The 72089-nt window shown below is 32.4% G+C and overlaps 4 protein-coding genes across 5 annotated transcripts in view; 2 read left to right on the top strand and 2 right to left on the bottom strand.

Annotated features, from left to right (window-relative positions):
- The first annotated feature begins 29948 nt into the window (after positions 1-29948).
- Positions 29949-33335, top strand: LOC107934799 (transcription factor bHLH30). The gene is made up of 3 exons (XM_016867310.2): positions 29949-30653; positions 30872-31466; positions 32213-33335. Exons 2-3 carry the CDS (start codon positions 30897-30899, stop codon positions 32678-32680), a joined length of 1038 nt encoding a protein of 345 aa, XP_016722799.1. The 5' UTR covers positions 29949-30653; positions 30872-30896; the 3' UTR covers positions 32681-33335.
- A 17645-nt stretch (positions 33336-50980) lies between these two features.
- LOC107934793 (pentatricopeptide repeat-containing protein At4g14170) lies at positions 50981-52594 on the bottom strand. Its single transcript, XM_016867298.2, has one exon. The coding sequence runs from the start codon at positions 52592-52594 to the stop codon at positions 51158-51160; it is 1437 nt and encodes a 478-aa protein (XP_016722787.1). The 3' UTR covers positions 50981-51157.
- A 140-nt stretch (positions 52595-52734) lies between these two features.
- On the bottom strand, positions 52735-55763 carry LOC107934794 (leucoanthocyanidin reductase). The gene is made up of 5 exons (XM_016867299.2): positions 55244-55763; positions 55027-55167; positions 54708-54945; positions 53386-53589; positions 52735-53277 (listed from the first exon to the last, which is right to left on the bottom strand). Exons 1-5 carry the CDS (start codon positions 55433-55435, stop codon positions 52997-52999), a joined length of 1056 nt encoding a protein of 351 aa, XP_016722788.1. The 5' UTR covers positions 55436-55763; the 3' UTR covers positions 52735-52996.
- A 14540-nt stretch (positions 55764-70303) lies between these two features.
- Positions 70304-72089, top strand: part of LOC107934800 (SUPPRESSOR OF GAMMA RESPONSE 1) — a 3773-nt gene continuing 1987 nt past the window's right edge. The window contains exons 1-3 of one of the 2 annotated variants that reach the window (XM_041083175.1): positions 70304-70555; positions 70636-70709; positions 71124-71253. In XM_041083175.1, the coding sequence (XP_040939109.1) occupies positions 70702-70709; positions 71124-71253 (138 nt within the window). In that variant the 5' untranslated portion in view covers positions 70304-70555; positions 70636-70701. Of the gene's footprint in view, positions 70710-71123; positions 71254-72089 lie in introns of both variants that reach the window. The other variant, XM_016867311.2, reaches the window with a different exon arrangement.

Raw genomic sequence — 72089 nt, 5'->3', positions numbered from 1 at the left:
TTGATAAGCACATTCGGTATTATGTAGCCCTTGCAACGCGTCGTAACATGTAGTGCTTTCACGGAGCCTCTACCATTGGGTGGTATTTCGTCATCACTAAAAGAAATGAAATTATCCGCATTCAAGTTGTTCACCCATCTGTCCAGCTTCTCCACAGATATATTGTTTGCCACGTAAGCTTGATTCAACACCTTCAGCAAAGCGTTCCGGTGTGGCTCCGAATTTAACAGCAGAGATAAAATCGAGATTCGTGCTGGTTGCTTTTTCAATTGTTCCACCACATTGTATTCACCGTGTTTGATAAATTTCAAGAACTCCTGTGCTTCCTCCTCATCCAAAGGCTTTTTAGTTTCTTGCTCGACTTCGGCCTCATGCATCACTGCTTTCCCTTTTTGCTTCCAGTCACTGTTCTTCTTTACTGGTTCGACCTCTTTCAAATAACATCTTCCACTTTGGGTAAAATGACCTACCTCTCCAACATCTCCAGTTATGGCTTTGAGCTTTTCATCTTCCAGTGTGACGATATTGATGTCATATTTCCATGGTACGACTTTGTCGTCCTTGTACGGGAAATGAGACGGTACTTCGATTATCATTTTTGGTTTCATCGGCTCTTTCATCGCGTCATAATAAATTATTAAATGTCGATCCGTGCTATAAGGGAGACCTGATGACTGGTTGCCAAAGGTGCATACTTCTCTTTCGTTGATCTCTTCCCTCTTTTTAAGGACCTTAATCTCCTTATTATCCATCCGGTCTTGAAGGAACCTTTTAAATTCCTCACACGACTGAATGTCGTGTCCTACAATTCCATGGAAATTGTAAAAACTTTGACCTTCTTTTCCGAGAATTCTATCGGGGTGACAAAGCAATCCTTTCTTAACCAGTACCTCCCAGATTTTTTGCAGAGGTGTCCTTATTTTCGAAACACAACTTCTGACTTTCCATTCGTCCTCTTTCCCCACTATGCTCACATTCCCTTCAGCATGGTTAGGGAACGGGTTCCCAGTTGCGTTACTGGCACTATCGAATCGTAGGATACCCGCGTCAATGAGTCCTTGAACTCTCCTCTTAAAGGCTAGGCAATTCTCCATGGAATGCCCTTGGTTCCCCGCATGGTATGCACAACTAGCGTTTGGTTCGTACCACTTTGGGTATGGAGGTTTAAGGGGTGCCATGTAATGGGGAGAAATCAGCTGTTTCTCCAAAAGTTTTGGGTATAATTTCCCATACGACACAGAGATAGGAGTAAATTGCGGTCTCTCGGGATTAGGCCTTGCTAGTCTTGGTTCGTTTCTGGGCTGGCCTTGAGCGGGTACCGTGTTTTGTGGGAATGTAGTGACGGGTCTTTGATTGTTCGTGGCGTATACGGGGTAGGAAGGAGGTGGTGCTTGGTAGTAAGGGGTTTGAGGGGGATAATAGAAATTTGGAGGTGGATAACTTCGAGGTCAGGGTTGGTTTGCATATCGATTAGGGGTATAACGGCTTTCTATTCCCACCATATGGGCTTCTGGTTCTTTCTTCTTCATAGGCACTGTCATTTTTTAACTTTCTGAACCTTCCATTCTACCGCTCTTGACGACGTTCTCTATAAGCTCACCGGATATTACAATATCCGCAAAGTCCTTCGTGGCGCTTCCCACTAGTTTGTCATAAAACGGCGTCTTTAAGGTGTTGATAAAAAGGACGGTTATCTCCATTTTCGTTAGTGGGGGTTCCACTTAGGCTGAGACGTCCCTCCATCTCTGCGCGTACTGTCTAAAATTTTCTGGCGGCTTTTTCTCCATCATTAGTAAAGTCATCCGATCAGGCACCATATCTGATACATGCTTGTACTACTCATAGAATGCCGACGCCAAGTTTTTCCAAGATCGGATCCTTTCCTTACTGAGCTGGTTGTACCACCGAAGAGTCGATCCTACTAGACTATCTTGAAAACAATGTACAAGTAGCTTATCTTCGTTCACGTAACTGGTCATTTTTCGGCAAAACATGACAAGATGTGCTTTTGGACATCTTGTCCCATTGTACTTTTCAAAATCAGGCACCTTCAACTTCGGAGGCAGGATTAGGTCAGGTACCAAACTGAGTTATTTAGCACCTAGTACCGAGAAGGCTTTAGTGCCTTCTATTCCTTGAGTCTTTCTTCCAAACTCCTATACTTCTATTAAGCCTCGTGATCATCTATTTTCAACTTGGCTATTTCGACTGGATCATCTAAATCTGGAACTACAAGATTGGCAGGGGTTGCTCCGGGATTTGACATAAATGTTCCTTGCCCTAGATGAGCAAATGGCATAGGTCGTTGTTCCAAGCCTGTGGATTCCCCTTGAGTATACCCTCTTTGTGCTACGTGGGGGATAGAGTGGATCCTGGTCATGATTAATTCTTGATTGAGGTTCCATACTGTTGGGGTTCTACATGGGTCCTTTTCATTTGACCAAAACTGATATCATCTCCATCATTCTAGTCATTTGATCCTTTTGTTCAAGTGATTCCTCTCGAGATCTTACTATCAAATCCCTCGTTTCTTGCTGTGACTTAGCCAGTTGTTCTTGTAATTCCTTCTAGACTCTTTCCATCCTTTCGATTCTTTCATTGAACTCAGCCTCCATTACTCTAGCTTGTCGACGCGTTTTATACGAATGGCGTGGTTCCAGATTTGAAGTGTTGCAACTGCGAATTATATGATTCTAACCTTAGCGAATGATTATGGGATATGTATATGCAATGAATGGATGAATGGATGCAAAAAGAGGCGCTGATTCCAATTCAATTTCATTAGAAGAACTTCACTAGAAGAAAAATTTCTTTACATAGAACGGATGATTACATATACGACTTTACCCTAATGCCCAAAGTCCTAACTTTCCTAATAAGCCAAGCTAAGGTTCGGCCTCGGTCTAATTTCGACTCGTACTTTAAGCTCAATATATCAGCCTGAACTGCCAAGGTTTGCAAGTGATCAACATCTCCCGAACCTGAGCTATAGCTTCGCCCATGACATAGTCTCTATTTCTAATCTGGTTTTGAGAGGTGAAGCTGTTCTCTGTAATGGTCGTTGTTTGTCTCAAGAAGTTCCACTCGAATTTTGCTATCTCGCAGTGCGGTCTCGAGTTCTTCTATTTTCCCTTTCAACTATTCGATCCTGCTCAGACTAGCCTTTAGCTTAATTATCGAATTATGGCTACGATGTTGCTGAAGTAATCTTTCCAATTCAGCCATCCGAGCTCGTAACTTCTCCTTTTTGTTTTGGGTTTCTAACAAACACTTCTTCAGAGTGTCCTCTCGTACTCGAGCATCTTGAAATCTTTTCTCCCAATGGTCGGCTCTAGTCTTTTCCTCTTTAATCTCTTGACGCCATTGTTCCGACGTTTTACCTAATCCGGCAGTGTTTATTGTTATACGAAGCTTCTTGTAATCGGTTTTCAGACTATCTAAATCTTCCTCGGCCTTGTTCTTTCCTTTCCTTAACTTCTCGGCCTCTAGCTTGTAGATATCAACGTCTAACCCCAACTTCATTTTATCTTCTTCTAGCTGCTCTATCTTCTTCCTCAACTCTGAGTTTCTTTTCTCAAAATCTTGCTTAATGAACTCTAACTCGGATGGGATGACCTGTAAATGCTCCTCTATCGGTTGTGTGTTCCCTTGATTCTGCCTAGGGATGTTGTCGTTGACTCTCCTACCCCACCACCATTCATACTCGGGGGTCGTCATCGGGCCTACAGTGAATCCTTTCATTCTTCGAGTTTGGTTCCATGCATCTGATATCTCGCGAACCCTCTTTTTATAATTGTTGTCTTTATAGGGGAACTCACATTGTACCAACCCTTGTGTCACCGGTATAAACTGCCTTGATCGATACTGCCTTAACACCATCAGTGGAGTGTATCAAATGGCTCCCCATATTCCAGCCAGAGGGACCCAGTCAAAATCACCGCACCTATATAAGAGCTCGTCAGGAATCAACCACGGAGCCCTCCATTCAACGTCTTCGGTCCGTAAATTTTGGAGAATAGTTATCCACCTCTCTTCGGAGATGTCGTCCCGCCTCGATGTGGCCACTAATTCTCTTAATGGGGAAAAATCCTTAGAGAATACCCGATAGGAAACCTTCTCCACCTTCCAAAAATGACTGTGGAACCAAGCCAAAAGAAGCTGTGCGCAACCAATAAATCTTCCCTCGCCCGCTTTCCGACATGTATTCAAGGATCGAAAAGTTTCTGCTAGGATTGCCGGGACGGGTGTGGTACCTTTATCAAGTCGATTGAATAAATCTAAGACGGCTTCATCTATGTATCCAAGTGCTTTAGGAAAGACGATCAAACCGTAGAGACTTCAGGCAAAAATATCAACCCTTTTCTTCGAATCCGGGTGCGCAAGAATAAAATCCCTCAAATTCCTCCAAGGAATACATTTACTATCCCCTTTTTGCTTGATGCGGGTCGCAACCCATTGCTCGCTCATCCCCGTGATATTCATCAATTTCTTCAAAAAGGGAGGGACATTAACAGGTCTTGAATAGGCCCTATCAGCCTGAATCTTCGGGCAATTAAGTAACACCATGTATTCCTCCACCGTAGGTACTAAATCAACTCCTCTGAAAGTGAAGCAACTGTAAGCGGGGTTCCAAAATTGCGCGAGGGCCCGGAACAAGTACTTCTCCACCTTTACATCGAGCAAATAAGGTAGGTCGCCGTAGTTACAGTAAAAGAGTTGTTTGACTTCGCTATTCCAACTATTCCATATATCCCTTAACTCTTGCAGGTCGTTCTGAGTCACATTGATGCGAGTGAAATCCCACAACTCCGATTCATATCCCTTGGTCAAACTATCTCCTTTCTCCTGTTGCATTCTCTCAGACCACACTCGGACGACCGCATTATCCTCCATTCTATCAAGAAATCTTTTTTCTATGCTAAACTCTTTTAATTAGTAACCGAACGTAAATCAACACCCTTTTATGATGAAATGTCATGCGAAAATGATCAAAATACAACAAGTTAGTATTATATACAAAGAATAGAATTCAAAGCAAATAGTGAGTAAATAAGCACCTAATCAGGTAACCACTAGGGTTTGGTGTGGTTCTACCTAGGGTAGGCTCCTAGGGCTCATTACATGTAGTTTGGTTCTGAAGTAAAGGTACCTGAACCAGCAAATTCCTCGATCCTCACCCATTATAGGTTCATACAGACCGAGTTCGATTCAGGGGAATACATTTCCCTACGGCTATACGGAGGTGAAAACCCCACGAAGACGCAAGTACGGATGTATCCCGAAAGCGATCCACTATCCTATACGGAGGTGAAGACCTCACGAAGGAGTAGTTTTTCACGTCCACTTAAGAGGGTGAAATTGACCAATAATGCGATGTGATATGCAAAGATACCTCAAAGAATTAAACCACTTAAAGCAAGCATATTATGAAGAGAGTCGCGAAAATAACAGACAACATGCAATGTAGTAAATTTAAAATCGATTTTCGATTTTTGAAAAAAGACAAAAAATAATCAATTTAAGGCTCGACTCTCGAGGTCCCCAGTGGAGTCGTCAAGCTGTCGAAACCATTCTTTTGAAAATGGGGATCGACTTTGTTTGAAAGTGAAAATTAAAACGGGAGTCGCCATCAATCTTTTATCAGGTGTGATCGGATCACCTTTGTTTTAATAAATCAATTTTAGTTTACTAAAACAGGGCCTTTGGTCTACGAAACTTGAGAGAATGAGTTCGGGAGTCGGTTACGTGCGAGAAAGGATTAGCACCCTCGACACGCCCAAAAAATTGGTATCGAATTGTTTAGTTAGTGTCTTAATGTCGAAAATTAAAAATTGGGAAGGGACTTAAAAATACGATCTTTTCTATTAATACTGATTTTAAAATTCTTGAATTAGCTTAAATCGATTTGTTTAAAGATTTCCTTATCTCGAGATATTGGAGTTTCACATCCCGTAAGTTAGGACACAATACCATGAATTCCCGAGCACAAGGTCGTCTTTTAATTTAAATTGGAAATCCGTGCATTTCAAAACTCAAAAGGATATTTAGCTATTTAGAACCAACAAGAGAACCGAAACCCCGTAAGTTAGGGCACAATTCTTCGATGTTCCAAAATGCGAAACATTGCCTTATTTATTGAAATTAGTAAAAACATGAATAAAAATCTTTAAAATAATGAACAACAGAATGATATAAAATAGGCGGGAGACAAAAATAAACGAGTTGGAAATACATTGAAACAAATAATAAATATGACAACAATATTAAAACAATAACAATGCATACGATATATTAAACGTAATAATAGTATCCAATGTGAAATAAAAACAACGAATATATACTTAATAAAGATATTAAGAGTATGTACGTAATATATATATATATTTATAAATAGTAATAGTGTTAGAAATATACTATATATAGTGTTTGAAGTATATACATAAAATAGTGAAAATATAACTAGTAATGTTAAGATATATAATATATACATATGTATAAAATAGATATAAAAAAAATATGTACATAATATAGTGTAAAAAATGTGTACATAATATAATTAAAATATATACATAAGATAACATGTAGAAAAATATATATATAAATAATATAGTATTAAAGATATATACATAAAATAGTATAATATATATATACGTAATATAGAAATTAGAATATACCTAATATATTAAAAGAATATATATATAATATAATATTAAGAAATATAATAATATCAAAAAAAAAGAGGGAGAGAGTGGGTGATTTCCGGCCACAAGGCCGGCCACCGTCGGTGCCACCGTACACGGCAGCCGGACCTCAAAAAAAACTTTTTCGGCAAAAATGGAAAAGCTTCCTCCTTTTATTTTGACTTTCGTATAAAAGAAACAAAATAAAACTGAAAGGAAAACAATAAGCAAACAAAGAACTTAAAACGAGAATAGACCAAGAAACCTCTTTTGCTTTGATATTTGATTAATCTACAAAAAAAAACTAGTCTCTCCAAAAACTAGCCTTTACAATAACTCTTCTCATTGATTACTCTAAAAAAAACCTCTCAAAAATCCTTTACCATAACTTCCTCCCCCAAAACTTCTTCCTCCCTTAAATACAAAATATGAGAAGGCTTGTATAGCCATTTACAAAATATTTTTTATTGTTTATGTCTTCATTTGTAGGTACAAGTGGTGGTGGAGCAAGTGTGGCTAATGGAGTAGGTGGTGGAGTAAGTGTGGCTAGTGGAGTAGGTGGTGGAGCAAGTGTGACTAGTGAAGTTGGTGGCGGCAAAGGCTAGGATTTAGTTGAGAAAAGTTTAGGTTGTGGGCTAGGGTTTTTTTATTTTGATTTGGGCTTAGGGTTGGGCCATTAGGGTTTTGATGTAAATTGGGCTTTGGGTAGTTAAGATTTTGGGTTTTGGGTTTAATTTTGGTGGGTTAGGTAAGGTTAAATTGGGTTTTGATGTAAATGGATTAAAATTGGCCTGCAACAATGATAACATCATGCATGACATATACAAGTACTCCAGTAGAGCAAGAGGATGTGATGATAGTTGTACTAAATCAAAAGAAAAGACACTTGAGTTCCATCAGATGTCATCTTTTGGTATTTTGATGTTTTTATTTCTGTTTTCAAAAAAATTAACTCGTATTGCGAGAGGTGAGTTGAGCCTCAAGACATGCTGGGGTAATTTTCAATTTCTGTCTTTCAAAAAAATCAACTCATATTGCGAGAGGTGAGTTGAGCCTCAGGACACGCTGAGGTAATTTCAATTTCTGTTTCTCAAAAATCAACTCGTATTGCGAGAGGCGAGTTGAGCCCCGGGACGCGCTGAGGTATTTTCAATGTCTGTTTTTCAAAAAAATCAATTCATATTGCGAGAGATGAGTTGGGCCTCGGGTCACAAGCCGAGGTATTTTCAAAATTCCGTTTTTCAATTTTCTTCCAAAAATAAACTCATATGGCGAGAGGTGAGTTGAGCCTCGGCTCACACGCTGAGGTATTTTCAATTTCTGTTTTTTTTCAATTTATATTTTTCAAAAATCAACTCATATTGCGAGAGGTGAGTTGAGCCTCAAGTCACATGTCGAGGTATTTTCAAAATTTGCTTTTCAAATTAAGTTTCAAAGAAACCAACTCATGTTGCGAGAGGTGAGTTGAGCCTTGGCTCACGTGCTGAGCTATTTTCAATTTCTGTTTTTAATGTCTGTTTTTAAAGAGTCAATTCATATTGCGAGAAATGAGTGGAACTCAGGATCACATACCGAGTAGAGAATAAAGATTGGAGCTGATTGAAGACACCAGATCTTTTCTCCCTGAAGCTGTGGTGGAACTGCTCGAGGATATCAGATCTTGCCTTTCTAAAATTGCAAAAGAGAAGACCACAAACCTTATCTGACTGAAGCAATAGAAGAGAAGATTGAATCTGTAGATCTTATCGTTCTGAAGTTACAGTGAAGCAGATCGAAGCCACAAATCTCATATCCTTGAAGTTACATTGGAGTAGATTGAAGCTACAAGGCATATGCCAGAAGATGCAATGGATTGAACCAAAGCTACAAGATGCGGTGGACTGGAAAGAGACTACCTGAGCAAGAAGAGCACCAGAGGAAATCAAAACTCGGCAAGACTAGACAAATTTGGTCTTCCTTGAAAGGCTTTGCTTTATTCTCGTTGCACGACAATAAGCAAAGAGGGGCAGCTATAGAAGCCCAAAATTTGTCACTAACCCAAAACCTATTACAATTAAACCCAAAACCCATTACAATTAAACCCACAAAAAACCCAAACCCGTTTACAACATTTTTAGCCCAAACAATAAACCCAACTAAACCTAATTACCTAGCAAGCCCAAATACCCCATTAGTCAAACTAGGGTTTCAGAAAAGCTGAAACCCTAGCCACCCTCTCCCCACTTGCCTCTGCCAAAGTCAGCCAACTGCCCCATTGCCACTGCACCGCCGTTATGCCGGTCACGTCCGCCACCTGCTCCACCTGCAAAATCAGGCAAACATGAAAGTAATAATTTTTAGAGCATTGTAAATGGCTATAAAAGAAAGCCAAATCAAAAAATTGGCTTCTTCGGCAATTTCTTAAAAAATAAAAAGAAAAAGCATTCGATTTTTGAGCGAAAATAGCGATTCCATCAATATCCAAATGAGAAAATATCATCCAAACAACAAAAAACGACCCAAAATCAGAAATAAGAGAAAATCAAGAGGCAAATACCCAAGGTGATTTCGGTTTTCTTTTCTTCTTTTATTTTTTATTTTATCTATTAATTTTCATGCATATTTATATTATAAATATATAAAAAAATAATACAAAAAAATAAAAAATAAAAAATTACCTTTTCCGGCCACCGTGTCGGCGACGGTCCGGCGACCGGACGGTGATCGGCCTTGTGGCCGGAAATCCCCTCCCCCTCCCCTCCCCCTCCCCTCCCCTCCCTTCTCTTTTCCTTCTCTCTCTTTTTTTTCTTTCTCTCCTCACCAAATGATTTTTTTTTGCAAATTTTGGACCTTTTATAGCCCCCCAAAACGACGTCGTTTTGGGGTTGGCCTTTAAACCCCAAAACGACGTCGTTTAGATGCGACCCGGTCCGACCCGCCTCAAGATCCACATGTTTTTGGAAAATGGGGAATTTGCGCGTGCTGTCCTTCCACTTTTTCAAGCTTTTGCAATCAAGTTTATTTTAAAATTTGCCCCATGAAGTTGCCGTGGTCTTCAATTTAGTCCCCACTGATGTGTTGTGTTTTGATGGGAAGGAATATTTCCTATTTTGGTCCTCTTAGGTTATGTGCATGTGGCATTTTGATCCTTTTTCTTTATTTATTTTTAAAATTGCCCCAAAACTTTGTTTTTGTTCAAAAATTTAGTCCTTTTTTTTAGATTTTAGTTTATTTTCGTATTATCTTCTCTATTTTATTTTATTTTAAATATTATTTGATTATCATTATTATTATATATTAGTGTATATTTTTTATTTACATACGTATATGTATTTATATCTATACATAGTATTTTTTTAATTACTTTATTTTAATATTATTATATTATATCTACTTTTTGAATTTCTATATTATTATTATTATTATTATTATTATTATTATTATTATTATTATTATTATTATTATTACATAGTAGTGTATATTTTTTATTATCTATGTATATGTATATGCATTTATATATAGTATTATTTTAATTACTTTATCATTTTTATTTTATTATATTGTTTTTTTTGTATTATTACTATTATTATTATCATTTTTGATATAGTGAATGTTTTTATTATATATGTATACATATATGTATTTATATAGTAATATTTTTAATTACCTTATTTTAACATTATTATTGTACACTTTCCTTTTATGTTTATTATTTACCACTTTATTGATAATTAATTTAACTTATCGATTATTATTATCATTATCACTATTGTTATTACTTTACTATCGCAATATAATGTATTATGAATATTACTTTTATTTTCATTATTATTATTTTTATTTAATACTTATATATATTATATAGTATTATTAATAGTTGTTAATATTATCGTTTTTGTTAATATATTCCTATGTCATATATGGATTCTTTTAATATATATATATTATACTCCATATTACGCATATCATATTTTTTATTATTATGTATATATTTGAATATTGTTAGTTATATATCTTTTATACTATCGTATGTATATTTCTAATACTATATTGTATATTTCTAACACCATTATTTATATATATACGTATTTATGTAGCGTACGAATAGTTTTTTTTATATCATTTCTAATATAGATATATAAGTATATATTTTATATATATTATGTACATATTTTTAATGTTTTCATGTATATATTTCTTATACTATTCTATGTACGTATTTTGATCATCTTATGTACGTATTCTTAAATACTATGTTATATATATATAATATAAATTTTTAGTACCATGTTATGTATATATTATTATTATATCTATTATTTTCACTATTATCACTTATTTTATTTTAATATTATTATGTGTTATTTGGTGTGCATACATTTTTTTATATGTTCCACTATATAATATATATGTGAGTTTATGTAACATTATTAATAATTGTTTTGTAACATTATTATTATCATTTCTAATACGTATATCTATTTTTGATTACTATATTATGTACATACTTTTAATATTATTATGTATCTGTTTTTAACATACATGTACATATTCATGTAGTATTATTAGTATACATTTGTTTTTTGTTATTAGTATTTCTAATACATATCGTATATATTCATTTTAATATTATGTATATATATTATGTATGTATCTAATATTATTATGTATACACTTTTCATTTCTATCATTATATGCTTTAATGTACATACATTCAGCACTATTTGTATTTTTAATGTTACGTTCACGTCACTTCACTCATTATTATATGTTTACATATATGTTCGTCTCTATTTCGTATTTAATACTATTGTTATCATGTTTAATATCGCATACATTGTTATTGTTTTTAATGTTATTGTCATATTTATTATTTACTTCGATATATTTCTAATTCTCTTATTTTTGTATCTCGCCCATTTTATATCGTTTTGCTGTTCACTACTTTAAAGATTTTTATTCATGTTTTTATTAATTTCAATAAATAAGGCAATAAACCGATTTAACATTTAGTCATCAATTTCATCGCTATGTTGGGTAAAATTCGTCGGCTCGTGTTAAAACGGGACACCTTTCTCAAAAACCAAAAAAATTAAAAATTCTCGTGTTTTAGTCGGATCATGACTAAATGCTACATTGAACTCGTATTTTTGAAAATCAAGTCGATGCATGTTTAATAAGATACCACTTTTGGGCGTCGCGGGGGTGCTAACACCTTCCCCGCGCGTAACTGACTCCCGGACCCTATTTTTCTCTGAACTTTCACGCAGGCCTAAAATTCGCCTTTCTTTTATCAAAAATAAAACCTTTTTGTTAAAATGAAGATTTATCAAGTGCCCGATCACACCTAGAAAAAGGATCGGTGGCGACTCCCCTTTTTAAAATCAAACCTCGGTCTTTAAACTTTCAATCAAACACCCCAATTAGTGACCAAGCTAAAATTTTTACGTCACTACACCCTTTAATTATTTTTAATCTAAAATTCAACTTTCACCCTATATGCAATTTAGTCCTTATACCTAATTACTTTTAATTCAAGCAAATTCACTTAACTGAAACCTAATTAACTACACAACTAAATTTGTAAATATTTATTAAAAATATTTAGGAGTCCGATTTACGGTAATAGAGTCCTGGGAATGCACCTTTTTTTAATTTTATCATTTTTAATTAATTAACCATCGAAACATTAAAATTTCTTAACGATAATTTAATACCATCTTAATGACACTCCGTAAACATTTATAAAAATATTTACGGTTCAGTTTATAAAAATAAGGTCCCGATACCTTATTTTCTAAAACCACATGAACTTAATAAATCACTTATATAACATAAATTATCAAATCAAAAACCATTTTTTAAAAATCACATTTGACTCGTAAATATTAAATAATAATATTTATGAACTTACTCGTCAGATTTGGTGGCCCCGAAACCATTGAAAAACGGACTGTTACAATGCAATCCTAGACATATGACGACATAAATCTATCGGATTTGAGACAAATCTAATTGGGGAATCCATAGCATGAGTTAATGCGATAATATGGGTTTTAATTAGAAATAAATTTCAATTAATTAACTTAGAGTTAGTTGCTCTTATGCTCAAAAGAGATATTAGTATAATTTAAGGATTTCTACGAATCAATGTGCTAAGTAAAGAAATTGCGTAATTTAGACTGATAGTGACAGATGAAATCTAGGCGGATTCTTACTTAGGTATTTTTCTTCTCTCGGTTGTTATTCGATTATTTCCGTGTTTTGTTCTTTGTCGCGTTCGTTAGTTAATTAAATTAGTTAATTTTAGTTTTAATCGATCATTTGAATTATCCAGTTAAATAATAGAAAGGCGATAATTACTAGTACTTGTGGTCTTTGTGGGAACAATATATTTGCTCACCGTAACTATACTATTAATTGATAAGTGCACTTGCCTTAGTAAAATTTTTGGTTAGTTTTGTGATCATCATTTATTACACCTTAAAACAAGTGGCATCATCCTAAATCTACTTGTGGAGTTTTTTATTCCACCGACAATATATCAAATATTCATGTTTTTTAAATTAATTTTTGAAATTACAATAAAATAAAACCATAATTAGAAGAATAAATAGGTAAAGATGTTAAATATAATGATAAATAGATGGGAGGATACAATTAAAATGCTTAAAAAACAACGAGCATAGTGGTTACACCGACTTCCCTCGTACTATCGAGAGACGTTCAAAATTTATCATCATTTATTATCATCCTTATCTAGTCTTAAGGATTATCTTTAACCAAATAATAATAATGATACCGACCTTGAAAGCATATAATTTCTTCATTGTGGTACGTGAGAAAGTGATTGAAAAGCTTTCTTATATTTTGGTTTTATTGCTCCTTTTGGCATTCTACATTTCTTTTCTTTTCAATTTAATTTTTCCCTTCTATTGCCAAAGTTATTTTATATTTGCTCTCTAGATATTAGCAAAATCACAAAGTGAGCGAAATGAAGAGATTTGATTGAAGCTTTGTGCAAGCTCTCGTTAAGATATTAGCCATGTCCTTAAAAGTAATTATTCCGTAATTAGTGGCTTGTAATCATACAAGCTATTGGTTTCCACTCAAGTTGTTATGGAGGCTTAATGGCCATTGATGTTTTAGTTAATTAAGTTAAATGTATTAGTGGGTCATCCAATTTCTTTTATTGTTCCTCCAACACCGATTGAAAAGAAAAGAGGAAAGGAGAAAGGAGATAGGAGATGAGTCTCTCGATTGTCATCCACTGATTTGAGGAAGAAAGAAGGTGAGTTTTTCCGTTTCATTTTTATGAAATTCTAGTTTATAGAAGTAGTATAATTCAACCCAAAAATTAGATGTTCCAATTGTTAAGCTTTCTCTAAGTTCACAAAGAAATAATGATTTTTTGTAACCATGAAACAATAAGTGATGAGATTAGATTATATAAAATCTTGTTAGAATCATAACGGTAGTATTGCTTTAAGCTTAAATTGAAAATTAATTATATAGATGAGAAATGATTATATGAAATTGTGATTCTATGTCATCCTTATCCCTTTTTAATAAGAGAATGACAAATTCGATTTTTTCTCCTGATTTTTAGCATTTTTAGTTTGATTTGAAATTTTTCAAGAAGAAAAAATTGAAAATTAAGAGAAAAAATTTGATTTGTCACTATTCTATTGAAAAAGGATAAGGATGATGTAGAATCATAGTTTCGTACAATCTATTCTCTTATATAGATAATTATATGTTAATAGAATTTGTTTGTAAAGGATAAAATATTTGATGATTGCTATTAAATACTAATAAAATAGAGTCCTTATAGTATGTTTAGGAAGTCAGAATTAAATTAAATTGGATAAATTACAAAATATAGAAATTTCATTTAATATTTAAAAAAGTATATAAAATGAATTTAATTTTAATATATATTAAGTTGAGAATTTATTAATTGTTTTATACTTGATAAATTAAACGAGGTTAAAAATTGGAATGTCCGTGGAATAGTGGAAAGAAGGAAACGGACAATGAGCAATAAATTCGATTGTGTTCTCTAATAATTGTTCTCAGTTTATTATAATTGAATGATATAGGTAACGACATATACATTTGACTATTTAATTTAATTGACTTATGTCAAATTATATATACATATATAATTGCGATTGTGAATTGTGAATTGTGTTAGATAATACTACATACGGTACAATAAGTTTTAGTAAGGAATAGTAAAGAATGATGCCCTATTAACAAATAAGTTTTAGTGGCGTTTGCAATTTACTTCGTATTGAGTACTCTTTATTTTGGTAATATACCGATGAGTGTTGGGTACATATATTTTGAACCTAACGATGAGCACTAGGTGCATATATATTTAGCGTCAGATGTATATTACTTCGATAGTTATCAAAAGTATTGGATGTCTATGAGAACATATCGATGAGCACTAGGTACATGTTATGTTGGTGTGATAGTGAATTATTCCGTGTATTGATTTTGAAACCGTATTTAGATAATAGAGACTTCTTAAGTATAAATATAACATGGTTAAAATATAAGTTGTATGCAAATAAAAGCTTGAATTAATCATTTGAACTTTAATACAAGTGAGAACCATAGCATGTAAAAGATTATGTGAATTTGTGTATTATGATCCCTAGGGGCTGATGACATTATAAAATGAATTGAAGCATTCGATTTATAGAGTAAAGATCAAAATAGAAATGATATTATGAATGGAACACAAATGTAGATACTAATCTTAGTAATATAAAAGCTTTGAAGGCAAAATTTATTTGTTAATATACGAGAATTGAATTACTTAAATAATTTATGTTTGAATTGATTAATTGAACCTTAATATAATTGAGAAGAATGATAGCATGCAAAAGGTTATGCGAATTTACAAGTCATGGGGGACGATGTAATTATAAAACGAATTGAAGCATTTGATTTATAGAAATAAAATTAGAGTAGAAATGATATTATGAATTGAACATAAATGTTGATACTAGTCTTACTAATACAAAACCTTGAAGGCACAATTTATTTGTTAATAAACGAGACATACATCAAATTTTGACGATCTTGATAAAGCACTAAAGAATGAAATTATTATTATTTAATTGATTAAGTAGCATGATATATACTTAATAGATACATAAATTATGTTAGTACTACTGAGTTTCTCTACTTCTCTGTCCAACGTGCAAAATTATCTGTTTTTATGCACAAATAATAATTGGGTAGGGTAGAGTTGTGGTTGATGTTAGGAGGACTCTCTTCTTATCTCAACAATTTTGTATTCTTCTTATTGTCTTAAATTTTGTGTTAATATGTACCTAAATTTCTAAATAGCTATTGAAGTGTTCATGATCATTATGAATAAATAATATTAATGAAATGGTAATTCAAGCTAAATAAGGTTTTTAGATATATTATATTTAAAAATAAAAATGATTTTGAATTATATCATAATTATATACTTAAATGTTCCATAATTGAATTAACATAGTTTGAGTTATTTCAGAAACGTAATGTGACATCACACTTTTAATTTGATGATCAGATCAGATGTGGGGTGTCATAATAAATTACATAAAATATATAAAATAAAATTAAAATTAAAATTAAAATTAAAAAATTACATTAAAATAAACCAAACTTGATTATAAAATTTTAATTGTTTTTAAAATTTTAGTTTTCTTTTTATCTGTTGGTGATTGACCCATATAAGCAACGAACAAGTAAAATAGAAAAGATTAAACATACAAATATTTACGTGGAAAACTCCTCTAAATAGGATAAAAAAACACGAGCAAAAGAAGCTTTGGCTTTTCACTAAATGAGTAAACAAACAAGAGTACAATATGGAGAAAGTAAACCTAAATGTACTAAGCATACATTACCAAATCCCGAAACAAAACCCTAACTTGGGAACAAATTTCTCTCTATAGTTAACACCAAAAATTCTTTCAAACTTATATGCGACTACATATTGTGGCCCACAAAGAAAAGTCATTGCTGATTGGCAAATCAAAACATGGATAGAATGACCCCTTTAAATAGGTTGAGATAAAAGAGCTAAAATGACTAAAATATCCTTGAAGTAATCAGAGTTCAACTGGGAGAAGAAGTCCTACTTGGAGTCTAAAACGCGGCTACATTAGGTGAAATATCGTTGCGACATCACGACTCTCCTTATCATGACTTCGCCCTTGCTCATGCCTCAAGAGATCTTCGCCTCGTCTTGACGACCCTCGTCATGACATCGTCCATTGATTGTCGCGTTGTCGCAACGTCACATACATTCTCACAGGGGCGTAGCCAGGGGGGCCTGGCATGGGCCCCAGCCCCCTTAAAATGTAAAATTGCATTTTAGGTCCTTAAATTTTTTTTAAAATTTTAAATTAGTAAAGGTAAAATTTTACTTTGGCCCCCCTAAAATTATAAAAATCTGATTTAATCCTTTACAAATTATAAAGATATAAACTATAAAAAATTAAAATTTTATTCGGCCCCCCTAAAAAAATTTTCTGGCTTCGCCCCTGCCTCCTCGTTGTGATGTTGAGCTTCTGTCTTCGATAAGTGCCTGCAAAACGTCTGATAAATGCGAGGCACACCCCATATATCTCTACTTTGACTCGTATTTATCATGTTTCCTTTTCCATGCCTGTCATGGGCATAACTTGAATTTTGCAGAATGTCAACTAAGTCTAAATCATACTTAAACTTGGAAATTGAAAAATTTTTAGTCTTCAAATCAAAATTGTATAATGCAATAAGAGCTAGTAATACCTGAACAGGAGAGAAAACATCAACTCTTTTCACTTGAATGTAACCCTTTGTGACAAACCTTACATCAACATTCTACAAACCATTCGAACCCTAAAGACCAAAAGAGGATGGGACTATTCTTTAAATCAAGCACATGTTTGACATCTGAGACGACTCCACCTTCAACCGGATTATATGTAAAGAACAACAAATCATCACACTTGTGTTTGGCCACATCAGCTACCTCTGTAATTATCTGAAACTGTCAGAAACTGAAATTTTTTATCTCGTTGAATTTTTAGATATCCAAATTCATTGTTGTTTCACTAAAAGAGTCAATTTGTGGAAGTTGAACCTTACTCTGAAACCAATTTATTGGGGATCAACCCATACAAGCAATGAACAAGTAAAATATAGAAGATCAAACACACAAATATTTACGTGGAAAACTTCTTTGAAGAGAATATAAACCATGGGCAAATGAGGCTTTGACATTTCACTAAATGAGTAAACAAACAAGAGTATAATATGAAAAAAAATAAACCCAAACGTACTAAATGTACATTACCAAACCCTGAAAACAAAGCCCTAACTCGAATTTTTTTTTCTCTATAGTTAACACAAAAGACTCTCTCAAACTCATATGCGACTACATCTTATGGCCTTCAAAGGAAAGTTCTTACTAATTGACATATCAAAACAAGGATACAAGGGCCCTTTTAAATAGGTTGAGATAGAAGGGATAAATGACTAAAATATCCCTAAAGTAATTAGAGTTCAACTCAAAGAAGAAGTCCTGTTAGGAGTTTAAAATACAACTATATTAGGTGAGATATCATCATGACATCGCCCTTGCTCTTGCCTCAAGAAATCGTCGCTTCATTCTGATGACCCTCATCGTGACGTTGTCCCTTGCTCATTGTATCGTCGCAACGTCACATATCTCCTCATCGTGACGTTGCATGTCTGTATCCGGTAAATATGTGCAAAACATCCGATAAATGTGAGACACAGCCCACAAATCAATTCGTATGATGGTATATTCATCATGAATTTCATAGCTTAATATTTATAATATTTTGAATATATTCATCATGAATATAATGGCTAAATTAATGTGAAGGATTACTTAATATTGGGAAAGAATATTTTAAGGAAAGACAAAAAACGAAATTATGTATCATAGAAATTAAGTTACACATTTGACATATAATATTCTCAAATTAATTAAAATATTGGGTTTATCTAATTTTCAAATTTTAATGTTTGTGTTAATTCATATTTATATCAAGTGTGTATTATATGATAAAAATGTCAAGAGTTAAGGAATAATATTGTGGTTTTATACACAATTTTAATTTATGAAGTGTAATTTTACAGTGTGTTATAATTTGTTTTATTTTTCTTAACTATTTTTGAATGTTTGGTTAAAGTTCTATGTGAGTAGGGTAATATATTCCTAGAGCTTTTTAATTGCAACGTTTTGGGAAGTTGGCATTTCTTTACCCAGTTGGAAAGCAATGCTTCTCTCACCTTTTGTCTTATTGCATTTGTCATCCTCAAGGTTTATCTCAAAAGTTTGGAAAGAGTCAATAAGTTCATTGATTAACAAACTTTCAAGACCTTTAGTTTCCTCAATAATAATGAACTTAATAGAGAATCCCTCTGGAAGAGATATCAATACCCTTTTTACCAGTTTGATATTTGAATATTCTTCACCCAAAAAAAAAAAGGCCTGGTTTGAAAGATCAGGCAGTGCTGCGTAAAACTCTCCAATGGCTTCAGTTGCATTCTCAGGTTCTCGAGCTTGAAGGTCAGGCATATTCGATTTCTTGATACTAGAAGTACCTTCATGTGCACTTTCCAAGATACCCTAAGTAGATTTGGCAGTGATACATTTAGCAATCCTCTTGAATTCTTAGCAAGCTTTTCCAACTTATCTACTCTCTCTTATTTTCAATATCCATCATTAGTGGCTCCCATCCAGTAAGAACAATATGTCAAGCCTTCTTACCAATAGATTTAATATATGCTTTCGTGCGAGCTTTTCAATAGGCATAATAACCAATTTCCAGTATTATAGGATGTGAGGTAGATAAACCTTTCATAGCTTAAATCTAACAACACAAGGGATCTCCACTAACTATATTAAGTGACAAGCTCTAATACCAATTATTGGCTTAAACAATTGCCGAGACATAAGTTGTGTGCTTAAAAAAAGTGGCTAAGGGAATGAGTACTCCTTCGAGCACTGCTATAACATGAATAGAAATGAGAGACATAAAGTTTGTTTATGTAATTTGATTTTCCTATGTCTGCGGAGCCTAACCCAGTAAGATTTATCCACTATTTTCAAACACTTCTAAAAAGTGACCCCAAATCTATCACACCCCTGTGACAATTTTCTTACTTTTGTACCATTGAATAGTAGAATTCTCACCACTAAATTCACCCTTATGAACTAAGCATGTATCAATTATATAGAGTTATTTGAGACTTGCTAACATAGAGAAGACCTATCACAATCCCTACTAAACAAAAAACAAATTAGCTAACTACAATATAATAATAACAAAAAAAAGGTAAACATGGACTCTTGACGGCTAATAATGAAACGTTCCAATCCAATATTCACGATCCAAGAGATTATATAAGGATAATCCGATCCAATCCAATTTTCAAAATATGTTTCCCCAAGTAATATGATCTTCATTAATAACCTAAATACAATCTTTATAATCACTATAGCCCATAATTCCAGTTCAATAAATTGCCAATAACACAAATATAGAAATTGCATAACTTATTGTAGTTATTCTGAGAGTGGGAACTTCCTTGGACACTCCTTTATACTTTTTACATTTTTCAACAAAATCCTTAAACTTTAAATCTTAAATATTTAGAATTAAATTCTAAACTTAATTAAAAAAACAAAATTAAATTAAATGGCTCACAATTATTCGGAAATTTACAAAGACTGTGAGCTAATCATTTTCCAATATGAAATGACAAGTGGATTAAATTCTTTTAAAAAAAAAAAGAAATATTTCAACCAAAATTAATGGCTTTCATGAGTAAAATCATTAGAACAATAGCTTATTTAATTAAAAAAATTACAAAAAGTTGTTTAAAAATGATCTTGTAATTAATATTTTTTTGGGTACACTAAGCGTATGATTTATAGATTCATGTATATATATTAGCCAGTGTTGGTCACTGTGATAAGGAAATGCTTTTTAATTGTTTTGCTTTAAGGTAAGCTTATGACTTTTGCCGGCAAAAGTGTTGTTGGATCCTACGGTTTGGCTTAACAAGGGATTGACAGAATTGCTTTTTCCAAGCTTTGCGGCATATAATCTGTTTCGTTATAATTGAATTTGTATGCTTGGTTTATGTTGGGTCAGTTTGACTTTTCTATGTTAGATTTTGTGGGTGATAATTTATGTGGTATTTTTTTTTGATGTTCTGTTAAAGAATTTTTTTATTATTAATAATAAAATTTTGTTTGCTGAGAAAACATGTACATATATTGACGTAGAAAGATGAAAATCCAAGAGAGAACATGTGGACATATATACCTTACCTTATCATATATAGTAGTAGTTTTCATTGCTTAGATTGAATTTAAAAGATTACTTTAGCTTTTTGGGCGGATCATTACCATATTGCCTACTGTCACACAAAATTGTTTCCCAAAAGCTAAACATAAGTGATGCCCCATAAAATGCAAATGATGAATGAATTAACAAGCAAAGAAGAATAGAGAAAACCAACCCAGTTGATGGGTAATTAATTACTCCAATTTAAAATTTCGACTAATTAACTGATAAGTAACATAGCTCTATCTATCTATATGTACATGTGTGTGTGAATTGGATGATGTCTTTCATCATGTCTTTTGTTTTAGTTTTATTGAGCCTGGTTTCTCTCTTCTTACCCCACAATGCCAGGGGAGTGGCCCTGGATTAATATTGTGGGATGTCAAGGTGGTGCAATTGAATAAGACTGAACAGCAGATGAAAATATCTTCTTAAAATATTACTGCCTGGCCTTTTTCCATGATTGCAATAACTCATCAGTTTGGGCTTGTCGTATTTCCCCATCATAGGATGTCTAGTTGCCTTTACATCTTAACACTTGCTTGTAGGTTTGTACGCGCACTTCTACCAATGATAAGCCAACCCAACCATTTTGTTTGGCTTTTTGGATGACCAAAAATTATGCATATATAGATATATACATATATATCAGTCAGATTTTGCCTTTTGTTTGCTTCAAAGTTTGCCAATCAAGGCAAATCCTTGGATAGATGACCAGTCATCAAGTCCTTTACGAGGACCTCATCTTCCAGTGTCTAGCGTGTCGCCTGCCGATGTACTTGTTTTTCTTTTTTTCCTGCCACACGGGAAGCACCTAATTTATTGTATATATCTGAAAATCCAGATGGACAAAATAGATCATCAAAACTACGCATTTAGAATTATGAATTCAAAGTGCTAATTGCCCAATATTCCACTACTCTTTGTTGATAGAGTACATATACAGATTCTCTTTCAAAAAGGAAGGAGGATGTTCGGCTTCAACTTGTAGCTGATTGAGACCAATGTACTCTCAGATTATCTACGTTTAGTAAACAAAAGAAATTGGGACATACTGCTATGCTATTCATGCTAGGTAAGCTTTTTTTGTTAACTTTAATGGGAATATAATTCTTCTCCAATTTCCCAAGACATAAGTAGCAATATTCTAAATGGACTGCTCTGCTCAATATGACATGCATATGTGTGTATGAACGCTTTAACTGTCAGATACCCTGAACTGGGATCGATAAAAAAAGAAAAGAAAAGATGCCTAAGGATGGATAAAATTGCCCTCTGCACTCAACTCAGTTGAGATTCCGGAGAGAGCAAGGTTCAGGAATTTTATTTCACGTTATAGCCTGGTACTGCAACCACTTGGTCAATCAATATTAATGGACAATTTACAACCGTCAGCCTCAGCCATTAGCATATAAGCATTTCCAGGTGCTAGCTACTAGCTACTAGTACTACCTCATAAAAGTCAGTGGGCCTTGCTTGACCATAAAAACCCTGTTGATATGTTGTGATCGGTAAAGTGGAACACTTTCGACAAGCACCACTACTGATTGATTGGGGCTATTGGCTATACCTTTCACATAAATTGGATTCCAGTTTCAAAGTATCACCTAAGTAGATGAGGCTAGCCACAAAGTTTCAAATTTTCAATTAAAGGAAGCTGTTAATTGCACAGTAATCTACATGATTAACTTGTAATCTTGTCAGTTGAACGTTACTTCTCTTATGGCATGCATGTTGATCAAACTTTTGAAGCTTGCATGTTTCCTAGAGAGGGTTTCAGTCCCTTTATGTTTGGGTCTTCAAACTTGGCTTTTCAACCAAGAGGCAATTAAGCAGCAATGGATTTAACACTTGGACATTTGGAAGGCAATCTATTATTATATTTCTGTTTTACTGAATTGGTGGTAAAGAATGAAATTGTCACAACATCCTCACTTTTAATAAATAATAAATATTATTTTGAAGATAATTTTATTTTTTATATAACTTTTAAAAAGAATAATAATTTATTATTATTTATTACTATATTTAAATGTTTTATTGAGATAGCATCCCATTTTATCAATTCAGTAAAAAACTTAAATATAGTAATAGATAATAATAATAATAGTTTTTGTGATTGCCATGGATTTGATATTTGATGAATAAGCCTACAATAAAAAAGGGCAGGCTATGGTATGGAAGTAACATTGTAACTCCACCGTTGGACTAGGAAAAAATTCAAGTCTGGATTTATAGTTAGATTTGATAAAATAGGCTGAAAACTTACATAGAGCATTATAGATCATAGCCCAGCAAAAAACATTAAAGAACCCAAATTCCACATGTTCAGGCCAGGCCTCAATTTCAACTTTCAATTGTATTTCTCTACACATCTACTTCCTATACTGCTGGGCTCTTGTTTTTTTATATTATTCATTTTTTTGGCTTCAAATATTAATTGATATCAAAATAAGCCTGATCAAATTTACTAAATGCTATATATTTTCTGCGATTATATGTTTGTATTCTCATTACTATTATAAACCAAATGAAAAATGGTCTCTCCTGTGTTCATGATTTTAGTGCTCCAATCATGAATCCTTGATAAGCAAGGTTATCACTTCTTTTTTTTATTTTTATTATTTCTGTCTGGCATGTTATATATGTATCATATGAATAACTTTTAAGCGTGCAGCGATTAACCCAAGTTTTTTTTTTTGATCGAAATTATTGCAAATGACAATGATGAATATACATGTGAGGGGGCCTAACAAGCCTCTATAGCTAGCGTTTTGTTCAAGCATGGTCATATCTTTGTGCTCTTTGTTGGACTCTCATGCATGCATCCTTGCATGCATTCACTTTTTCTATATCTATGATTTATTATTTGTATATATAATAATAATACAAGCCATCTTTCCTTTCTTTTTTGTGTAAGTATAAATGCAGGCCATGTAATTAATCTACACTGGATCCGCCCTAATTTAGCCTTTACAATCACGATATTTGACCTCTGTGACAAAAGCTTGCATGTGATTAAAAGCAAGGTATCATTTTATTACTTTTCAGATTAATTTGGAATTTTTCAACTGCAGTATATACATATAGAGAGAGAGAGATTGTGGAGCCGACTTGCTTAATTAGAAGATTTTTTTAATATTAAAAAACTAATTTATGCTCCTCCAACTTTATGAAAAAAATTATTTTAACCATTTATTTAATTTTTGACTTTTGTAGCTTCAAAATGAATGGATATTAACTTTTTTTTAAATATATATATATATTTTAATAATTTTTTAGTTTTTAAATAAATTTTATGTTTTTTAAAATATTTATATGTAAAAAAATTAATTAATTGTTAATGTGACATCCACATGACAAGCCACATGTATGCCACGTTAATAAAGTTAAACATATATTAATTTTTTCCATCTATTTTAAGGTAATTTGATAAACAACTCAAGTTTAAAGGATAAAAAAGATGAAAATTAAATAGAGGGCTAAAATAACATTTTTAGACAAAAAAAATTTGGTTTAATTGATAAAATTAAAATTTCTTTCTCGAGGTTTAGAGTGGATTATACTAAAATGGCCTTTTTTAGATAATGTAAGAATTGCATCATATGTGTAATTAAGTGTTAAAAATATTTGTTGTTTAATGCATCCATCCTCAAACTACTAACTAATAAGAGTGGTATGAAGTCCATTTTAGCTTGCAATTTCTCCAAGTTTAGAATAATAATGATATAAATGGAGTTTGTTGCATAGGATTTATTATTTTATATAAAATGTTGAGTGAGATGAATGTTTATAGAGTGCAATTGTAAAGGTGAAATCAGATTGGAAAGGAAAAGGAAACAAGGGAAAGCATTGTAATGATAAAATAGTTTTAGATCATAATTGCGTATTTAAGAAATGTTGGTAGTTTGGATTGATGTGAATTAGAGACAAAATAATAAGGAAGCTAGTTATAGTGGGACTCACTTTCGGTTTAGGAAATAAATTAATGGAAGGAAAGGATAGATAAGAGCATATTGGTACTTTGTAAAAATGTGAGTGAAAGAGACGTGTTGATGAGGGTGAGGGAATGTAATTGGAAATGCAGAAACCCACTGTCCCACTTTGAGGACACATTCCATGGAAATTTGGGGTTCTGCTTTTGACTCTCCCCTCTCTTCTACGGAACACCCTCCAGCCGCAGCCACGGCCATAAATGCATATCATGAAACCATGCCCCATTTTCTCTATAGGCAACTTATTTTTATTAATCTCATCCCTAGTCAAGCACCAAGGACGGCTTTACTGAGAAGTTGAACGCTGTGGATTTAGGGTTAAAGATGAGATTCGGTTTGGACGGGCCCACCAACTGATCTTCTTGCATTGGATTGGATGCTTCTCGCCGTCCATCCATTTCTTATTTTATGTGCCTTTAACATTTACAATGTTATATTAATTAATTGATTAGTTACTTTGTAATTTTTAGATAGAGCTGTTATTAGTTTAAGTTTAAAGATTCATATGAAAAGTTTAAATAAAAATATAAGATTTGAAAATTGATTGTAGCTCTTAATTTAAGTCCTGTTTTTAATTTGAATTGGGCTTTGGATAAGATATTTTTCTCAAGCCCAGCCAATTTTATATATTTTACGACATGCATACCAAAAAAAAAATCTATCCCATTAATTTAATGTCAAAATGAATCCTAAAATCAACCCAAAATACAAAATATATATAATAAAAATTAATTAAGGCTTTAATTGGTATGACAGAAAGAAAGATTGAAAGCTTGAAAGAAAAAATGGAAATATTCAAAAAAGAAGAAGCAATCTTCACTTGGTAGAAATGAAAATGATATAATTCTCTAATTTTCTCTCCTCCGAAAGAAATGATTTTTAAATGTAATTATAATACTAATTCCTTAAGTTTTATTGGCATGCAAGGAAACATAAAAACAAACAAAATAAAGAAGAAGAAAACATTAGGTAGACACTACTTCTAAAACTAGAGTTAACTAATTATTAGACTAGTATTAATTAATGTAATTATTAAGTTAGCTTTGAAAGTAGGATATTCAAAGCCAAGTCATTTACTTTATTGATTTAATCTCCCCTCTCCTCACAAAAACACCAAAAATTTGGTATGCGAAAATAGTAACAAAATAATATATAAATTTTAAAAGTACAAAATTTGTTACTACTTCCCTCACTCACCAACTATACTGAATAATAATTCCATGAAAATATTTCGAAAATCAAACCCACAAAAATGGCATATGACATCACGATATCCAACTAATTATAGAATATCAGAATTTATTGAACACTTTTCAAGTCTGCATATTTTGACAAGTTTATTGTACATAGCAAGTTTGAAGTTGATCTTAGTGAGTCTTTTAATCATGAACTTTGGCAGCGCTCCATACAGTTAAGTTCCATGGGTGGAACTATTTTTTCCTTAATAGGCATGCTCCATTGCTACTTTATTTCTGTGGACGAAAAATTCCTTTTTTTATATTTCAATTCATTCATGCTTCTTTCTTGACTTACAACGAAAAAGAAGACTTCCTAACCCTAAAAATGATAATAAATAATTCGAAAAAATATATATAAAACCTTAAAAGTTAGAATTGAATCCTGTAATACTAGAAAAAGTAAACTAAAATAACACTGATATGAGAGTTTTTCTGAAACTCATTATTTGAATGTTGATTTCATTATACCATATTGTCAATCTCACATAACAAAGTAGTCCATTTGCATTTGAAAAATACTGGACAGAATATGGGGTTTCGCCTCTGGGAACAATTATGGTGTTGAAAAGGGGTAAATTGGTTGGATGATTTTTGTTTTGCTTTTCTTGGCAAAGTTGCTGTCTTGAATAACCTTGTAATTACGCATAGTTTGCTGGTCATCAAAGATTTAAGAGGTTTAAGTCATGATTTCTTTTTCCTTCATCACCTCTTTTTAACTTTTTACCATAAAAACATTACATTTCGATACTTGTATCAATCCTTTTTAGGCCAACCAACCAGCAAGCTTAGCCGGTAAAGGCTATAACACAAAAATAGCGAATAAAACATAGAAGCTACCCTGCCTGCCTGCCATTTGTCCGAAGCTAATGGAAACATCTATAATTAATTCCCTTTTAGAGTCTTGGTCTATAAGTTTTATATACTCAATACCATAGGCATTGAATTTCACCAAGCAAGAAAGGTAATCATGTTTTCTTTCCGACGGATAAAGGAATATCTAGTCATTGAACTTAATAATTTTTTCTGGTTTAGTCCTTGAATTTTTTTTGTCCATATTAATCTTTGAAGTTGACAATTTTCTCAATTTTGATCTTTGTTGTGACGCAACACTTTAAGATTGTGCTACATTATGTCTTAGAGTGTCACATCATTACAGAGACCAAAATTGAGAAAAGTTGTTAAATTATAAAATTAACATTGATAAAAAATTTAAGGACCACGAGTTGAAAGTATAAAAATTATCCCACTTTCAAATGACATGTCCAAACAAAATCTTCCTTTGGCTCATAATTAATATTATATATGTTTATGTTTGAGTTTAATATAAGAAATAGCACCCCAATTATGTATCAAAATCTTAATTGATGGCATATAAAATAATAGCGCAAGTAAATTTCAGCTAGAAGCTATTTAATTGTTAATCGAAAGAAGATTAAGGGAATCTGAATAGTGTGGGATTCATTTAGATTATATAATATATGCTATTTTTTGAATGCTAACATGTATATATTATTACTCCACTTATTTTCAGCTGAGGACATGCATGATTGTTGATTGTGGAAACACCTTTCCCACATTTTCAAATCAGGCTTCATTACTTCGAGTACTACATTCAGGGCATAGCTTGAGGGGTTGGTCAGGGCTCCAATCTTTTTTCTTTTTCCTTTTTTTTTAAATAAAAAGTAGGAAAAAAATTACTCTGGTTTAAAATTTATAATTTCGTTTTTCTATTGTCTTAGTATAATGTAACAAAAATATAGTAACATATATAACTTTTTCTATTGTCTTGATGTATATAATTGCAAAGATAAATAAATTTCAAAAATTAAATGTTATTTCTCCTTTAAAATGTAATTTATAAATCATATTGTATTGGTTCGAAATTCATAAAAATGTTAAATGATCTACAATATGGCTATTTCAATGTATTTATCGTATCATCAAAGCAATTTTAATATGAGTTTTACAATAACAATATATTTGTATAATATCAGACAGTGGAAATTTGGTTATTATATTACATGAAAAACTATATAATTCTTCTTTATTTCTTGATATCTAATACTATGATTTTTATTTTGTTGGTATACACTAAAGTTAATATATAAGTACATTTCATCATTTCATATCCTAAAGGAGTTAACCGTTTCTTTCTTGCTTCGTCAGGTAGTCCTCTATGATTGTACTTTTGTTAGGAGTTTTGCCGAAAGGGAGCAAATGGGAGAAGCTCCCATGTCTTCATATTTTGATGATGCTTTGGTAATAAGTCTCCCAACTGAAAAAGAAATATATACAAATATTGCAAGGTAGCCAAGCCCATTCCAATGCTACCTTTACATGTGCATGTGAAAATGAAGACTGAAAGTGCCAACCAATTCATAAAGTTATTGGACTTGAGAAACAACACTCCTACACTAATAATTAATGGAGAAGTGCCCAGAATTCCCTTTGCACTATATAATACATATGGTCGTAGAGGGTCATTAGAGAAGGAAGGCAAGCCATGGATAAATTCACATATGTAACCGAAACCCAGAAGGGTCGTGAAATTGAAGAGCAGCTGAAGAGGTAGAGAGAGAGAGAGAGAGAGGAGGGGGGGGCCAGGAAGGTGGAGTGTGTTCCAAGACACAATGATTACATGGTCTTGGGGAAGCAGAAAGGGTGGCGTGGAAATAGCCAAGAGTGTTGAAGAACGTGGGGGCTTGACCGAGGTAGGAAAAGGACGAGGCAATGCAATATGCATCAATATGAAATAAAATGGAAAAAGAAGATAAGGGAAAAAAAGCCTTAATTCACAATTTAGTCCCTAAATATACCAACTTTATCATTTTGGTCCTTAAAAAAAATTTTGTCCCAAATGGGGACCTAACATTATCAGTTTTTCCATATTAGGACCTAAAGTTATTAGTGTTCCAAGTTCAGTCCTAACATTAAAAAACGGCTGAGTCATCCAGCCAATTTTTTTTTGGCACATGTCATATAATGATGTCACGATGACATCATCATCTATTTTTTTTTAAATCTTGAAAAAATATTAAAGAAATACTAAAATTTATAAAATGACAAAAAGTACTGAAAATTATTAGAAATTATAAATAAAAATAAAATTGTAAAAAAAGGGTGAAATAAAAACAAACTGCAAAAACTGAATTAATCATGTTGAAATTCAGGTAAGCTGCCCTAAATAAAGTATAATAAAAAAATAAAAGTTTGGTTAAACATTTCTTCACATTTCGTGCATAATAATAATAATAATAAGTTTCGTTAAACATTTCGTGCATATACTTTCAATCTTTGAAATTATATGGTTTCTTCACATTTCTTTTACTTGGTTAAACATTAAGAAAAATGATTATTTCATGAAATGGTTTAAATTAGATTTTCTAAAAGAAATTTAATGATGATGTCACAATGACATCATCATATGAAATGTGGCGAAAAACAATTGGCTGGATGACACAGCAGGTTTTTTAACGCCAAGAGGACTAAACTGGGAAGACTGATAACATTAGGTCTTGATTTGGGAAAAAAAAGTTTAAGGACTGAAGTAAAAGGAGGAGTATAGTCGAGGGAGTAAAGAGAGGAGAAAGCCAAAAAAGAAAAGAGAAAAGGGTTTAGCTAAGCCTTTTATCATGATGATACTATCAGCCTTTTTGGTCTTTGGTTTGTCGACAGTGTATGTGTTGTGTGTTCACTGTGTTTTGTTTTTGTTTTTGTGTTTCCCATCCCCCACTCGATCTCTCTCTCCAACTGCACTCACAGACACAGAATGTAATTATATACTTTGAACCAATCACAAAAGCAAACTAATATTATTATTTTATAAAGGGAGAGATAGAGAGAGATATACTTTCATGTATAAACTACTACTAATTTTAATTTTACTATAAAACATGTATATAATTAAATAAAGAAAAAGGATCCTGATTGCTACAAGAATGGATAGAGAATGCCTTAGGAAGAAAGCAAAGGAGACTAACAGTGCTTGCAGACTCTATAAATTTAGAGTGGTGGAGAAGAGGGAAGGGCACAGATCGATGATCAGTGACCAAAAAATTAATAAACAAAAAGAAGAAAACAAAGCTACCAAAAAAACACCGAGATAGCATATAGGGAAAAGCAAAGCTTATTTTGAAGCTAAGGATAAAAAAGGGGTCAGTGTATCACCCACAAAGGCACAAAGACCTGCCAGAAACTAACCTACCCCCTCCCCCAAGTGATAGAGATTGAGTTATCCTCTTCCTTCATACTCGAAATCTCCTCTCCCTTTTTGCTTTTCTTTCTTTTTACCACTTACCACCACCTCAACCTCAAACCACATCATTTACAACCATAATTCAGAGACCTCTGCAAACTCCATCTATGTATCAAAGGAAGGTTTGTTTTCTTTCTCTCTTTTCTTTTCTTTTTTCGTAACCCTTTTTCCAATTTATCCTTCCTATACGAAACTGTAAACCAACTTCCTTATTGTATCGCACCACATCGGATAAGGAAGTGATCATCAATACAAAAACTTCATATCTATATGTGTAAATATATGTATTGCAGTTGAATCGATGTTTTTATCTTTTTTTCTCCTTTCCATTTTGAGGCAGATTTAAGAAAGGGAAATATCGAGGGATGTGTGGAAAGAAAGACGAAGATCAGGGAGAGTGTCCTCAAACTATCCATAACATACAAGGTTACCAGGAACAGTTATATATGCAACAACAACATCAACAGATGCAGCAGCAACAGCACAATATTGATTTATTTGGAGGAACTAGGGGAGGGCTGATATTTCCTGAAGTATCTCCCATCCTACCATGGTCTCTCCCCCCGATTCACAATTTCAATCCAGCCCTATTCACTGGAAACCCAGTTCGAGACGATGACCCTTTTTTGGTCCCTCCTCCGCCAACCTCGTATGGGGGTTTATTCAACAGAAGAGCTCCTTCCCTACAGTTTGCATATGATGGCACCTCAGCTGATCATCTAAGGATCTTATCTGACACACTAGGACCGGTGGTTCAACCCGGCTCAGCTCCTTTCGGGCTCCAAGCTGAGCTGGGGAAGATGACCGCTCAAGAAATCATGGATGCTAAGGCTCTCGCGGCTTCTAAAAGTCACAGTGAAGCTGAAAGGAGAAGAAGAGAACGGATCAACAACCATCTGGCCAAGCTACGCAGCTTACTCCCAAGCACCACCAAAGTAAGTTGTTAGTCATTGCACATATACTCGTAATCAATTTTTTTTTAAATCTTCATAAATAAATAAATGGTTAAAAAGAAAAGAAAGCATTATAAATCATCACGCGTACAACATGTCCTGGGTTATTATATTATATTATATGGAACTATGGAAGTGTCACTCATTCACCTTTTTTGCACCCTTTTTGTTTTCTATTATATTGAGCTTTTTCCCTTCGAAGATATATCTGTAGATTTTTCTAAGATTCTACTTGGATGTTCTGATAATATGCTCTTCAAACCTACCCATTTAGACCTGAAAGGTCGTCACATTTCTTTCTTGGCCCGTGTTTTTTAAATCTTTTTCCAAAAAAAAAAATAAAGCTTGTCTTTGGGCTTATTCTTAACAGTCTTGTGGTAGTTCCAAGAAGGAAAAAGAATACGAAAAGGGAATGAGCGTTAATGTCGCTCGGTTGATATGATAAAGAGAAACCAAGGAGCAGTTTAAAAGCTTCCACGGAATTTTGTTGCCGGATCATCAGTCAAATTAAGTTGGGAATGAAAAGAAATAAGGAGAGACAAACTAGCACACTCTGTCAGTTTACACTATTACGCCACTGCCATTCCCTTGAGATTAAAATGAACCCCCCACCATTAACTACCAAAACTAACCTAATCACATGCACGTTAATTAATAACTACGTTGTTTATAGAGTTTGATGCCAAGTTAATTGTTGTTGTCTTGGTTATCATCCCTTTGTGACGTAGACGGACAAGGCTTCACTGCTTGCTGAAGTAATCCAACATGTTAAGGAGCTGAAACGACAGACCTCTTTGATAGCAGAAACCAGTCCTGTGCCCACCGAAATTGATGAGCTAACCGTGGATACGTCGGAAGAAGATGGTAAGTTTGTGATCAAAGCTTCACTTTGCTGTGAAGATAGGTCCGACCTTTTGCCTGACCTAATCAAAACATTGAAAGCTTTACGCTTGAAGACACTAAAAGCTGAGATTACAACGCTTGGTGGGCGTGTAAAGAATGTTCTGTTTATAACCGGAGAGGAAGACTCCAGTAGTAGCGCTGAGCAGCAGCAACAACAGCTGCAGTATTGTATTAGTTCAATACAAGAAGCATTGAAAGCGGTGATGGAGAAGACTTCCGTGGACGAGTCTTCTTCAGGGAATGTGAAGAGACAAAGAACCAACATCGGTATTCTTGAACATAGGTCTCTTTAGCTTACAAAAGACCTTGAATACGTACTTTTTTTTTTACCGGTATTCATGATGAGGGGTGTTCATTTTTCTCTTCGTTTCTTTTGTTTTTCTTTTCTGAGAGTGTGTTTTAATTTGAGTATTTCTGTCATTGGACAAAATATATATAATGATGGTGTGGTTGGTTTGTATACTTAAAAAAATGGGTTCAATTATAGAGAAGAGATGAAATGGAGAAAGAGGAGGTAGGGCTGAGGTTTGGTGATGGTGATGGCAACGGATGAGCTGGTTGTTTTGGGGTTTTGGTATTGGGATGACCGTGTGATGGATGATGGTGATAGCAGCACAAGGGAGGAATATGGTTTGGATTTAGTGAAAGGAAGGAATAGGCAAAAAACAGTGGAGGATCTTTTTCGTGGGAAGAGAAACCTTATATCAAAACCCAACATAGAAAACGTGAAGGTGATGGGTGTGATGAGTGGAACCAGGCAGCTTAGGTTGGAGTTGGGACAAAAAAAAACAAGACTCTTAGGCTCTGGTTGGTCTGGGCTTTTTGTTTTGTTTGTATTGTAGCTGAAAGAAAGAATTTACTATATGTCACTACTCTTCCCCTCTCCTCAGATTTTGGTGGAGAATTTATGATCATAATATCATAAGTCTAGTATATTAAGAATGGTAACCAACGTACTTCTTTTTTATTTCTTCTTGTGCTTCTTCTACCATCATCACCAACCTTGTTATCTCATATGTTTTTCCCTTTCCTCTTTTTTAATTTATTAATAAATAAATAAATAACGAGCGAAGAAATGGAGAAAGGAGAGAGATATTAGAAAGAAAACCCTAACGAGCCTGCCTGGTATGTTCTAATTTATGCACCACACAAAGAGATTGTTTTAATATAATTTAATTGTTGATATTTTATACGACAGTCTTTTTCCTTCCTTCCCTGGTTTTTGAATGAATATTATATTAAAGACTGGTCTGATCCATTATTATCTATGTAGTTTCATGGTTAAAATATATAGAAAGTTTCTATCAGGACTTATTTTTCTTAATTAATGTAAAATAAATAAAAAGTGTTAATGTCTTAAATACGAATGACATTGATTTTTGATAATTAGATGATGCGTATACACTTATTCTCTATACTATTATAGAAAGGGTTAATCCTATTCACTATACAACTTATTATCTATACTATTACAAACTTCCCTACTAGTATCATTTTTAATTATTCTATTACATCTTAATAACAAATCATATCATATCATCTTTGATTTTATTTGCTTATACTTTACTGATTATGTATAAGATAATAATTTATAATCTAAATCTTATTAATATTTAGTCCATTATCAATAAAATTTTTAGATTTCACAAGCATGATCATAAATTCACAAATGTTATATAAAGATTTAATATATTATTTTAAAAGAATACAAGATTGTTTGTAAAATTAAAAAAAAAACACTAAATACTAACTCTTATTATAATGATATTTTTATATTTTCATGTTTTTATATAAAATATTCGAATAAAACATCTAAAATCATTACTTAAAATAAAACCAAAATATCTAGGTTGAAAGTCAAAATTTATGAAGATTTGTACCAACTGTAATGTAATTGATAATTGAATCTTTTATAAGTATATACATTTATATACAAGAAATTCTAAATGTGTTTTTTTTTATAAATATTTTTAATATAATGTAATACCAAATAATATCTTTTTAAAATTTTGGTGGTAGAGTTTTTTTCAACTACAGTTCGTTAACTGATATGTATATCTGGTCTTGTCTAAAGTGTAGTCGTTTGACATCGTAGTCGGAATATTAAAAAATAACACATATTTTTAATTTGTATTTAAAAATAAACAAAAGATAAATAAGTGGAAATGTAAAAGTTTTATTAATAACTATTAAATTATTATTTACTACGCTTGTCAGTGGAATTTTAAACTGTTAAAATAATATTACTCATCTCATTTAATGATTAAAAAGTTTAAGAATTAAAAAATATATATACACGTGAATTGAGTTTTAGTTCAGTTGGTATCGATATTATTACTAGTGCAAGAGGACATGAGTTTGAGTGCACTAAAGTAAATTATCCTCTACTTAAGGGTTGAAGAGAAATTATAAATAATTTTAATTATTGTATAAAAAAATAGATATAATAAAAAATTAGTAAATGGATTTCCATTTTTCTTTACAAAAGAAGTAGGAGTAGTAATAACAATAAAATAACAAAATAATAATGATTTTTATCAAATTAATGGTAGATTTGAATAGACAACGTATTTATTTATAATTAATATAAAAATAACAATAACAATAAAATTACATATTATAACATAAGATAAGAAATAAACTAAATACATGTCTAAATTCACCCTAAATTTAGTTGGCTGTAACTTGAAAGTCATATATTACACGTATGTATGTGTATATGACAGCACGGTGGTCAGTTTTTTTTGCTGTCCAATAGTACATTATCTGCAGGAAATGGTTTTTTTTTCTTTTTTATAATGAAACTTTATTTAATTTACAATTTTAATTTAATATAATTATGTATATGTAATTTTGATTGTGTTTTAAATCTATATATAAAAATTTAATTTTAATTTAGTTGTATATATTTAAAGAAATATAAATATTAATTTTATATTGGATCAATATAATTATTTAGATATGAAATATGTAGATGTAAAATGATGATATATCGATATTAATATTAGTGGGTTATGAAAATTAAATCAAATAAACATTTCATGTATAATATTGCACAAAATTAAAATTCATATATAAACATTACACATTATATTAAAGTTGATGTATAGTTTAAATTTATCCCTTTGATAATTTGAAATATATCTTTAAATTTGTTTAATTGGGTTAATGGCTTTGGCTTTCTACAAATTTTCATAATAGAATTGATTTATATTTATTTTGATAAAGTTGTTTAGATTTTTTATTTGTTAATTCATTCCTTTATGAATGTAAATTATGTAATAATTTATTTTAATTATATATATATGCAATAAAATGAAAAGTATAAATATTAGTACAAGTAGAAATATTTAAAACTCTGAATCATTGATTGTTGAATTCAAGCTTGTGAGCTGGTGTAAAGAAGTGCATAAAAAATTACTCAAGTTGCAATTATGCTAGCTGGCCAAATTCTCTACCCGCCCGGAGCATGCAGTGAGTTAAATCTAAATAAACTCAGATGACTTGATTCATATTTAGCCTAAACCATGATGAGTTGAGACACATACGAACAATTATCCGATCTGGCTAGCTTTTCAAAAAGAAAATCTATTATACCATCCAAGCTCCAACATAAAATTGTTTGATGAAGGTAGAGAGGTATAATAATAAAGATAATATAGAGGGTTATAGAGTCAGTGATAGAAGCATAAGATATAGAGCATATAGGGTTGTGGGTGTACGAGTAGAGTAGAACAGCCCTATTTGAAGGTTGAAGCAAATGCATGCAGGTGCCAGTTTTGTGGGGGGAGGGGGGGGGAATCAAACAGCTTTTTCTCATGCTAGGTTGATAAAAGAAGACTGTTGTGGTCAACTAAAATTAAGACAAAGTTTTTAAGTATAATGAGACGGAGCTGAAATATTGCTGCGTAAATTGAAGACAGCCGCTGGTGAACATGTACTATAAACAACTGTTGCACCATGTTATTATATATATTCGGAGCAGGAACTTTGCATTTGTCCCCTGCCTTTCCCTTCTTTCACCTTATATCTTGATTCCTGGGTCTAACTAAAACAGCAGGGCAGCTAGGATGAATGCAACTTCTAACTTACTAATATTATTTCCCAATATACTCATTCTCAATGACTTAACCCTCACAGGCCCAGCTAATGTACGTATGGAGTTGTTGAAATTTCCATTTGTTTAGATATCAGTGGGAAAGATACATCGCTACCAAGGGCTGGGAATGGATAGAACCAACGAAATAGAAAGTGGGTTTGTGAATTGTTAGTGGGTATACACACACATATCTTTAAATACAAATAAACCTTTATTTTATGTGCAAAATTATAGGAGTACAGTTGGTGTGTACCAAATATAATTAGTATTTTAGAAAAATTGAAATGAACTAAAGTCGAGAAAAGAAAAATAAAAGTATAGTATATACATGTCACTAAGGGCATAACCAGGCAGGACAAATAAATCAATGATCAGTCAACATAAGATACAGAAAACAAAAGCCACGCAGGCCATGATTTCAATTCGGAGTAAGCATTCCGTCCATTCGGTATAAACTAAATTAATCTGAGCTGCTTATAATTTTGTCTTCTTTTTTTCAATTTAGTATGTTACTTTTAATTTTATTTTTATTTCAAGTTCATTATAAAATATTAAAAATTAAATCAAACAATCTTAATCAACTCAAAAAATATTTATTTCCGTACACGACCAAGATACAATTTCTATGTCTTCTATATCAATTTGATTTTTTTATATATTAAATAATAAAAATTAAAATGAATATCATAAAAAAAATTAAATTATCAATATGTGTTTTAAATATTAATGGGTATTGGATTTTAAATTTTAATGGGTTCGGGCTTTTAAGAGTATTAAGTTTTAATAAGTATTTTAGTTTAAGGTTTAAATTTGGATTTGGATATGTAAATAGATTATGAATTTTTGGCCTTATGAATCATGGCATTTGGTTGGTTTAAAATGTCAAAACTAAAAATCAACTAAATAAATCAATTAAATTGAATATAAAAATCAATTAAATAAAAAAACAGAATAAATTGTGAAAACTTGACTTTTTTTATTTGGTTCACTTTAGTTTTTCGATTTAGAATTTTTTATTTTTATTTTTATTTTTTTGTACACATCTCTAATTTCAATCCTTCATAATTGGTAGAATTCAATATATATATATATATTAATGACCATAAAAATTTATAGATCATGCTTAAAAGCCAAAACTTGAATGGGAAGAGAGCGCTCCAAATAAACAAAAGAAAAATCTTCCCTTCTATTAAAAGCATTAGATAAGCGTAACGTGGCCTGAGTTCGGAACCCATGTCCATCACCTTCACGATGAACTCTTAAAATCTCCTCTTTTCTTCAAAGTTGCTTGACCACTTGGGAGCAAAGCAAGACAACCATACAAAAGGACAAGAGCAACAAAAAGGATAATATCAGCATACTCCTTTAGAAAAAGACACTTGAAGAAAACAAACGTCCAAAAGACACTAATATAACTAGTAATTTTTTAAGATAAGAATGAAGTAGTTAGTATACATTATTGGTGGTGGGAATACCTTTTATTTGTATTAGACTTGTAATAATTTTATTTAAATATTAATTATAATTATTATATTTTTCTTCTCTTAGATCACGATAAAAGTCCTAAAACTAGAACTAGGGAAGAAAAATATAATAATTATAATTAATATTTAAATTTTAAAAAAAATTATTAATATTTCTTTATAAATTTAAAAAAAATTCACTTAGTGAAAAGGTGTCATGATTTTGTTTACTGACAGTGTGTGAGACTCATGCACTACCAATACATCAAATATTATTTCATTCTAAAATGTATCTTTTCAATGTATCATTTCTAATTATTTATTTATTTTTGAGAATAATGTTTAATACACCCTTTATGCATGAGACTCCTGCACCATCAGTGAACAATTACAGGATGTTGTGCCATCATCTCTTAATGGTGTTATAAAAAAAATAGACTATTTGACATAATCGAAGTTCAAGGATTAATCTGGACAAAAAAAATATTCAAGGACAATGTTAAAAAAAGTTACCAAACTCAGGGACTAAATGTTATTTTATCCAAACAAAAAGTAGTGAATTTACAAATGAAGGATAATTAATTTTAATTATGTATAAAAATTTTCAACATTTATTTATATTTATAAGCTCACTATTTCTTTTCTCATTGCAAAATATTTTGATATGATTCATTGATTGTATATGGAATTCATATACTAACATAGCGGTGCATCCAATATCGGATAATGTTGCCATAATGTAAGAGACGTTGCACTATTCCATAAGAAGAAAGGGAAATCTAGTGCTATAGGGTGGAAAATTGATCTTGCAAAGGCATATGATAAATTGAGTTGGAGCTTTTTAGAGTAAACCTTGGTGGAAATTGGGCTTAACCGCAATTTTCTTTCTTTGATTATGAGTTGTATGCGTTCCAGTATCTTTAGAGTGGTGTGGAATGGAGAAATGTCTGATTCTTTTAAGCTATCAAGAGGGATCCATTAGGGTAATAATTCTCTCCATAACTTTTTATTTTTGGTATGGGGAGACTCTCGCATTTAATTTAGAGCTATATTACGACTAAGCTATGGCAATCAATTAGTTGAAAAGGTTTGCTAGTATCACATTTATTCTTTGCAGATGATCTTTTTTTTTCATGTCTACAATGAATGATCTGATTGTGTCCGTTAAGAAATTCTTATCGAGGTCCAACCTATGGTATTCTTGTCTCTTCAAATATCAATAATCTACAAGCTAGAAAGATTAGTCACTTCTTCGGCATTTCACTTATAAGAAACTTGGAGAAATATCTAGGTGTTTCCCTCATGGCCTCATCCATGGTCGTGTGAGGAAGAAAATATACTAGTATTTAGTGGAGAAAATGCAAGATCATCTTGCTAATCAGAAAGAGAATCATCTTTCATTGGCAAGCCGAAATATTCTGGTTAAAGTTTCGACTACCCCAATACCTCTTTATACTATGAAAACTTCACTACTTTCGCGTATGTGATAAGTGTTAAAAATCACATGTTTTAACTTTATTCTTAACACATTTTTAGGTGATTATCTAATGTTAATTGTAAATTTTATACTCAGTATCCTTTAAACTCATGTTTTGATGCTTAATAGAGCACTTGGGAGTGAAAGGAGTAAAAAACGAGCGAAAATCGAAACGTCAGTGCAAGCTTCAAGGGCTATATTGGCTGAGTCATTTCACAAGGCCAGATCACATGGGCGTGTGGTAAACCGTGTTGATTTCACGAGATTGTGCACTGAACAGCAGAAACTTGTGATTTTTAAGTTTTGGAGGCATTCTAAGACGTATATATGAAAACTGATAATACTCTAAAATGACGTGTTTTTATATATTAATCATGTGTTTATTTTGAGCTTGAGCCTACTAATTTGAGCTATTTATGTCTTTTTATCTTTTAGGGACTCAATTGGAGGCGAAAAGTAAATTCAAGGGAAAAAGCGTCAATTCGGAGATTAAATGGGCCAATATGCAACGTGGGACAAATATGGTGCCAAAAGTGCGAACATGGAAGGCACAAGGACTTAAAAGCAAATAGAAGAGATTTTATTTTGGAAGACTCTATTTTATTTTATTCTATTAGGATAATTAATATTAAGATAATTATTAGGATTATTCAAATTTAGGATTTTATTTTAATTATCTTTGTTTATCTTTAATTAAATGTATTTATCTTTTTAAAATTTAAGTTCAATTAGACTATCTCCCTAGCACTATAAATAGGGGGTGAAGTGACTCTATTTGAAGGATCTTTTTCTGTAAACACTCTCCCCCAAAAGTCTTTTGTTCTTTCATATTTCTTTTCAATAAAATTTCTTTTTCCATATTTTTATTTATTTTCTTTCCCACAATTATCATGAGCCACTAAAACCCTTCTAGCCAAAAGTTGTCAATATTTCCCCAAAAAAAGGTTCTTGAGGCCTAGAATCCGTACTTAGCCTTCTCGCCAAGTATTCATCGTTTCTCCGCACTACGGGCTGATGCTTCCGTCCATGGCCCTTAAGAAGTAAGATTTTCAGCATATGCAAAGGCGGCCGCTTTGTATGTTTTGGAAGGATTGCATAGTCGGTTCCTTAACTTACTGCGTTAGAGGTTGGCGAGTCAAAGAAACAAAATGGCGTGGGATTCGCCATTGAGAAGCGTTGATCTAGCATAGATTACTGGCTAGAGTTAGGTTCCCTAAAAATCGTAAGTCTAATCTTTGGAGCTGGTGGTCGTAGGCGTCCTCTTCCACTATAACTGGCTTACTCGAGTCGAGAAGGATCATCCAAAAGCCAAGGATTGAGCCCAATGCGGAATAAGACAACCGGAGGCTGGAACTTTCCCATAAGAATTTCTTTTCACTTAAAACTCTCTTTATTATTTTTATTATTTTCATAATCATAATTTCAGTAAACTTTAAACTCTATTTTTATTTTATTTTCGCTTCCAAAATCAATTCTTAAAATCTTTTTTTTTTCCAGTAATGCAGGTTTTCTTGGGCACGATTCTGCCTAGGATTTCGAGAAACAAGCATTCGTATAATCCGGTCCCTGAGGATTCGACCCTACTTCCCCTTTACTATTCTTTTTCTATTTTTATTATTTTAAAGGGAATAGGTTATTTTTGGTGCTCTCAACGACCGCATCAAATTTTGGCGCCGTTGCCGGGGATCAGCAACATACTAATCTTGTTTTTCTTTGTTTTCTATGACCAGGTCTGCTCCAAGTACTCTTGCGTTCGACTCAGAAATAGAAAAGACTGCGAAAGCTAATCGAAAGGAAACAAAACTAAGGAAAAAGCAGTCAGTGGTGGTTGAAACTCAAAGCAATTCACCGCCAGAAATTAGAATCGACGACGAAGTAGAGTCTAGGGTTAACGAAAACCCTACTTAAACGTTAGAAAGTAAAGAAGAAGAAGTCGATTCCCCTGAAGAAGTGTTGAACACTAGGGTTGACGAAAACCCTAATTTAACACCTCAACTTATGGCTAGACAATTCGGCAACTGGCCGAAGCGCCGACAGAACAACCGCCACTATGCATTGCGTATCCTACTATGGATACTGATTTTGAATTAAAGTCAAGCTTGATTCAGCTACTGCCAACTTTCCGTGGGTTACAAAATGAAGACCCCCATAAGCATTTAAAAGAATTCCATATGGTTTGTTTGAGTATGAAACCTCAGGGGGTAACTGAGGATCAAATTAAATTGCGCGCTTTCCCTTTTTCCTTAGCAGATTCAGCGAGGGAATGGTTATTTTATTTACCTCCTGGATCCATTATAACTTGGGCTAATCTATCTCGTTTATTCCTTAACAGGTTTTTCCCTGTATCACGAGCGGATGAGTTAAGAAGAGAAATCGTGGGCATAAGGCAAAAAGACGCAAAGACTCTATACGACTATTGGGAGCGAATTAAGAAGTTGTGTGCAAGTTGCCCACAACACGGTATAACGGAACAGTCTTTGCTCCAGTACTTTTATGAAGGCTTGAAACCCATGGAGATGAATATGGTAGATGCCGCGAGTGGAGGAGCGTTAGTCAACATGACTCCACAACAAGCAAGAGACTTAATCTCCACAATGGCTGCAAATTCCCAGCAATTTCGAGCCAATCCTGAACCCCCTAGAAGGGTTCACCAGCTAAGTAATTCTACCATTGAAGATAGACTTGATAGACTTACTAATATTGTGAATTCCCTTGTTACAGAAAAATCAAAACCAGCCCGAGTATGTGGAATATGTGCTACACCTGAATATACGACTGATGCGTGCCCTAGTCTGTGCGACGATTCTATGGCCCATTTAGATGCTGTGGGAAATTTTTCTGGGCCACCACAAAGACGATACGACCCTTACGCCAATACCTACAACCCAGGATGGAGGGACCACCCTAATTTTAGTTATGGGGCTAATCCACGATATAACCAGCCATACCAAAATCGAGCCCCACAACAGTCGCAAGATTCAGGTAATTCTTTAGAAACTTTGGTCAATAAATTAGCAACTAATGTCCTTGATTTTCAACAGCAAACTCTCAATTTCCAAAGAGAAATGAAGGGTTTTCAGCAGAAAACTGAAGCATCCATAAGGGAGTTGACCATATCAATTGAGAAATTAAACTCTCAAGGGAAACTGCCATCACAAACAGAACCAAACCCGAGGCAGAATGTGAATGCAGTAACGTTACGAAGCGGAAAGATCCTGGAACCAGTTCCTGGCAAGAATCTTGGTCAAGAAATCGCCCAGGAAACTCCAGGAAACGACGAACAGATCCGAACGAAACCCCCACTGCCGAAAATCCAACCTCCATTCCCAGGACGATTAAATCAGTGTCGAAAAAGTAAGGAAGACAAGGAGATCCTCGAAACATTCAGGAATGTTGAGATCAACTTACCACTGTTAGATGCCATTAGACAGATTCCACGGTATACCAAGTTCCTCAAAGAACTTTGCACCAACAAACGAAAACTAACAGGTAATGAAAAGGTAAGTGTTGGTGAGAATGTTTCCGCAGTTCTACAGCGAAAAATGCTGGTTAAATGCAAAGATAGGGGTATGTTCGCTATTCCATGCAAAATTGGCCATTTGGGAATTAAGAAGGCTATGTGTGATCTAGGAGCCTCCATAAATGTAATGTCTTATTCTATTTATGAATCACTTAATGCAGGTTTTTTGACAAAGACAGGTGTTACCATTCAGTTGGCAGACAGGTCTATTGTGCATCCCGAAGGTGTCCTCGAGGACGTATTAGTCAAAGTCAATGGGCTTATCTTCCCTGCAGATTTTTATGTGATAAAAATGGAGGAGGATAACACTCCTGGGTCTTCAGACATCTTGTTGGGGCGACCTTTCCTTAGTACTGCGAATACTAAGATTGATGTACGAAGCGGAACCCTCACGATGGAGTTTGACGGGGAGATTGTGAAGTTTAACGTTTATGGCACTATTAGTCACCCAAGTGAAGTCTTGGACGTAAACCGTGTCGACATAATTGACTCATCAGTAGAAAAAACTTTTGAGTCATCTTATGGAGATAAACCAAAAATGATGTTTGATGATTTTGAATCTGTTAATAAATTATTGGCTCCTATGGATACTAAACTTCTACCTTCTGTTGTGCAGGCACCAGATCCGAAATTAAAACCACTTCTCGAGCGTTTCAAATTCACATTTTTAGAGAATGATGAGACCATTGCTTACTTAAAAGGGATCAACCCCTTAGAGGAAAATACGGAACCAAAGAAAGAGGCGCAAGGACGATTAAACCCAAATATGGTGGACGTGTTAAAAAATGAGAATTTCCAAGCTCATAAGAACAAAAGAATTCAGCTGGAACAGCCCCAATACTAGTTGAGGCGTCAAGCTGGCGACGTTAAACAAGCGCTTGTTGGGAGGCAACCCAATCTTTATTTTATTTTATTTATTATTTTCCTTTATTTTCTTTTATTATTTATGATTATTATTTTATTTTATTTTATTTTAGTTAAATATTAATAAATTTCTCTTCTTCCATCTAGGTGAAATGGAGCGAAAATACGAAGAAAAAAAAGACAGAAAGTGTGCACCAAAACAACCCTATCTATAGTACCAAACAGTTCTATTCCAGCCCAAAATGGCATATCCCTGCTGCCAAACAGTTCTATTCCAGCCCAGAATGTCATATCTCTGCAGCCAAACAGTCCTATTTTAGCCTTAGAATCCCCAAAACCTGCAGCCAAACACTCATTTTCAGCAAATAAAACCCCCAAACCTTACATTTTTTTTCCCCAAATTTCTCCATAACCGCCAACTCCTTTCTCCTCCACCACCCACCGCCGATTTCTTAGCCACCATGGTGAGAACCCGAAGCTGAACCGCCATTGCCACGTCACCCATCCCGTCTCCACCTCTTGCCGTTTCGCCATCTTTTTCTCCACCGTGTGCGCCTACTGACGGTAACTACATGGGGAGTTTTTCTAAACTTTTTTTTTCTCCACCTATTTGTTTTCCTTTTACTTTCACATCGAGGACTATGTGTTTTAAGTGGGGGAGGCATTCTTCGTTGTTATTATCTGCTATTTTGCTGTCATATTGTTGTTGCTGCTGTTTTGTGCTCGTTTCTGCCTATTTATTTGAAGAATATCCTGTTGCTTTTCATGCCCAAGATTTTACCAGGAATTGCCTACTGTTTAACTTTCATGCATGATTCTTACCTTCTAAGGAAGTTATGATTTTTCCCATAATTGATTCCATCTCCACTGTTTTATTTTTATTAGGCTAAAAATAATTGTGATTAATAGGGTTAATTCTATCTTGCTTTTCGTAAAATTGATCAAGTTTAATATAAAATGAACACTTCAAATGATTGCATGCTTAATTAATGTTCATGGCTATTAGGTGATTATTAAAACTTATTTTTGACACTTAAATTTTTTTCTTTCCTGAGTTCTCAAGAATTTTAAATATCGTTTAATTTTTAATAAATGTTTTCCATGGTTATGAGTACAGCTTAGATCGTGACTGACTGAGTAACCAGGGTAGGGTGCTTGGGTTGTCATTCTACTTCGCGTCAAAAGGTTGTGTGACGTGACAAGTAAAACTCCGCTAGCCGAGGTTATGAGTATGGCTCAAATCGTGACTGACTGAGTAACCGGGGTAGGGTGCTTGGGTTGTCATTCTACTTCGCGTCAAAAGGTTGTGTGACGTGTTGGGTAAAACTCCGCTAACCGGAAATAAATAATTTTAGGAGTATGTTGGGCTGAGTAACTGGGGTGGGGTGCTTGGGTTGTCATCTCTCTTCGCGTCAAAAGGTTTAATATATTCCGAAGTAAATAAATAATAATAAATTTAAAAAAAATCAAAAAATCAAAAAATCAAAAAAGGAAAAAAAAGAAGAAAAAAAGAAGTACTAATAAAGTTGCACTTCGGGGACTAAAAGAGGAAATAATTAAGGTGTCTTAGTAGGTTTGGTAATTTACCTAAATGGCATAACTCAAGTCGATCTTAATTTTTGTGTGAAATAATTGGAATACTTTTTCTGTTTTACTTAAAGCAAGCTTAGAGGTCTCTTTATTTTTCATATACGTTTTTAACTAATTTTTATGAAATTTTGGAGTGGTATTTCTTTTATGGCAAAATCTAGCTTTCACAGTCGATAGGAACCATACTTGAGGGCAAGCATGGGCTAAGTAGGGGAGAATTTGATAATACTCTAAAATAACGTGTTTTTATATATTAATCATGTGTTTATTTTGAGCTTGAGCCTACTAATTTGAGCTATTTATGTCTTTTTATCTTTTAGGGACTAAATTGGAGGCGAAAAGTAAATTCAAGGGAAAAAGCGTCAATTCGGAGATTAAATGGGCCAATATGCAACGTGGGACAAATATGGTGCCAAAAGTGTGAACATGGAAGGCACAAGGACTTAAAAGCAAATAGAAGAGATTTTATTTTGGAAGACTCTATTTTATTTTATTCTATTAGGATAATTAATATTAAGATAATTATTAGGATTATTCAAATTTAGGATTTTATTTTAATTATCTTTGTTTATCTTTAATTAAATATATTTATCTTTTTAGAATTTAAGTTCAATTAGACTATCTCCCTAGCACTATAAATAGGGGGTGAAGTGACTCTATTTGGAGGATCTTTTTCTGTAAACACTCTCCCCCAAAAGTCTTTTGTTCTTTCATATTTCTTTTCAATAAAATTTCTTTTTCCATATTTTTATTTATTTTCTTTCCCACAATTATCATGAGCCACTAAAACCCTTCTAGCCAAAAGTTGTCAATATTTCCCCAAAAAAAGGTTCTTGAGGCCTAGAATCCGTACTTAGCCTTCTCGCCAAGTATTCATCGTTTCTCCACACTACGGGTTGACGCTTCCGTCCATGGTCCTTAAGAAGTAAGCTTTTCAGCATATGCAAAGGCGGCCGCTTTGTATGTTTTGGAAGGATTGCATAGTCGGTTCCTTAACTTACTGCGTCAGAGGTTGGCGAGCCAAAGAGACAAAATGGCGTGGGATTCGCCATTGAGAAGCGTTGATCTAGCATAGATTACTGGCTAGAGTCAGGTTCCCTAAAAATCGTAAGTCTAATCTTTGGAGCTGGTGGTCGTAGGCGTCCTCTTCCACTATAACTGGCTTACTCGAGTCGAGAAGGATCATCCAAAAGCCAAGGATTAAGCCCAAGGCGGAATGAGACAACCGGAGGCTGGAACTTTCCCATAAGAATTTCTTTTCACTTAAAACTCTCTTTATTATTTTATTATTTTCGTAATCATAATTTCAGTAAACTTTAAACTCTGTTTTTATTTTATTTTCGCTTCCAAAATCAATTCTTAAAATCTGTTTTTTTTATTTTTTTCCAGTAACGCAGGTTTTCTTGGGCACGATTCTGCCTAGGATTTCGAGAAACAAGCATTCGTATAATCCGGTCCCTGAGGATTCGACCCTACTTCCCCTTTACTGTTCTTTTTCTATTTTTATTATTTTACAGGGAATAGGTTATTTTTTGTGCTCTCAACGACCGCATCAAAACAATAAGATGATAGGAGGGAAAACAACTCAAAAAACACCATTGAAGCCGACTTTGAAGCAGATTTGAGTGAAGATTGAAGATTCCCAGTTGATTTCTTAGGAAATTATCATGAGTTTCTTTATTTCTTTCCGTTATATTGTCTCTTGGATGTTTCTATTTTTGAGCATGAACTAATTTTTTAAATACTTAGAGGAACCCTATGATGGATTCTATCATTTGATTTTTTTATGCAATAAATACTTAGTTTGTTATTCTCAATTATGTATTTTTAATTCTTGGTTTGATATTTCTAGATTATTGATCCATATTCGGTGTGCTTAAATCAAAGGTTGAATAGACCCTATTTAATATTGGATCTTGCGTAATTGAGTGGAGTTGCATGTAATCTTAGAAATAGGACGACATAAATCTATCGGATTAGAGTCAAATCTAATAAGGTAATCCACAACACGATTCAACGCGATAATAAGGGTTTTAATTAGAAATAGATTTCAATTAATCAACCTAGAGTCAGTTGCTCTTATGCTCGAAAGAGGTGTTAGCGTAATTTAAGGATTTTTATGGATCAAGGTGCTAAGTAAAGAAATTGTATAATTTAGATTAATAGTGACAGATGAAATTTTAGCGGATTCTTTTCATGCTATTGTTTAGTTTCATGGTTGTTAATCAATTATTTTCGTATTTTGTTCTTTGCCGTGTTCGTTAGTTAATTAAATTTGTTAATTTTAAGTTTTAATCAATCATTCGAATTATTCGATTAAATAATAGAAAGAAGGTAATTAATAGTACTTGTAGTCCTCGTGGGAACAATATATTTGCTCACCGTAGCTATACTATTAATTAATAAATGCACTTGCTTTAGTCAAATTTTTAATTAGTTTCGTGACCATCAATATGATATGTGATCAAATAGATAAACTTTGTCGAGGCTTCTTATGGGACTTTGCTACTAATAAGAATAGATATACTTAGTGAATTGGGAAACTATATGCAAACCAAAATGTGTTGGCGACTTGGGTTTTTGTTTTATGCGAGATTGGAATCACTTATTCCTTGTAAAGAGTAGTACCTTTTTGCCCAACTTCGTTTTGCTAAATATTTCCTGAATGATGAATTTTTGAAAGTTTCTCTTATAGGTAATGTGTCAAATACTTGGCATGGTATTATGGAAACGCTCAACTCAGGGGTAACTAAGGGACTAGTAAGGATCGGACCCCCCTAAAATAGAAAATTTTCCATCTATGATCTTTAGAATTTTTAAAATTTTAAGTTAATAAAGGTAAAATTACACTTTGGCTCCCCTAAAAATGATAAAAATTTGATTTAATCATTTAAAAATTATAAAGATATAGGCTATTAAAATTGTGAAATTGTATTTTTAATATCGTGAAAATTACAATTTAATTTCGGCCCCCTCTAAGAAAATTTTCTGGCTTCATCCCTAGCTAAATTCCTTAAGAAAGGCATATGTTAGTGATTCAATAATGGGAATTCAATGTAGTTCTGGTTAGACTGTTGGTTGGATTTTGGTCCTTTACAATCTCTTTATGTCCAAGTGTTATCCCCATCAAAAAATTAGAAGTTTGTTCAAGAGTATTGGTCTAATAATGGTTGGGATTTTCATGCATTAAGAAATTGATTACAAGATGATATCTTGGAAAATTGTAGGCTGTAACAGCCCGATTTTGAGTGGTAACGGAATATTGATTTTGGGACTACAAATTTTTGTCATGTCGATCGTAATTTTTATTTTTAGAATATTTATAGAGTTATTAAATTCGTATTAAAATTTTATTTGAAAATATTAACGTTTAGATAGATAATTAAAGAAAAAGGACTAAATTGAAAAAAGGTGCAAAAGTTGTAAAATTAAAGCAAATAAGTGATGAAATGGTTTGATTAATGCTTGAGAAAGGAATAGGGTAATAATTATACCTTAATAGGTATAGTGGGACGGCAAAATTAATGGAAAATGACAAAATAATAAGCTTTAATGGCAAATTTGTAATTTTAATGAAATTAAAACAAAATTAAGTTAAAGAAATATGTTTCTTCTTCATTTTACCATCCATAGCTGAAATTATGAAGGTTTCTTGAGCTACGAGAATCGGTGAAGTCTTTTACCTTGCATGCGAGTGTTTTCTATATCTGTTTCTTGTAATTAGTCCCAGATTGTTTTTATAGTATTTTTAGAGCCTAGATGGCTCGATTAAGGGACATTATGGATGTATTTGAATGAAATTGGACTATGTTTGTATTAATGTACAATTTGAATGGTTTAATATTATGTTTGTCTGGTAATACTCTGTAATCTTATTCCGGCGACAGATACGGGTTAGGGATGTTACACAGACTCTACCTCTTCTCTTTTTTAGCCACCATGTGAATCAGTTGATTTGGAGCAAAACATCCAATGGGTTATTTTCTTTAAAGTTAGGTTATGATGTTCTTCTTAAGTTGGATATACCGCCAATATCCTTTTGTTAAAACCATTTGGAAAACTCGATGTCAACCATGAATACAACATTTTCTCTAGTTAGCTTAGACAGACAAGATAATGACCCATGTCAACCTTAAACTTTGACGCCTTTCTTCTACTGAAAACTATAGTGTATGTGGTGCGACAACTGAGAATACTTTACATGTCTTTTGCGATTGTTCCGCGGCTAAGGAAACAGGGTAGTCTTGCTTGGTGGCAATATGGGCACGAGCTTCTTCACTTGTGATCATGTGGCATGGTTTATGTTTAATTTATGCTAGCTTGAGCCAAAGGAAGTAGGGAACATGGGGCTGGTGTACGTTGTTCTCCTATGTTTGTTGGCGTATATGGAAGTGGAGGAAGAATTTTTGCTTTCCTCGTAAGATAGTGACTGTTGAGAACAAGCTTACTAGCATCTATCGGGCCTTGCATGAATCGGACAATGTAATTGATGGTGGCAGGATAAAATCAAGAGTTGAAGCTCTCTTCGATTGGGAGAAACCAAAATACCAATTTTTGAAGTTAAAACGTCAATGGAAGCTATGGATAATCAGATATGATAGCTGATACAGTAATGGTTGCAAGCGTAGGAGGAGTACTAAGGGATAATGCTGGAAATTGGCTTGGTGGTTTTCAGGCACACTGTAGGTAGGGCCGAGTAAGGAAAATTGAAAAACCAAAAATTAAAAATGTTTAGAGGATTTATTGAATGTAAATTTAAAAATGGTAATTATTTGAAATTGAACTGAAATTAATTTTTTATTTAATATATTTTTATTTTTATTTTTATTTTTATTTTTATGATATAAAAATAATTTTTTATATTTACAATAATGAAAATAATTTAAAAGTTTTTTAGAAATACTCATGAATAAATTGTCAAATAATATTCAAAAATAATAAAACGAAGTTTATTTTGTCAAATAAATCTAAAAATTTAAAATAAAAAATTAATATGAAAAAATAGAAAATCGAATTATGATGAACAGTTAAAAAATCTAATTCTAATTGTGGGAGCTGCTACATTGAGTTTGCAGGAATCTATCCAGGGTTGCTTATGACATGGAATACAGGGTATATAGAAATGTGTTTGTAGAGACAAATCTCTTAATTTTTGTTTCAATGATGAAATCAGGGTGTGACCTGGAGGCTGGTAGGGCGCCAATCCCTCCCTAAAATAATTTTTTTTTTATTTAGGTATGTTAAAATTTTTAAAATTTTAAATAATAAAAATGAAAGTATACTTTAGTCCTTAAAAATGATAAAATTTTACTTTAATTCTTTTTAAAATTATAAACTATAAACTATTAAAATTATGAAATTACATTTTTACTATCATAAAAATTATAATTTAATTTTAACCATTTAAAAGAATTTTCTAACTTCCCCGATGTAAATTGAACTACATCCCTTCACAACACAACTTTGTCGCAGATCAAGGAGAGTCTATTGATGGAAGAAAAACTTTAGCTTGATCCTCTTTTGTAACCAAAAGAGAAATATTTAAGCGATTTTCAAGTTCCTAATATAAATTATATAATATACAAGCAAATACGTGGTCCATTACATTAATCTTGATAATAAAAAACGATGTTGGAGTGGAGAATGGGGCGGGTAGCCCATGGAAATCTATAAGGCCAACCAATTTCAGGCCCTATAAGACCCCCAACATTCTTTATCTACCTACTCGTAGGCACAGCAAAGCAACCAAAAAAACCTTCATTGTTTTGGTGAAGAAGAAAGCCATGTCTTCGACTCAATCAAGCTACAACCTGCTACTTTGGATACATTTTTCCCCTTCATTAGCTCCCTCACTTTCTCAGCTTCATCAAACTTGCTAGCAGCGGCGTATATGTTTGACAACAACACATAATAACCTGCTTTCTCTGGCTCTAGACTAATAAGTTTCTTTGCTATTCGTTCACCTACTTCAACATTATTATGAACTCGAGACCCGGCTACAATTGCTCCTAGAATGGCTGCATCAGGTTCCATAGGCATTTCTTTTATAAAATCCTCTGCCTGCTCCAAAAGCCCTGCTCTCGCCAAACAATCAACCATGCTCGCATAGTGTTTCAACTCTGGCGTCACCCCATAATCTCTCATCATTTCAAAACATGAAGTTGCTATTTCTGCTTCTCCACCATGCGCACATGCTGATAATATACCAAGAAATGTAACTTCATTGGGTTTTATCCCCTTGGCAATCATATCCTCAAAAAGTTCCAATGCAGTAGTAACATTCCCGCTCAACCCGTATCCCAATATGAGAGAGCTCCAAGAAATGACATCTGTTTGGTTCATCATATCGAAAACCCTGTGAGCATAAGTTAACATAGCACACTTTAAGTACATATCAACAATAGCATTCCCTAAATTCAATTCCATCCCCAACCACCTTCTCACACACCATCCATGAACACTCTTCCCATGCTTTAACCACCCCAATTGTCCGCACATTAAAACCAAGCTTAACATAACCACCCAATCAGGCGTAACCCCAGCAACGACCATCTCTCTAAACAATTCCAAACCCAAAGTCGGTTCCTCATGTTTTGCATATCCATCCAACATTGCCGTCCACATCACTGCATCTCTCTTTGGCATTCCATCAAATAGGACTCGCGCATAAAAAATCTTCCCAAAACTAGCATACAAGAAAACCAAAGCAGAAGCAACAAATGGACTCCTTTCGAAACCCAATTTGAGACACAACCCATGAAAAGAGACAGCTAGTTGCAACAGTCCACAACCCACACATGCCCTTAAAACAAGCGGGAGAGTGAAGTCATCAGGTCTGACATTAGAGCTCTGCCACATATGAAGAAACAAATGTATGGCTTGAAGGGGGGAATTGGAGCGGGAGAACTCGCCGATTATGATATTCCAAGAATAGATATTCCTTTGGGGCATATGAAAGAAGACGGAAAGAGAGTAAGGGACGAGGTGTTTGTACCGAGAATAAGCCAAAACAAGCCTAGAACTAAGAACAACATGGTCATAAAGCGAGGTCCTGAGCAAGCGAGCGTGAAGGTGGCGTAAATGCTTGCAGTTTGGCGAGGAGTTAATAAGGGAGAAGTAGGAGATGAGGTTGGAATTGGTTGGGCCTGAACAAGCCAATGTTGAATAAGACAGCTTCTTCAACAGAGTCTTCATTTTTGATCTGGCATTACAATGCTAATACAAGTAACTTGCCTTTATTTTGGGGGTGGGGTGGGGCGGGGGGAATTAATCATCTTGATTACTAAATGCGGGATAGTATACAAACAAGAATAATAAAGCAAATCATTAAGGTATAAAATAAAACAGCCAGGTTGGTGTTCTTTGTTTCTTCTCCTCCTTCTGCTACACCTTCCTTTTATAGCTGGAACAGATTTTGTTTTACTAATTAGAGAGCCTTAAAGACTAAACACTCAGTCCTCTTATTCAAATACAATTTCCCTACCACAGGGTAAATAAAGGGGAATAAAGAAGTGATCACACCCATATGAAATCGACTTGATATCTCTACATGAATGAAGTAAAGAAAAGGATAGTTTGGTGTCGATATTTTTAACGTCAAGCACATGTTGCTGTGATGGCGAAGGCTTCGACTACTGGCTTTGGGGGAGGGATTTCGTTACTTTGCTTCGTGTTTTCGTCGCTTTGCTTCATGTTTTCATCCTTCATCTTTGCTAAGAAGTCGTTGAAGCAGTCATCCAATGTTCGGAATGGCTCATTCGGGTACAGACTGCAGGCTTCGGTTTCATTCGGGCCTTCTATTGGGAAGTTGATTTGACAACCCTTTATGAAGATGTCATGGGTGAATGATGCAACAACACTCTGTGGGATAATATTCTCTGCAAATTCAAGGCAACTAATTTAGCTTAAGTAAAGAAATGCAGGGGAGAACACTACTGCTGGTCCTTTACATCAATTAATAAGGGTGTATGATGATAATGATGGACCTGCCGCAGCCGAGAGAAGGTCTTCCTCAGTGACGGTAACTCGAGGGAGTGTTCGCCGGATTTTCCTTTCCCACAAAGCTGCAAGCTCGTTCATGTTATAGAAATTGCAGGCAGGCCTAAAATGAACTGACTTATTCAAGGTCCTAATGTCATCAACAGTTTTCATGGTGAATTTTCCTATATCGGTGCCTGCAACAAAGTAAGCTGCACCCAGGAGGCATAAACAAAGGATTCAATAGTTGAACTCAGGGAATAGGGAAGTACTAAGCCTCCACTTAAGAACTTACAACAGTGTGGTATCACAATATATATATTAAAAGCAAGGGCTCGAAACCACAAAATATCATAAATCAACTAACAACTAACCTGTGGATGATATCCAAGTTGTTAGGACCACGCATTAACTAATTTCTTACCATCTCTTTTTCGAAAAAAGGATTGTACGGACCTCTTTTTAATTATTTAATGAAATTTAAGTAATTTTGCTCATATCGCATAATTTTAATAATTTTTTAACTTAAACTCTGAACCTTAAATCTCGAACCTTGAATCATGAACTCGAATCTTGAAACTCAAACTTAAAATCCTAAATCCCAAACCTAAACCTAAACCCGAACCTTGAACCTTGAGCCAAAAGACTAAATTTAGGGTTTAGAATTCGAGATTTAGGTTTGGGTTCGAGTTCAAGCTTGGGATTGGGATTTAAGGTTTAAGGTTTAAGATTTTGAATTCGAGTTTGGGTTCAAAGTTCATGATTCGGTTTTAAAAAATTACCAAACTTATATATCAATGAAATAAAAAATTGTTAAAATATTATTAAATAATTAGAAAATGATACAAGATAATCTAGCGCCTAAATTCATACCATCCTTTCTCCACTTGCTTATGTGTTTCGCATGGGTTTTCATTTATTTGTATAATATGTATACAATTTTCAACCTATAAACATTCAAGTTATAGTGCCAATTGAATGTATATATTTATAAATTCTAAAATTATTGTTAATACTATTAATTTATTTTTTATATGAATACTATTAATTTATTTAATACTAATAATCTAATAATATTACTTTTATCATAATGTTCTCTCCTTTTCTTTTCTTTTTGACATTTTATATTGTAACAACAGTTTTCATATTAATGGAATAAAAAATTTTCATAGTAATTTTTTTTGGTATGGTATCTTCATATAGTTGGTTTTGTGAAGTACAAAGTAGAGCCATAAGAGTTGAAGCATGTAAGTACTTATAAAGATGTAGACATGACATTCTCCTGGACTAGTTAATCTTATGTGAGGTGGTAAAAGAGAAGTGTAATTACCTTTGACGCTGCCATCTCCATAGATTTCGAAATGATCCAAGGGTGGAATGACCTCGGAAGGATGCGTATTGTTGTGGTAGGGCCAAGAAGCAATGGAATTACAACAAATGTAGGTGTAGGGAATCTCCAGCTTTTCAATCAGACGCCTGACCTGACGCTTTTCCTTGTACATGGTGAGCCCAGGCTCTACTGGATCAGCTCGGTCCACATCGTGTCCAAACTCCGACGGCAAGAACCTCTGCCACCCACAAAACAACCCAAATATGTAAACCAAAAGTTCTTTTGCTTCTTTAGTGAAAGTACGTAGTAATGTAGGTACCTTAACAGTGCCGACAGAGTGAATTGCCTCAACCAAAGACAGCTGATCTAGTATTGTGGCGCCACCCAGAGCTGATATTACTATCTCAATCTGGTGCTCTTTCAGCAGTTTCACCATTAACTCCTTGTCATTTGCCAATCCCTAGAAACAAACAAGTTATAGAAGAATCTACATATAAAACGAACACAAATTTAAAACTATAACATGATATTTGTACATTCAACAGTATGGCGCCTCTGTCCTGAAGGGCTTTGGCTACTTTGTCCTTGGAATATTGGTTTCCGGAACTTGGCCTGACCAGAACATAAGTGGGTCGACCAGCATCCAAGCTAGCGTCAGCCACGAACCGACCAATAAAGCCGGTTGCTCCGACTATGAGGACACGGCCGTTAGCTACTGAGACAGTCATGGTTAGCGTTATTGCAAGATTAGATAAAGCAACTTTGGTTGAGACGTAGATTGTTGACCACGGGATTGCTACTCTATATATAGGGGGGCGCTGAGGCTGGTCCAACTACCCTTCAGGAATCAAGTTCAACAACCTCAGCCCACATCAAACTCTCATCCCTGGACAATTTGGAAGCACAACATTCCAACCCAACAGCTATAAGTATGCAATATTTTTAGGTCAATTTTAATAAACACCTAACATGGACGCTCATGTACATTCCTTTGCATGTCTCAAATGGAATATTCTTCAAAATTGTGTAGCAAGCAATACTACAAAACTCACTTTTACTACAAACAGACCAAGGTCTTTCTTTTAATTTTATATAAATTTGCATCGTTAAGTAATAAATCAAACATGTTTGACTGATAGTTAAGAAACTCGTGAGTGGGATGGGATGACGATGAGATGAGAGTGAGACGAGACGAGACGAGACGATGAACAAACTAAAATGGAATCGCCAGTTCAATTGTTTTCTGCTTAATTTTCTTTTCCAAATCTTCTACCTTGAAAAGTAAAACCAACCTAATTTTCTTTGACAGCTCTTTGGACTCTGCTTGTCTTTTATTGCTGACTTAGTGAAGCTCCTCCTTTTTCTTTTTTCTTCCTTTAATTTGTCTGATATTTATTTATTTTTCCAAAAAATTCACTGATATTTACAAAAACTAAGCCTTTGATAAATCATTAAAAAAATAATTTCAGTATTTAATATATTTTTAAAAGTGTTTAATAACCATATTAAATTTCCACTTAGTTTAAAATTTTCAACCAAAAGAACGTGTTGAACAAAATAAGTAGATATATAACTCTTACCTCTTAGGATGTGCTTGATAGGAGGGAAAATAAAAAGGATTGAAAAATAGGGTAAAAAAGTGCAAAGAAAATAAATTTTGAAATTGCTTATTAGAGATAAAAGTGAAAGGAAAGAAAATAAGAGAGATGATTATTTTTCATTCCACTGTATAAAAATCAATCATTTCAAATTGGAATGATAAGATGAGAGAAAATAAGACAAGTGTTAATTTAGGATGTCCAAGTTGTTGAAATTTCATTTTAAACAAAATGAAATATTTCAACATTTAATATTTTATTTTCAACCAATTGAAAACTACTTATCACTTAATATAGAAAATATTATGTTTATTTTATTTTATTAAAAATTAAAATAAATCACCTTTTTTAAAAAATGAAATATTTGAGTTATTATAGTTATATTTTATCCAAGACTATCCAAAATAATATAAGATATTAAAGTAATAATATTAAAAATAAATATAAATATTTTTAAAAAAATAAGTATTTACTTTTATCAAACAATAAAATTATACTTAGTGTTTATATTTACTAATTTACCAAACAATTTTTTAATATATATATTCAACACTTATAAAATTTAGTATTAAAAATTTAACACTTAATTTTTTAATTTATCAAACACATTCTTAGGTGAAAGTTATGCATTTTGTTTAAAAAAGTCATTTTCTTTCCTCTCACTTTTCAACTTTACCAAGTTAAGGAGGATAACAAAATTACTTTTATTTTCATTTTTTTTCCATCTTTCCTACAAAACACACCTATAGATAGAAAATTTATATTTTTTATCTTTCTATTTTTCTCCCCCTTCAATTTTTCATCTTTCTAATTTTTTTTCTACTCTACCAAATAAAGCCTAAATATTTGATAAATTAAAAAATAAAGTGCTAAAAAAAGTTTTAAGTACTGAAAAATTTAAGTGTTGAATTTAGGTTATAAAATTAAGTATTGATTATAATTAGATTGTTTGATAAAGGATATATAATACAATCTTAAATGAAGTAGAATAAAATAAAAACAATTGAATTTATTCTCGTGATAAGTAAGTCCTATCTACTTATCATTTTTCATATTCTTTTTGTGCAAAAAATCCTATCTAGTAAATTTCATTGTGGGTGTTTAAAGAACTAAATTGCTTTTAAGTTATTTTATTGAATTTTCAGTTAATTGAATTTTTTCGACACTTTATCAAACCGGGTTTAAGTTATTTTATTTTTAGAAAAACTATTTTCAAAACAATCACCTCTTTACTTTTTAAAATAAATAAAATATTTAAATTTTTATATTTAATTTTTATCCAAAACTATTAAAAACAATATCAATAATTATATCAATAAAAATATAATTTTCAAATAAGTAATTTTCAAATGTCAACATTTTTTTATCAAATAATATAATTTTATTTAGTACTTAATTTTAGCCATTTTTTAATGTATAATTATAAATAAATATTTAGTTAACTATAATTACAATGAAATCAATGTCAAAATATATTTAGAGTCAAATTTGAAATACATATAAATTTAAATTTAAATTAATTAAAATAAAACTCAAGCATAATAAAACTTAAATCTCGACTAAATAAATAAATATATATATATTAAAAAATGAGAGAGTTGGTAGGAATAGTTTAAGATATTATAAATAATGTAAGTATTGTGAAACATCACAGCCGCCGGCCCCTTAAAGATATGGTATGTTTGAGCTTAATAGTATATAACCCAACTTTAAGATAAGCTATATGATTAATTATCAAATATGCCAGCGCAGACAATAATTTGTTTTCGTCAAATAGATTTCATTCCATGGTTAAGTGATGTTGAAGAAAATTGGGATCCGTAGAGCTCAATGCTGCTGTACAAGTTGCATGTTTTTATTTTTTTTTTTGCTTCAAAGCTCAATCCTGATGAAATAAATTGATTTTTTTCACTAAATTTCAGAAAAAAAAAAACTTCAAAAAGGCATGGCGGGCGTTTGTTCGGAGGTGGAGATTAATTACATTAATTACCTCACCTAACGTGTCATTCTTATGATGGTGCCCAGCCCACCTAACTAACAACGATGACACACGCGCATTTATTTAAAATAACAGGAAATTTTAATTATATTTAAAGGAGTAGCTAATTAATGTAGGTTAAATTATAAAAATAGTTATTTTTATTTGTTTCAAATTATATTTTAGTCACTTACGTTATTGTTTTGTTATGAAGTGATTTAAGTTCCGTTACCTCCCAAACAGCGGTCCTATATGGCAGTTTAAATGAATTTTAAATGTCAACTTGGATGTTCTACGTGGTAGTCTAAATTAAATTTATTTAATTAAAAACTTATTTTTATCCTAACTACTGGACATCTAAGTTAGCATTTAAGATTCATTTGGACTAACATTAAGGAGGTAATAGAATTTAGCAGTAAAGTGACTACTTGATAACAAAATAATAACGTAAGTGACTAAAACATAACCTTTCAAATATAAATGATTAAAATATAATTTGAAGCAAACAAAAATGACTATTTTTATAATTTATTAAAACAAGCCGAGCGAGGTGATTTTGAAGCTCAAATATTATGAGTTTCTCTTTTTTTTTTTAATTTGACATCTAAATTTAGATATTCTTTTGTATTTAAAAAATTAAAAAAAAGTTCACTTGTAAAGTTAATTTAAAAAAATGCTGAATTTAGATGGATTTCTATTAACCGAACTAATGAGAAGGCATACCCATGGCGAAAAAGTTAAAATTCCATCAACTTTCCATTCAAAAGCCGACCCAATTATTGTAATGTTGACTCAAACATTAAATCAATCATATTCATAGTTACCCCATACCAGGATTAATGATTTCTTTTCTTTTTCCACAACCATTTAATTGTATTGTTTACTTAGCCAAGTTGGAAAATTTCACCTAAGCTAATTTCAATCTCTTTTAAAATTTAATTAGAACAATTTAATCAGTATTAATTTCAAAAATAAATAATTAAATCACAGTGTTAAGAATTTCCGTTAGTTTATTTAATGTAGCAATAAAAATAAAACGAAAAACTGAAATTAAATAACCTAAACAAATGTAAACCATTTATTGGGTAAAATTTTTAACCGATTTTCTACTCAGTTCATAAGAAAATATATATATATATATACACTCAAAAAAAGTATTCATCATAATTTTTTGGTTTTAAAAAATGTTTTTCAGTTTTTTTACATTAAATTAAATATTCATTTTCCATAGTAGAAGATGCGTGGACCACAGCTTCTGTCTATGTTAGGATTTAGTCAACATAAAAAACAAGGTAAATTAACTCTTCATCTTCTTCAACCCAATCTCATCCACAAACTAGAAACCCCTCCATCTTCTAAATTGTACTTCAATTTTCTTCCAAATTAATTTTCATCGTCAGCGGAAAATAGTACTCTTAAATTTTAACTTAATTTCAAAATAAAAGATAAACTTCAATTTATAAGAGAAAAAATATACACTCAAAAAATGCTTTTGTCGTGATTTCTAAATTATATATATTTAAAAACTTAAATAACATAGAAATATCACAAATAATTAAAAAATTACACATTTATCAAATTCCCATATTAGAGTCATGCTTGTCCTTAAGTGTAAAACTAATGTAAATGCATTGCAACATAAAAAAAATACTTAACTCAAATCGACAATTGAAAATATCATTATATATCAATGGACCAAACAAACATATTTTCATGAATATAATCAAAATCTTGAATGTTAAATAAAATATAATAATACTAATTCATACAATTAGGAAGGATTAGAAATAATAAACCTTCGTACGCATGTGTCACCATCCTTTCTAACACTGTGCAATGTATAAGAAGTACTAGAATAATTAAGAGAACATAATCAAGTTTTAACATGCTTTTAAGGTCACCTAGGACTTTAAGGATTATAGTCAAATATAACGAGCTCGAGAAAAGAAAAAAAGTCATACATTTTTCTCGAGCTTTTCCTTAACACCATAACCAAATTTCATATCCTAGAACACTATGGGAATATATTCTTCCATGAAAACAACTTAGTTAAAGAAGGAAGTGAAGCAAAACCTTGTTATATCTAGCTTTATTTGTAACAGCTCATGTTTCAATGGTTTCGAGGCCACAAATCCAACAAGTAAGTTTATTAATGTTATTATTTAATACTTACAAGTCCAATATAATATTAAAATAAATTTTGAATTGACGATTTATGCTATTTGAATGAATAATTAGGTTCAAGTGGTATGACCTAAAGTCAAGTGGTTTTAGAAAATGAGGTATCAGGACCTTGTTTCTATAAACCAAGCCGTAAACTTTTTATTTTATTATGGTCGTATTAAAATTTGGTTAAGAAAATTTGATGTTTGGATAGTTAATTAAAGAAAAAGGATTAAATCGTAAAAATTACAAAACTTAATTTCTATTGATTTTTATTAACTAAAAAGTATAATTAAAGATTGTTAAAGGTTTTAAACGGTAAATATACCATTTTTAAAAGTGTTGAGACGATTAGTGGGGTTTATTTAGTTAAAAAGTAATATTTGTAATGTTATAATATAATATAAAACATTATACGTTATAATAGTTAAATAAATAAGAAAAGAAAGGGAAAAAAAAGGATAATTCATTCATCTTCCTCACCTCTGAATCGAATCAAAAAGGGGAGAAGGAAACCTAGCTCACGACTAGTTTCAAGCTCGAATTGGTAAGTCGTTTTTTATCGATTTCTTAGAATTTTTATATTTTTGAGATCGTTGTAACTAGGTCTAATTAATTTATACCTTCGTTTTCAAAATTATTAAAAATTTTTAAAGTTTTCATTGATGAATTTAATATGTTTTTGAAGTTTTATGATAGATTGTTAAGCTTGGTTGTTAAATGAACATATTTTGTTAAGTAATTTTGATGATTTAAAAGTTTAGGGATTTATTTATGAAAATGGTAAAGTTAAAGGAAAATGTTGTAAATTGATGACAAACATGGTTTGTTATAAAACTAGGAAAAAAATCGATTAGTATGAATTTTAATAAAAAATGATGAAATTGCAAGTTTCGAGTTTAGGGATTAAATTGTAAAAAGGTGAACTTTAAGGGTAATTTTATAAGCTATTATTATAGTTTATAAGCTAAATTAATTATTTTAAATGTCGGAATGAGATTAATTAAATAAAAATATTTATCTAGATCAAGAAATGACTCAAACGGACATTAATCCCCGGAAAAACTAAAATAGCGGATTAGTCATTGGATCACGTTAGAGCATCGTTTTGGTTTAATGTTAGTTAAATTAATGTTAGTTAAATTAAATATTTGTTATGTTGTTGTAATATAAATGAATTAGATTATAAATATATAAATGATATGATGATTTGAAAGATAACAAGTCCCGATTGAACTTTAAAAATTCTTAGGATACAAATGACATGTCATTAGGGATTTCATGTTTCAGGTGTTGGTCTTGAATGTCCTACTAATGGATGAGGTCATGTATTTGTTGCGGATTCTCCACAGCTCGAGTGAGCAGCATTGTGTAGTTTACATTCCGACCCATAGCTCATGTTAGCGAACCATTTCACAGCTCGTGTGAGCATTGTTGTAAAGGAAATGTTACAATTATTTGTAAAGGCATACTTCATGTGAGCTTTCCCGAGTATCCGATGAAATTCTAGATGGTTTAACGAGTAAGAAAAGGAATGGAACGGTAAGTGACTTAATGGAAAGGTTCATGACTATATGAAAGGGTTGATGCTTATATAATGTATCTTATGAAATTCTACTTATGATGTAAATGAGTTTATATGTGTTGTTGATGAACCTATTAGCATGTGAGTTCGATGATGCTTGAATAGGCTTATACTAAACTTATGGCATTAGTAATGGTTTACGTTTAATCTTTGAATCGTAATATTGGAATTAGTAAGTTTAACACCCCCTAACCCTTATCCGTCGCCGGAACAGGGTTACGAGGCATTACCTGAAAGTTCAAAACAAATACGAGCAGTCACATAATTATTTAGCATACATATTTCAATTTAATTATAACGTCCTTTTAATGAGCCCTTGAGGCCCAAAACATATATAAATATGCCTAAATCATGTTCTATCATCAACCTAATAAACTAACCAATATACATTCATAGATACTCTACCTGTATTGTCTAAATTAATCTAATAGTATACCAATAACTAATTCTATATTCATACTTATTTGAACCAAAACATATCATTTGATAGTAATAATTCATAACACATTAGTTCATATGTTTTTAAACATTATCGTATTATAACATCATTTAAAACCATTTCTCAAAATGACATACACAAACAACCTAGGTACATGCCATTTACCAAAAAGGAAATGTAATTCACCACTTTGAGTTCGGGATTAGCTTTGGATGCTGATTCAACGATTTGACTTTACCTAACCTGCGCACGGAAACAAACTGTACGCTGAGTATAAACTCAGTGGTATTTTTATAATCCGAATACTTATTAAACATGAATTTATAATATTTATTTATATAATCACACATAAACAAAATCATTCAACAAATAATCAATTTCATAAATGCATCATACATAACACTTTCAATTCTCATATCATACTATTTTAATTTCATAATTGCTATTCAATAGCTTTTCGCAATAGGATACACCATTCAATTTCAAACCAATATCCATTTCATGAATCCCTGATTCATGCAATTCCATGCATTTCAATTGCATATTTCATTTCATTGTCCATTCCAATCCATATTCAATATCGTTCATTGTCAACCAATTAGCCAAATCATTTGTTTACCCTTATTAACAAGACTCGAACTTTGATGGATACACGAATCCAACCAAAACACACCAGTACGACACTCAGTGCCTTATCGGCCAAGCCGAAGTAAAACAGTACGGTACTCAGTACCTTATTGGAATTATCCGAAGTAATAATACGACACTTACAGTACCTTATGGACTCAAGGTCTAAGTATCCCTGAACACTTCCAATCCTATGGCATGCCAACTATATCCAACTCATCCCGACCCTGTTAATAGGGTATTCAATTCACTTTTCATCTTTCCATTCATTACACAATTCAAATAACTTATAAATTCCAATTCAATACAATTCAATTCAACTCAATTCAATTTCAATACTACAATTATCTAATATTCAAATATCGTATCAATCACAAATTCACATACATTAAATTCAACATAAAAAATGCTATTACTTACCTTAATATCTTACCATAAACATTTAAATCAAAATTCAAAAATTAATAATTAAATTTGGATTATAGAGATACAACTGTATTTTTTGATCTAATCTTCGTTGACTCTTTCCTTTTCTTTCTTAGCCGAAGTCTCCGGTACCACGTTAGCTACGGAATTTAAACAATTAAAAATTATCAATACAACACAATTTCATATCAATTATTTCAATTTATACAAAACTTTTTCTTAAATCCCAATTTAGTCCTTAAATCTAATCAACTTTTTCTCTTACAAAACCAATTTCATAACTCCCTAATTTCACCATATAACCCTAATTTCAAATTTCTTTCAATTTAGTCCCTACTACTTAAAACTTATAATTTGTTTTACAATTCAATCATTTTCTCAATTCTAACTTAAAATTCTATCAATTCAAACCCTAATTCTTCAATTAATTCAACATAACCCACATCTAAAAATCAACTAACTTTCAAAATTTCCACTTATATCAAATAGTGTTTTGTTCTAGAATTCCAAAAACATCAAATTTACAAGAAAATGGATTAAATTGACTTACCACTTAAGCTTGAAACCTTGAAATCCCTAATTTTCTTTTTTTCTTTCTTTTCTTTCTTTGTCCCCTGTTCTTCTCTGTTTTGTTTCTTTATTTCTCATTTTCTTTGTTTTATTTACTTTAGTTTATTTATGTTTTATTATATTATATTATTATATTAATATATTATTGTATTATATACTTAAGTATTAAGTATTAAGTATAAATATATGTATATTATATATACACATAGGATAATATTTTCCATACATTTGCCACTTATTTCCCCTATGGTTTATTTGCTAATTTAGTCTTTCAACTTTTCTTGATTCTATAATTAAACTTTCACCCTTAATTCAATTTAATCCTTATACCTACTTAACATTAATTCAAACTAATTCACCTAATTAAAATCTAATTAACCACACAACTAACTTCGTAAATATTAAAAATATTTACAAATCTGTTTTTTGAAAACGGAGACCCAAAAATACACTTTCCTATACCCGTGACTATCGAGTCATTGCAGTAAGTAAGCAAATGGAATGATTCATGATTGTATGGTAACGATGATGAATTAAATGTTATGTTTATACATGGTTGATTTCATATGTATCATGAATAAGTATGCTAACTTGTGAGTTTGATGGTGTTATATAGGCCTTTATTAAGCTTATGGCATTGGTAAATGCTTATACTTATTCTATAAATTTCATTATTGAAATGGTAAGTTATGTTTAAAGTTTATAAGAGCTTGCTAAGAACTCGTTGCTTACGTAGTTCTTTTCCTTTGTCTTATAAATATTCAGAAGTTTGATCAGTTGGAAAATCGTTGGAGACCTATCACACTATCCAGTAATTAATTCAATAGTTTTTGAGCAATTTGGCTAAGGTTTATAATGGCATGTATATGGTGCTTTGTAATGTTATAATGGTGTATATGTTAATAGTGTTTTGGCATGTATAAGCTTTGGAAAGTTATGTTGGTTTGGTACACTTTGATGCCTCACCAAGTTATGTGATTTTGGTTACTTTAAAGTGTTTTTTTATAAGGTTATTTTGGCATGTTGATGATGACTTGAAAATGGCTACTTGTGACATGTTTTAGTTCATATTTGAACTAGGTTATTATGTTTGGAAATGACAATATTAACATGTATAAGATGTTTTGAAATGATATTTAGTAAAAGTGTAAATGGCAATTTGATATGTTTGAGCCTTGATATTTATGTATGGCTGATGGACTTATAATGCTTGTTAAGTTAAGTTCATTTGGTCACTTTTAGGTAAACTATGTGTATGGTCTCTTGGTATGAGATGTTGTCTTGGTAATGGTTATTTATGTTGTGGTTAAGTACATAATGAAATTAGGCATTTATGCATGGAATTAGGTAATGTTAACATGTTTCCGTAAATGGTGTTTGGATGTAATTGTGGTGCCTTTAAATGACATATTGGTTAGATAATTAGGTTGATTGAATTGGCATAATTATGTGTATTTGAATGATGCTTTAGTACTTTGAAAGTGTGCACAAATGGATTTAAAGTTTATGCATGAATTGGTTAGGAAATAGCTTGATTTTAAGTGAATTTTTTAGTCCACACGGCCTGAAACACAGGCGTGTGTCATTTGAGGATTTTCTTAGGGTTCAAGTTAGTGAGTTACACAACCTAATACATGGTCTAGCACACGGGCATATGGGGAAACTCAGGGAGTTACACGGCCTGACACATAGACTTGTGACAAGGCCGTGTTACCCTACTCAGTGAGTTACACGGGTGAGGACACGGGTTGGGACACGGCCGTGTGTCCCTTGTTTGAAAGTTATATCGCTTGGGGCTATGTCACACGATTTTGTGACCCTTGTTTTTCTATTTTTGCAACTTATTCTTAAACGTTCCAATTTGTTTCAAATTAGTTCCAAATTGCTTTCAAGCTATTTCCAGGGCCTCGAAAGCTTGATTTAAGGACGAATTGTATGAGAATGAATGGTTTATGATATATTTAAATTATATTAAATTTTATGATGTTTAAATGTTTCTGGTTGTACAGTAATGCTCTGTAACCCTAGTCCGATAACGGAGACGGGTTAGAGGTGTTACATTTAGTGGTATTAGAACTACGGTTTTATCAATTCTAGGATTAAACGCAGCATGTATGGAGTCTAGAAATACATGTTATTATATAACCTGTGATAGCGTAGGAACTCCTAACTCAAATTGAATTATGTTTCCATATAGATAAAAGATCTCTTCCAACCGAGCTAATTCCGGCGATGCTGACAGAATACTCAAGTATCTGATTAAAAGGTTTCTAATGATGAGCAGAAATTTATAAAGGTTAGACTAAAGGTTCATAATGTTTGTATTAAAAATGAATGTTATGTTTGATGTGTATTTATGATAATTAAATTTTGAGGCATTACGACCTCCATCCCATCGTTTTCAATATTCTATATCATGGAATGTTTATAGTGTTTCTGTTGTGAAAGTTCACAAGTATGGAGTCGAAGAGTTCAGTGGTTGAATGTGTAATGATGTGGTCAAAGCCGAGAGTTGGGTAGCAGATACAAAGTGTTATAGATGAGATATTAGATCTTTTTGAAGACTATTTGGGATGTGCAACGTCACTGTTAAAAGAAGAAGTTATTCACTGATAATCGACTATAACTGGTATGGTATCTAAAGAACGGGTTAACTGAGATTTCTTCTAAATTAATTACTTTAGTGAAACAAAATAATGTGAGATCACTAATGACTTTAGTAGTTAGGGGGTAGTGTTCGAACTGTAAATAGATCGGAATGCAGCCATTATGGCGTAGTATCTTACAATCACCTCATCTGGGTATTATATGTGCTCTTTTATTTTAGTGGCATATGCAGTTGTTTTATCTCCAGATATGGTTCTTATCGCGTGGGGATGCTAGCTAATCATAATGATAGGTAGAGGTATTGTTAGTCTGGCTAATTAATGATTGGCATTGCTCTATTTTTGGCATTCTATTCAAATATGTTTTGGTAGAGCACTCGATGACAAAACTCATGTGTTATTATTTTTTACTTTACTGGTTGTTGTTCTGCTCTATGCATATGAAATTTGTGTTGTTTATGTTACAGTTGGTTCCAGTGCATCTAAGTGATATTCTCCTTTTGGATTTTTCTTTGGTGTATCATTAATCTCTTTAACAATCAATATGTTCTTATTATGCCGCATGGTCTTCAATAGAAATAACGTGGATATGGACAACTGTGTCTGGAAGGCTAATAAATTTGCATATTTTGATAGTATAGAAATGGGTTATATTTTCGGGAGTTTAATAGAGCTTTACATCTTGGGCTTCTTTATTTTGGCTTTCTTATCGTTCTTATTGTTTACTTTATCATATATAGTCCATCTGTAAAGGATACACATTGGCCTTAGACTATTACACTTGTTATAGTTATAATTCTTGATTGGATCACGAGAGTATGTTGTTACAGATCTCAACTTTTTAGAGGACGTGTTGCTGCATTTATTGATACTTGAGGCATTAGCGTTTGTCTTATTAAAGCAATGTGTTTCGTCTGAGGAAAGGTTTTCATGGGAAGGAACAAAATAATACTTCTAATTCATCTGATGGTTGTGGCTCTAATATAGTTCAATGCTTTGATGTTAATAATGGGAATAGTCTTATTATGTTCAACTTTTAGCTTTCAAGAAGGGATAAATAGTAGTAAAAGTATAGACGGTGGAAGATCAAGCATAGCATCACATATTGGTTCTCATTATTCAGATGATCTTGAATTATGTCAACAAGTCAAAACTGGATGTCACATTTTGTATGAACTAATACAGTTTGTTACGATGACTGGTATTATGAGGAAATTATGATAGATTTTATGTCTAGATTATCTTGATGACAAGAAAAAAGAATTGATTTGAATTGTTACTATCACGTTGATGTAATCGACTCATTTGTTTTAGTTAGAATGAATTATTCATTTGAAGAGCTAGTTGAGTTGTATGTATTTGAATTTATCTGTAGATTCGAGAATAAATTTCATGAAGTTATGGGCAAACAGACAGACAATCAGAATGAGAAATTCAGATTTTAGAAGATATGATACAGAGATATATCAACCAGATCAGAGATGGTTGGGAAAATGTTATTGAGTTAAATTCGTTTTGATAATAGCAACTATCATACTTGCATTTAAATGATATTGTTTGAAGCTTTTCATGAATGGAATGTAGAACCCTGGTATGCTAGCCAGATAGAGCGACAACACGTTAGTTGAATAAGAATAACTAAAATATTTATCAGTTGAAAGTTACAGATACAGATATGTTGGAAACATCATTTTTAATCTAATATAAAAATAAATCATTTTCTAAAATCCATATTTCTAAAGTCAAGCCTAAATTTAATTATTAACGGTTGGAGAAAATTGTGCACCAATTCCTTATGTTTGACTTTTGCTCTACCACCAATTTATTTATTTGTTTTTTTTTCATTCATTAGGTTTTTTTGGGGTTAAAACGATTTTTTTAGTTGGATATTCATGTTAGTAAGTTATGGTTCTGAAAATTAATAGTTTTTAAAAATTTTAATTTTTTAATTTGTTATAATTTTTTAATAATAACCGAGTCAGTTATCATTACGCGTCACATTTGCATTGTAATGCTTGAAACATAATTTTTGTTGGTCCAATAATTTTCAAATATGATATGCTCGATTAATAGCCTTTTTTTCCTTTTTTTTTTTTCTCTTTTTAACATTTAGCCTAAAAAAGTAATCTTTTTCTTTTGGTGTAAAAAAAAAGGAAGTAATCTTTTTAAATTTTAATGGCACAATCATTTCTTAAATTTTAGGGTAAATTATATTTAAGGTTATTAAATTATTAGTAAATTTACATTTTAACCACTTAACTTTAAAAACTTATAAAATGACCATTAAGTTATTTGAAAATTTTCTTTCAAGTCATCGAACTATTCAAAACTTTTTATTTAAGTCATTGGGTTGTTAAGTTTCTTTTAAAAGAAAATTCAGCTAGTAAACTCTAAGCGACGATTCACGATCGGTATAATGATAGTACCTATCAATGAATAAAAGAATATATCTTAGATTCAAGTCAATCTAAAGGTTAGTGTCGAAGATTGGGAAAGAATACTATTTAGATTTTAATTTGCTGATTCCTGATGTTTAAAACTATTTTATGGAAAAAAATTGAATTATAAAAGAGAAATAAAATAGAGCTTTCAATAAAAGCTTTCGATTAGTCCAGACAGTGCGAACAGATAAAGTCATAGAATAATAATTTTAGCAGAGATTGTATGTAGGTATTAACGTGACGTCCAAGTTTTGATTTTTATTTCTGCTGCAATTACAATCTTTTGTGGTGATAATATTTTTGCGAATTGATTTTTTTTAGCTTAAGCATTAATTGTTGAAGTTAAAAATCTATGGAAAAGGAAGAAGCTTTTGGCATTGACCCGATCAACCATTAAAAGCTTATTCAGCTATGAAACATGACATGATAAAACATTACATTGCATCTAATGCTCTTATTACGATGTGCTTAAAGCCTACCAATGGATTCCAATTCCACCTACTTGTGAAAATTTAGCAATTTTAAAGAAATGAGTTCTTGTTGTTCATAATTGTGGGTGAATTTTTTTTTTACATAATTATCAATTACAAAATATATTTTATGGTTTCACAAAATGAATAATTAATTTTTTGAAAATTTAAAATTTTTTTTAGAATTATCGTTATAAAATGTTGTAAAAGGACTAAACTGAATATTTTAACTATAGGTCAAAGGTAAAATTAGGTATGAATTTTTCAATTAACGTTTCACATTATCATTTTAACATATAAAATTTGACGGACTAATTTATACATTCTAAGAATTTATTTATTTTTCAGTCGAGCCAAAAAGCAATCTGCCCGAAGTACAGCCGCTTCCCTGGTACTTTTTCCATTTTGTTTTGGTTATAACTTGGATTATGTAATCTCCATTTCTGACGTATATGCACACATCTGAATTGCGGTTAGAAAATTGATGCCATGAACTTGGACATTCTGTGCGGTCTGTAGAGTATTCAAGATTGAAATTATGGGTTCGAGTGGAAGCCCAACATACTAGATGTGGGCTTTGGCATCTCAATTTTAGTTGTTAGGAAATGCATGAGACTATTCAATTCTGAACCATGGCAATAATGGAAGTTGAAGGATACAAAACTCTAGTCAACGGAAGTCCTTTAATGACAGAGTCGACCCTACACTAACCTCGACAGAACTTTACTTTTTTCAAGTCAAGAGAAAAACCCAAAACCCTCTTCTATTTATCTCCTCTGTTACTGCTTTTACCCATTTTTAGTACTACTAATAATAAAACCAAAGTTTTCTCTTTAATTTCTACAGCAAAGAAACCACCTTTTACTGTCTTTTCTTATTCCTTTTCGTACAGAGCAACGGTAGAAATCCCACTAAATCCGGTTTCAAATTTCAAAACTTAAAAAGGTACATTTTTTTAAAGGACTTTTATATTTTTTTTAATGTTACTAGAAACAAATTGAGAACGAAGAGTTTATTTTATTTAGAATATTCAAATCCTTTACGAGAACCGAAAGCTGAGAGAGAAGAATAGATGCTTTGATTTTTATGTCATGGCTGGGTAAGTTGACTATCCTTCATTTTTCTTGCTTTGGAATTTCCTGATTTATAAAGAAAAATTATTACTTTGGGTACTTAGGGCAGTTTCTGATGTCTCTGTTCCTTATATTTGATGGGGTTAGCATGTTGTTTTGGGATCCTTAGCTGAAATCCCTCTCTTTTTGGAAAAAAATTATGTTCATTTTCTGGGTTTTTGCTAGGAAAGTGAAAAGACTATCTGGGCAGTTGTTAGTTCATTCATTTGTATGTTTATGATTAGGGCTTTCTGTTGTATTAGATTTATGTAATAGATATAGATGACGTTGGGTTGGGTTTTTGATTTTCCAGTATAGATAAATAAGAGAACTTGCGTTGTTAGGCAGGGGAGAACTGCTAATAATGATGATGTTTGCTCACTTTTGGGTGTTTTATGCAGAACATGGTTGGTGGATGGTAACAGGATTGCGTCCAAAATCAGGAGTGCATCTGATCCTGGAAGGGTGACATGGAACAGCAACCCAACCAGATCTTGTCCTAATTGCCATCATATTATTGACAACAGTGATGTATGACTTCTATCTTGTCCAATGTTTTATGTTATATGCTTTTGGTACCTGAAAGAGATTAGTTGAACAAGCATAATATGGTTTGTGCTGACCATCATAATTCATCTTAAGTTTACATTAGTAGCTCAGGAGCTTTTCTGAGTTTTTATTGCTATCTTAACATCTTATATGATCGAAACAACAAAACAAAATGTTCGACTGCAATGCCTTAAAACTTTAACCTCAGTTACATTGCTGCTACTTAATAGAACCTTGGATTTTACCATATGGTCTCCAAAACTAAGGTACTTGGACTTGGGTGTGAGTGTCGGATACAGATATGTGTCTGGCAAAGGTATGTTTAGACTTTTCCAAGTTTTTCCATGTATTTGAAGGTCAGAACATGAGTGTCAGACATGGGTACTTTGAGAAAATTAAGAGTCCAAGCAAATAGGTCCAATGTCAGTCTTTTGCCCATCTTTTCTATCTGTCAAGCTAAAGTGCTCTGCATTGCAATACTTGCTTGACTCTAACTTGGAAAATCCTAATCTCTGCTGAACTATTGTCTTACAACAATTTATCACTCGTATAGAAACAGGATCTACCTATGATCATAAAGCTATTTACTTGTGATGTGGTTTATGTCTGGCATCGGATGTCTAGATTTATTATTAGTATACCAATTATATTCAATGACATTCGAAGATATTGTGGATTATAATTGTTTTGACAATCATAAGCTCAAGTATAACGAAACTCATGATATTCTGATTTCACTAGTTTAACGATTGTTTATCTTGCTTGACTTTCTAATAAAAATAAATATAATGGCATTGGTTAAATATTCATAACTATGA

This window comes from Gossypium hirsutum, chromosome A12 (assembly GCF_007990345.1).
Source record: "Gossypium hirsutum isolate 1008001.06 chromosome A12, Gossypium_hirsutum_v2.1, whole genome shotgun sequence".
Lineage (NCBI taxonomy): Eukaryota > Viridiplantae > Streptophyta > Magnoliopsida > Malvales > Malvaceae > Gossypium > Gossypium hirsutum.
Note: the sequence above shows the minus strand (reverse complement) of the source record. Positions and strands in the feature narration are given on the sequence as shown.

Bases quoted from the DNA above. Each gene is read 5' to 3' on its own strand.
- LOC107934799 (XM_016867310.2), top strand. From the start codon at position 30,897: ATGTGTGGAAAGAAAGACGAAGATCAGGGAGAGTGTCCTCAAACTATC. The intron at 31,467-32,212 runs GTAAGTTGTTAG...TTTGTGACGTAG, and splicing joins TACTCCCAAGCACCACCAAA to ACGGACAAGGCTTCACTGCT.
- LOC107934793 (XM_016867298.2), bottom strand. From the start codon at position 52,594: ATGAAGACTCTGTTGAAGAAGCTGTCTTATTCAACATTGGCTTGTTCA.
- LOC107934794 (XM_016867299.2), bottom strand. From the start codon at position 55,435: ATGACTGTCTCAGTAGCTAACGGCCGTGTCCTCATAGTCGGAGCAACC. The intron at 55,168-55,243 runs GTACAAATATCA...GTTTGTTTCTAG, and splicing joins GAGGCGCCATACTGTTGAAT to GGATTGGCAAATGACAAGGA. The intron at 53,590-54,707 runs GTAATTACACTT...TCCTGGGTGCAG, and splicing joins TGGAGATGGCAGCGTCAAAG to CTTACTTTGTTGCAGGCACC.